This window comes from Euphorbia lathyris, chromosome 6, assembly GCF_963576675.1.
Source record: "Euphorbia lathyris chromosome 6, ddEupLath1.1, whole genome shotgun sequence".
Lineage (NCBI taxonomy): Eukaryota > Viridiplantae > Streptophyta > Magnoliopsida > Malpighiales > Euphorbiaceae > Euphorbia > Euphorbia lathyris.
The window spans coordinates 22808451-22880539 of record NC_088915.1 but is presented as its reverse complement, the minus strand read 5'-3'; the positions used below and the strand labels follow the sequence as shown (position 1 = coordinate 22880539).

The window sequence follows — 72089 nt, the reverse complement described above, 5'->3', positions numbered from 1 at the left end:
CACATATAGCGAGACGTTCGTTTTACTTGTTCAGGCCGAGTCAACTCAAATAGATAGGTTAAGTGAAATCTGTATTTCAAGTCTTAAGCTATCACCTTGCAAGGATTTAGAGTCGAGTCTTCCACAAGCGATCCTTGGATATATCTCCCATTAATCGGGAGTGATAAATGCTCAATCCAATGTATAACTACCCTGACATTACTTCCTGTGACACCCAACCTTTGCAGTTCACACCCCAGAGTCATCTCTGTTAAGGATCGTGGGACCGCAGGATCAAAGTCTCACATTCAGTAATTCAGGATGACCAATTAACATTCCTTTGAGTCTGAGGATTACTTATACCTATTAATACCAATGAGATGAACAGGTGACAAGGATGAATCTACCCATCCTGTTATCTCAAATCGGATCCCCAATCCTAATGAACTCCTTTCATCGGATCTATGTAACTGTCCATATATCTGTATATATATGAAGCTTGTGAGATCAGCTTTCTGTCGGACAGAAGACATTGTTACATACAAGTCTCAACAGTGATATGTCAATCCTAAACATATTACTTGACTTGGGGTGGTTTTAAGTTTATTAGTTTATCATAAAGTTTAGTCTCACTTCATGCTTGTATGAACACTTTATAATCACTTTAAACAAACTTACGGATTTCTTTTTATTAGACTTTATTCAGTTCGTAAAAGGGATTGCCTTTATATAGTTATAAAACATATATCTCATTAAAACAAATGATATAAAGAACAATTCATTTACATTAAGTTTGTATCCTGAACAATTGTCTATAGGACACCAAACCCCAACACATCCAAGCATTCACCATGCTAGTACTAATAGAGTACAGGATCTCCCACAGCCTTCTCCGGTAGCCAAAACAGGATCGGCATACATAAAGGTGACAAAGAAAGGTTTGTTACCAGGGCAACATACCTTACAATGGATGAATTGGCTGTCCATACTAATAATGTCAATATTAACTTGACCTGGCTTCCAAAAAAGCCAAATCCCCCCAGCCCGACCAGTAGCCTCCGATCTGACACAACTCCAGTTCTTAAACTTTCTAACCACTTCATCTGCTTTGGAACCACTGACATTGGTCTCCAGAAGAGCAAAACAAGAGGGATTAAATTGCTTAATAAGATCATTAACATGGATGTGGGTTGCCTTGCTTGCCGCACCTCTAACATTCCAAACAAAGAAGTCCATCAGAAAGGAAGACTACTGACACAAGCCCATACCCTAGATCATGTATTTATTCGGGGCTCCGGAGAGCCTAGAAGAGGTACCTAAAGGCCCCCTTTTATCCCAAGAATCCAACACATTATGGTTCTTTTTAGGTTTAGCTTTGGGTTTCTTCATATTCAACTTATTAATTCCCATAGCTTTTCAAATTGGAACATCAACAAGAGGATTCAAAATACTAACCTCCTTATTCAACACTTTCCCTGTAGATGGGAAAGTCTGGGAGCTCCCTTTGGCTGCAGCTTTAGAGACAAAAAGGGGATTAATAGAATCACCTAGAATGGAGGCAGGCTCGGCCGATTCCAGACCTGGCATACTTAGCTCCATATGCTCATTAGCAGGATCCAAATCCTGTCCCTCCTCCATAGACAAGACACCAAACCTTGACCCCGAACCAGACGCTGAGACCTCACCAGCAACACCACCCTTTTTGCTATCAGGAGCCCTGACCTTTATCTCAGGAGCAATATGGAGAGAGGTCATCTCTTTATTGATATCTGGAGAATGACTCCTAACAACATTAGCATGTGGCTTCCTTCTAACCGACCTTTTGGCAAGCATCTATGGGCCAAAATTCCTTTCATCACCTTGATTCTCGACAACTCTACCTATGGTAGGAGCTTCCCTCTCCTCCACCACCTTCCTCTTTTGAGGACATCCATCATAGGTATGGCCAAACATGCCACACTCATAGCAGATATTGTGTAGGCCTTCATATTCAATATGAAAGACTTTATTCTGAACACAGAATTTAGACAGAAGAGGCTTAGCGAGATCAATGTCAATACAAACCCTGGCAAACTTGCCCCTAACTGCCCCAACGGTAGTCTTATCAATATGGTGAACCTTCCCAACAAGGCCACCAATCTTATTCAAGAACCTTTCATTGTAGTATTCAATAGGGAGACCTGGGAATCTGACCCAGGTAAGGATCCTATTAACAGAGCAGTCATGAGGGTTAAAATTTGGGACCCATGGCCTCAACGCCAATACATGATTGGAAATAATATAAGGTCCACCATTAACAACTGCATTAAAATCTTCTGCCCTTGTAAACTTAATAACATAGTAGTCATTTTCAAGGTCCGTAATGGTAACCTTCCCTTTCTTTGCCCATTGTGCCTGGATCCTTTGTGCAAAGTAATTAAAGCTAATTCTTTTTCCAAGTACAGTGACAATTAGGGATAACTTCCATTTTGATCTAAGGACATGTTTATCTTTAGAGGAAAGACGGATCACAGGACACAGCGGGTCCTCTTGCTCACCATCCTCCATATCAGAGTCAGAATAGGCTTCCTCAGACTCATCCTCGATAATATCCTCCTCCACTATGGGCTCCTTCTCGACCACCCCTAACACCTTATCTCTCTAGGAGGTAAAAAAATTTTCCGTATTCCCAGATATCCAAGAGCCAGGAGTAACATTAGGATGAATGGGAATCTGACCCGGAGCACCCGAGGCCAATGGTACATACCTCGGGACAGCAACCGTCTCCAAAACTACCCTAGATCCCGAGGCCACAGCCGGATTCCCAATCTGGGCAGCAGCCAATGCAGCAGGCACAGCAGCGGCCTGGCTACCCAGGGCCGCACAGTCTTCCGGAACACCATCCTGCGGGGCAAGGGCGACAAACCCAGCAGATGCCACTTGCCGCACGCTGGACTCATTGCTAACATCCCTCTGCCCTCCCTCGGCCCCCTCGGCCTTCCACGCTCCCCATCCCTCCCAATCCCGATAGATCCGGCCTCAACCGAGCCATCCCACCAGACCTTTTCCTTCTCCGCCCGCCATACATCGAGGCCGACTACGCCAGACCCCGGATCCGGCCCCTCATCACCCGTCTGTGCCGGCCTCTCCCGTGAGCGATCCCGCACACGCTCCCCGCTATCCCGCCTCTCTCCCCCAGACGGTGACAACCCTCCATCGCCCCCGGCCAAACCCCCAACCAGACCTAGATCCTCACCCTGTGCCGATCCAGCCGCCCGAAGCCCCAGCCCCAGCGCCGCCTGGCCGCCCGCACCAACGATTCCCTTCGCCCTAGCCTTTCTCTCACGCTCCTTCATGATCGCCGCACAATATTAATATATATATATTTATATTAATATATAAATATTAATATATTTATATATTAATATTTATTTTTAAGTATAAATTTAATTTTTTATGATTAAAAATTATACATATATTCTCTAAAAAAAATTATACATATATATTTAGGTGAGCTTACATGAGTTGGGTTTAGTATTTGATTTTTGAGCCCGAACCCAGCCTGAGCATTTTTAAGTAAAAATCCACTGGGTCTGACCCGAGCCTGGTCCGGTCTATGAATAGGTCTAATTTATAATGGGTGTTGTTAAACTTAGCCCCATTTTCCCACCCTTAGCCACCGGTAAGGACGAAAATACCCTTTTAGGTGTTGGGGTGGGAAAAGGGGGTTATTTTTTCCTCTATCAACACGCGGACATGAGGATATTACGACTCACCACATGGTGAGGCGTATGGCTAGCACGTCTCACCTTGTGGTGAGGTGTAATATCCATACGTCTCACCATGTTGTGAGGCATAATATCTTCACGCCCCTCATATTTATTTTTTTCCCTTCCTATTAATTAAAATTAATAACATTATAATCAAAATTAACAACACATACAAATAATATAAGTTGATAAATAAATTAACTATTCTAGAAAGATTCATATAGTGTTAAATATTGTCAATTAAAACACATAAAATCATCCACATCAGTATAATCTATTCCAAGCCGCTCTCTTGTCAGCATAAATATTGTCCAAGTGTTAAACACTCGGATCACGATATCTATACCAATGGACGGGAATGGGTGAGACTGGAAAACGAGGTCTTAAATAAAGACATATATAATATCGATATCTCCCCAAATGACAAATGACAATCTCTCGCTCTGGTGGTCTTCCATCGTCTGAACGCATTGGCAGTATAGTACAACATCCTAACTATGGATCAGTAAAAAGAAATATCGCTGCATTCAAAACAGAGGCAGCAGTATATAAGTCATCTAGACTCGCAATCCAGTGGGACTCACCACACGCCGCTCCTGCCCATCTAATACGCGTCAGTACAACATCTACTCAGTTCTAGAACACTGCCTCATACAGATCACGGTGGGCCCGCATCTCATTTTCTATAAGTGTTCTTACCAGCTTCCACTCCTCCTGATTATTTGTTATGGTGTCGGATAAAACACGAAATCCACAATTACCATCTGATACAACATCTAGATATCCAGTAATAAATGGTACGATGAGTCCCTAGACAGTATGTAAATAATAATATCTGTTGATATCCGTATTAAATCCGGCTGCAAATATAAATATATGAATTTCGTCAGTGATAATATATTTACTTTAACATTAACTTATTTATTAAGAAAATAATAAATACCCGGCATCTCATTGTTATGTACAGAAGACGATGAACTTCGGCCTCGACTATGATTATTCCTCGAACTAGAAGATCGAGCACAACCACGTCCACTCTAACTATACTTCCATGCACTCGGATTGCACTTCGTAGATGAACTCCCCTTTGGTCTACCCCTAACTGTATCTTTAACCTCGGGTTCTTTATAACTGCATTGGTCTAGGTTAATTTGATCATGGATGTAGAAAGATATGCTACGCACCATTGCAGGATCTAACTTGTCGACCTTTTCCATAAGAGAGTGAAAAAATCGGTGATCCTCGGACCCATCACCAAGGAGGCGAGCAGTAGCTGGTTTGTCACTCAGGCCGTCAAAAACAAGAGTTCTCTAAAAAGGGTGGATGCGGTCCACACTAATCGGCGTATTCGAATCCATATGTTTTTTATTTCACACGCACAGGGAATACCATCAATCATGGGCAACACACACCCGCAATCGCTAAACACATCCACACTCAATTTGAGCATACGCACCCGCTCATCATATAATAGGCTCAAATAGTGATGTGAAATATGTAAGTTAAGGTAACTAAAAGGAAATACGCAGTAAGACACCGCATATCTTCGTATCGAGTCCTCAAGTGAGTATCTGGTTATATACAATAAAACATTAAAAAAAACTAATTTATTACAATTAAAAAGATTAAATTTAATAACAGAAAAAATGTCTTACTTGATCGCATCAATCTGAGCCTTAATATCTTTGTGCACCTTCGCCCATACTTTATCGAGTGCTCCTATAGATGAATTCAACCACTCCTTCAATTGTGCATGTGCACTCTCTACTCTACATGTTGTCGTGTTTCCTAAGTGTAAAGCATTGTTCGTCCACGCTCGGCAGAACTTCTCCTTATGCACTAGCCATATCGTCTCCACATACTGTATCACACGAGGCCATTTGGCATTAGTAGTCTTCACTATTCTCAAAGACTCCTCATATTCAGTAACTGTCGGCGCTTCAATTATTTTTTTCCATTTATATTCTTAAAAAATTTCCTCATATTCCTTCATTCCAGTCAGTTTTCCTACTCTATCCTCCACATCCTTATTGATATGCCACATACACAACAAATGATGGGTTTCTGGAAAAACCTCTCTAACCGGTCTCATTAATCTTAACTCCCGGTCAATAGAAATGGCTGACGGATGAACATCATCTCCGAGCAAAAACCTCAATTTTTATAAAACCCATATATAGCTACCCTCAGTCTCATCCTTCATAATTGCATAGGCAATCAAGAAGTTCTTGTTAGAAGGCGTCATCCCAATGGTCTCAAAAATGACATTTTATACTTGTTTGTTTTATATGTTGAATCCATGTCAATTAACAAGTAGTAGGATCGGAACAAGGTGATCGAAGTAGGATGTGCCATAAAAAGGTGAGTCACAACATTGCTAACCGTATCCGCTTGCATCCAATATATTTAATCCATATCTAGAGTTGGCCGATAAAACTGATTGATTACATCCCGACCCTCAAAACTCTCAGTCCTTATTTTTTTTCCTGTAATTATACACATGTCTTTGGATCGGGTTATCCTCACGGTGTTTTTCTTTAATTGCTGCAAATATAGCACACGACTTTACTTGAGCTGCACTCATTTCACGCACAATTTTTTTGGAAGCGGGACTTAGTCCGCTCATCTATAGATATCCCTGAGGGTATTCAACCAATCCATGACTGTGCTTCCCTCTCTCTCTCTAGCAACACCATTTACCACCCACGTGGAATTTGTCACCACAATATTTTGTTTTCGTATTTTTCCGTATTGTTTTCTCCATATCCTTATTCCTTAGGATAGTCTTTATACCATGGGAACATTTAACCAATATTCATTTCAATTTTGCCCCGGTCTTGTGAGAAGATATAGTTAACTCGAAGCCAAGACTAATCGCCTTCTTTTTTTCCCATTTAGCAGCTTCCTAATAAGTTTCAAACGTTTGTAGAGGATAAAATTCACTGTCGCCTCCAAACTCTTATAACGGAACCTGCAAATGTTAACTAACGAACATTAGATTCCATTAAGATCAAATTCTCCAATATTTCAGGTCTCTAGACCAAAATTCTGTTTTCTGGGTAAGGGGCGTGTGAACATTGCGCCCCACCATACGCCCCGGACCTCGACAGCCATGATTTTCAAAAAAAAAATAAAAAATTAAACGGAAATATACCTTGACTTCAGCGGATTGGTCGTTCTCATCTCTTCCCGAGGATGACGGATTGCTCGCTATTACATGTATAATCAAGCGTTTAGGAATGAATTGAGATTTGAAAGAGTTTGAGAGGATAAGAGTTTTTCAAATATATGAGAAGGGGTATTATCGTTTTTTTTCCGAGTCCAAGGGTAGGAATTAGTGGCTTGAGAATAGTAATCCACTTTATAATTAGACATGTTTTAATGTCCATGTATCATGTTTAGGAAAACTAAATGTTTGGACATTTATATATTGCCATTTAGGGTTTGATTAACATATTTTAACAAGTTAAAAAAAAAAAAGGATAAAACGAAGTAAAGAAATTTGGACCAAATCATAAGGATAAAATTGCCATTTAGCTTTATCAAATAAATAAATAAATCTTTAAAAAAAAAAAAAATTGCCATTTAGCAAGAGCTAGGGTTTTATGCTCCAATTTATTTAGCTCTTGGCTCTATTCTTCTTCTACCGCCTCTTTTCCGTCGATCGCCAAGGTGTGTATTTCCTCTCTTATGCTCGACTTCTTGTTATTGCTCTCATTTATGGAGCTAAAAAAGCTTGTTCATGATCGATTACGTACATCGGAAGTTTTTGAAAGTGACAATTGCGTTGCTGAATGCAGGTAGGTCCAGTTGAAGGTTACAAGTGAGAGTAACAATGGTAGATAAGACAAAGGGAAGAAAGGAGGAGGTGGTCACCAGAGAGTATACCATCAATCTCCACAGGCGCTTACATGGCTGGTAAGAATCTTTTCTTTGACTCTTTGCGAGCGTATAATTTCTTTTTAACCGGCGTAAACATGCATCTAGTGGCGTTTTTGTTCTAATAGTTTCTTCCTAACTTCGTTTGAGTTTATGATTGAATTGGATACTGCCTCATTCATAAATTGCGGTTTTGGATCTAATTTGTGAAAACCTGCAAGTTTCTTAAGCTGAAAGATTAGAATTTGAGCTGAAGCACATAATTGTGAAATTTGCTTATCATTTTAATCAATGAATTGATCGCTCTTTGGTGGACAAAGATAATGGGGTCGGATTGTCCAATTGATTGAGGTCCAATTGTAATGGTCAGGTTAGACAAGGACTGGTGCAGAACACCTTTAGCTTGAGTGCAAACTTGTGGTTTAGATAGGTATAGACTGTTGATTTATTAAGCTTATGATGGAACAAGAGAAACAGCGGATGAGGTATGGTCGAGAGAAAGATTAGGGAAAGGGTTTAAGCTTTAAATGATTCGGATTTGGACAATTTAGAAATGCCTAGCATATTATGCCTTGAATTTTCAATAAACATGCATCTAGTAGCGTTTTTGTTCTAATAGTTTCTTCCTAACTTCGTTTGAGTTTATGAATTGAATTGGATACTGCCTCATTCATAAATTGCGGTTTTGGATCTAATTTGTGGAAACCTGCAATTTGCTTAAGCTGAAAGATTAGAATTTGAGCTGAAGCACATAAATGTGAAATTTGCTTATTATTTTAATCAATGTATTGATTGCTGGTTGGGTTTGTTTGATGGAGGTCGAATTGTAATTTGTAATGTTCAGGTAAGACAAGGACTGGTGCAGAACACCTTTAGCTTGAGTGCATACTTGTGGTTTAGATAGGTATAGACTGTTGATTTATTAAGCTTAATGGAACAAGAGCAACAGCGGATATGGTTGAGAGAAAGATTAGGGAAAGGGTTTAAGCTTTAAATGATTTGCATTTGGACAATTTAGAAATGCCTAGAATATTATGCCTTGAATTTTCAATAAATTTGATGCACATGTAATCCGATCAAGATCCTTTTGGGATGTAAAATAGGAGCCTTGTGTATTAAGACATAGTACTCATAGTCTTGGAGAATATAACCAGCTTTAATTGTCTTGGGTTTGGCTGCTGTGAGCAGTTTGTGTATTTTTTTTTTCCATTAGAGTAGTTTGTGTTTGTTGTTTAGAGGGCGAGCCTTGGCGCAACGGTAAACGTTGTTGTCGTGTGACCAAGAGGTCACGGGTTCGAGTCTTAGGAGCGGCCTCTTGCCAAAATAAATTGGTAGGGGAAGGCTTGCCCCCAGTACACCCTTGTGGTGGGACCCCTCCCCGGACCCTCGCTCAGCGGGGACGCGTAGTGCGACCGGGCCGCCCTTTTTAGAGTAGTTTGTGTTTGTTGTTTTCTTCCGAGGAGACGAGTTCCTGTTTCTTATGGTGCATGATACGCGACTGCTATACCCCAGTTGATACTTTGTAATAATGGTCATGTTGATAATATATTTATTCTGTTTCATGAATCCAATGTGCACTATTTGAGTTCGTATGAATATGACTACTTGTTTAAGATGTCATACATACAAGTGAGTAGTATATGTATTTTGAGGTAATTGATGCTGAATTTGTGTTTTTTTTTTTTTTTTTTTTTAAAGCACATTCAAGAAGAAGGCCCCCAAGGCCATAAAAGAGATCAGGAAGTTTGCCCAGGACGCGATGGGTACAAAAGATGTGAGGGTTGATGTTAAACTGAACAAGCACATATGGAGCAGAGGGATCAGGAGCGTCCCAAGGAGGATTAGGGTTCGCATTGCCCGCAGGAGGAATGACGACGAGGATGCTAAGGAAGAGTTGTACTCTCTTGTAACCGTTTCTGAAATCCCAGCAGAAGGATTAGGAGGTATAGGCACCAAGATCATTGAAGATGATGATTAATCCTCCTACATCTATTTTTAAAGTTATCAGCTTATTATAGGCTAAAGGTTGAAAGGGAGCTTTTTCTTAATTTTAGTTTACCATTTTGATCTGGTTGTAGTAGGGTAATTATTTACGATGTTTCAACTTAACCATTTGGACATGATATTCTTACATTTTGCATCACACCCATATAGCTCTTCAATTATTTATTTTTTTTAATGAAATTGGGTTTGAACCAGTACTGTGTGCTTTCTTTGGATTCAACACTTGCTATTTAGACTTTAGATCGGATGAAGAAGTTATTGAATATTTGAATGTCATCCACAAATTTTTTGAAAATTCTGTTCCTAGGAAATTTTATTTGGACAATTAGTTTTCCAAATTGTTTGTTTATAACACTTTTAAGAGTCCTGCTATTTCTTGATACTTGTATTAGATGGTATGCACAAAAACCTGTATTTTCTAGAGCTGTTAATTTTTGGCATATGATTGTACAATTTACAGAGATAATAATCTAACACTCTGTTTTGACATTCCAATAATCTGTTTTGACTTATTAATTAAGACAATTGATATCAAGCACATATAATTTTGACATGTGGCGTCACAGTAGTCCGAACCAACTCTCAGAGATAGAGTAAAGATAGAGTACGTGGCATCCCACAATCCATCACCATCTCATATAGCTCAACATCATTATAAATAGAGTAAGTCCAGATACACACGTTCATTCATTCTATTAAGTGTATATTACAACTTTATTTACTCATTGTAATCATCATATAGTCCTTTCAAAAACTGATTTAGACATCGGAATAGGTTTGTTGTACAATGGTCCACCTTTAATCTCGTTTCTATGTAGTTGCAGTTTAACACGTGGATTCTCAGGATTCAACTATTTCAATAATGATGGAGTAATTGCAAACTCATTATAAAGGTAAAATAGAAAAAATTACCTAAAATTAAACTTGACAATAATATGAAATAAAAAATTTTGATTAAATAAGACAATTATTTTTAGATGGAGTGAGTATCTATTACTATAGATAATGCAATAAACAATTTTAACGCATGACATGATAATAATGTTTTTGCTGACGTGTCTAAATAACACAGCTTTCCGTCTTAAATCGTTGCAGATATTTTTAACCCAACTTTCAATTCAAAATCCAAAATCTATTTCCTTAGTGTCTATATTTGTAGGATCATCTAAATAACACAACTTTCACATATCCAAAATCCAAATATGGTTCTCTGATTCACCTTCCTAAATCCGAATATGATTGTATGGTTCACCTTTTTCTGCGACGATTATCTCCCTTCCGAGAGCGAGCATGACTTAACTCTATTGGTTATTGATTTTTTTGAGGATGGAGGCAATAGGACCTCTCAAATAGAAGTAAGCATCCTTAACCATCTCATCTACCTTTAAACATCAAAATAATGTTACATAGAGTCAATATAATTCTCTCCAAAATATTATCAGACATCATTACTAAAATAAATTTTTTTCTCAATTCTCCGGCCGCCTATCGGGACTCGAGCCCCCAACCTCCCTTGGTTCCGCCCATGCATTGCATATACATATATAAAAAGAAACTCCTATTCGATATCTTTTTCTTATCAACTACTTTACTCTTTTAGATCTTTTTGTGCCCATCATTTCTTACCTGCCACTTATGAATTGCTCCTATATATATATATTGACTCATTGATTTATACATCATTTTACATCTGCTTTGTTTAGAATTGATTTTCCAACCAAGTATCATTTTGGTTTTCTAACTCCATCCAAAATATAAATAAAAATTGAAAGGAGAAATGAATAAGATAAGTATTACATTAAATTTGATCTCTTTTTTGAATGTTTTTGATTCAATTCTAACGAAGTTTACAATTTCCCTATCTATTGTCGACATTGATGTGAAAAAGCGACACCAAAAATATTATTGCATTTACATGCCCACTTACCCATTTACAATATAATCTCTATTTTTCTTTCTACCATTTATATATTATACATAGGGCTGTAAATTAGAACTGATTATAAGTGGTTCAGCGTTCGATTCAATAAAAGTTCGACTATGTTCGATTCAATTTATAAATAAGTCGAGTTTGAACATAGCGAACTCAGCTCGAAAGCTCACGATCAAGTTTGATTATAAGTTCATGAACAAACTCCATTGTAATATTTATGAACACGTTTATGAGCAAGCTTAATTCGATTATTTTTTAATAATAGTACTTTTTATAACAACGTAGTTTTGTGTGGCTTTACAAAAATATGTAGTTTTATGTGTAATAAGCTGCTCACGAGCAAAAATTTATCAACGGAATTAACAAGTTGCTCGTGAGCAAAACTCGTTAACAAGCTCATGAGCAGCTCTCGAACACGATGTTGAGCTTGAGCCTGAGCTCGTCAATTTTCTAATGCACCAAAAATAAGCAGATCAAAGCTCCTGTTGATTATGGCTCTAGCTAGTTATACAACATTCATGCTTCTAAGGAAACACAATGCAACGTTGGAATCATAATAACTTGAAAACCTTTTTATGTTAAAATAGATCGTTCCGTGGATTGAACAGAGTCGCATCAAACCTTTGATTTGAAATGAAAAATCAGGAGTTTTGGTTTTGGCTTCTTAGAACCTTGAAACCTTAAATTCAACACATTGAAACCTTAAATTCAACACTTCTTGGTCATGAAAAAAAACACACTGACAGGACAACGTTTTAAATGCAGACTAAACGCAGAAAGAAAACGGAGAATTGTGATCACAAATGGCTGAATGAATAGCAGATGCTTTTCAAAAGTAGAGCTCTGAATACAACAACATTCATCATTTAAGCAAATATTAATTTCTATTACTTTTCTGAATTCAATATACAGTCTAGTTAGATCTATACAAGTAAATGAATTAGAGGTCGCCACAATTCTTAAATTTCAACGTAATAATAGGAGGAAATAAGAAATTGGGCCAAAAATAGGTTGTAAGTTATCAGAGCACAAAAAAACAGCTCTTTTCAACAACCTAATATCTCATGTTTCGTATGATCAAGTTCATTCAGTCGTATACAGCATAACATATGCTCTGGCAAATCCTCTGCCTTGTTTCCCTATTCAAATAGTTACAACACAATGTCACGCCCAAACTATTATTACTGAATTTTGTAAAGGTCGTGCATTTTGATAATTAAATATGTTTACCTGAATCGTTAGTCCAAAATCCAAGGTACACAGTTTCAACCTGTTTTGAAATGCTTCAAATCCTTTCCTAGATATGTAGCTAAATCTATGCATATCAATGTCTATCTCCAAGTAGTTTTCTCCCTATAAGAAGTAAAAAGATGTAAGTTGCATTGGATTTCAATCCCACAAAAACAAACAAAATTATAACTACAACCAACCAATTTGTCATTCAGATCGCCGAGTTTCCTCATTGAAAAGCTACAACATTGATAGAAGACTGGAAACAGGCATTTGAAAATTACCAAATAGAATTCATGTTGAGGCCGTGAGAGAACAGGTTTTTCATTGTAAGCATTTATAAGCTTTCTCTCCGTAGAGCTTAATTGGAGCTCATCAGCATTTGCTAATCGTCCCAAAATCTTCAACCTCTCTCTAAATGGTGCAATTGTATCAAGTGGAAAGCCTCTAACTCTCTCAACTTCATCATTAATTAACCTCTGTACAGAAGAGAGAAGTATGACACATTGTGACATTACTTAGTAACAATTAAGTAACATTACTAAGTAATATTAAGGCTTAAACAATTAAACATGCCAAAAGTGGATATATATTTATCTTACACCAATACTCTCTTGAAAATGAGAGGGAAGCTCTTTCGAGTAACCTTCAGACACCTTGAAATACATGACCAAGTTCATTCCTTCTCCGTCACTTTCGCTTTGAAAAATTGTGGCAGGATACAAAGGCATCTGCTTGATAATACATCATGTTTTGATTACAAAGAACACTATACTGGGAAACAAAACTAGTAAATATGCGTGAACAACGGAAAAAGTAAGAACCTGGATATTTACTAAAAGGAGAGAAGGGATTTCATCGATTGCACTAATGGATGGAAGTTCCACAAATCGAGCAATATGATTAATTTTCTTTTGAGAAAGGAAGATATCAGCACCAAATGGATGAAATGCAGCACAGTTTGAAGCTTGATCTTTCTTCTTGTCCCTATCAGACACATCACATTAATAGGAAAGCAAAATTAAGACGGCTTAACAACCTTAAGGCTACCAATACAGGTAGGAAAGAACACACATCAACTGGATTTTCCCCATCTAACAAACAAAGTTGCTTCTAATTGGATGTCATACAAAAAAATGTCAATGCAAGTGTTACAGGAATCTCAGAATCCTAAACCGGTATTGAGCTTAAAGAGAATCAGCTGTAGATATGAACAACTGTAGAAATAAATTGACCTCACCTAAAATAGGTGCCTCCTCTTACTTTGAAGGTGCTAGGCTCAACAGTGGACCATGAATCAGGCATCTTCTTATCCACAGGGCAGAAGGGAATTGAAAATCCAGCAAGTGGTTTTTGAAGAAGTGCTTTGGAGGAAACTGAACATCAAAAAGGAAAACTTAGTTAGCATAATTTTGGTACAGTTCGAAGAATAAAGGAAAATGGGCAAAAGACTGACATGGAGAGAGTGTAGAAGGCCCTTCTCGCCATTTGAATGAAAGTTTCCTTTTAGAGGAGAGTGTGCTAGGGCTTAACAGTGTTTTTTTCTTGTCAAGAGAGATGAGATTTGAAGCAAGACAAGGTAAACAATTGTTTGAAAGAGTCCGGCAAAGATTATTTTCCTCAATATTACCAATTGAAGCTCCATTTGGGTTATTTGCATCTCTTGAAATGCTTACTCTTTCTGACTCAATCATAGACAATCCATCTGGAACCAAAAAAGATGCAAAAATCATTTACTTTTTGAAAAAGAAGCAATTGTATATAAGTAAATCCACAAACCTTCACAAACACTGTAGAACTCATCCGATTCATGTGAGATAGCATCACATCGTTCTGCTGTTCCTATTCAAGTAATTAATTGAACTATTAGCCCAAAAAATAGATTTTCTTTGTTCGGGGAAAAGAAAACAAAACAAAACCTTGACTAGCCGGCTTCCTGTAAGATCGATCTGGATGGGCATTTTCAATTTTACTGGAACAGGTGGACATTCTCGATATCTTTCTCCTGCTCTGCCTCGGTCTAGAAACACAAGCTCCCATTTTGCTGAATATCTATCTCCCACTGGAAAATTGAAGCTGAGAGAGAGTAACAAGTAACAAGAATGGAAGTGGAAGAAGAAAACTATAAAATAAAATGCAGTTGTGTTGTGTGGGTCAAAGTTGGGGGACGCGTCTCCAAACGAGTTTTGTTTTGTTGCACGTGGGAGGAGTCCGTACAAGGATAAAGATCAGGAGTGCATCTACTCGTAAGGAACAGTGTTGGGTGCTGTGTCAATAGTTTGAACTCTTAAAAAGTAGGCCTGATGCTGTTCCAGCTACGGAAATTTATCTAAATGGGTGATTTTATCCCTTCAACCCTTCGAATATCTTATTTATCCACTTAACTCCATAAAAGTAGTATTTCTCATTTTCTCAATTTGTCCATTTACTCCTTCAACTCATAGAATGTCCTATTTACCCTCTTAACTCCACAAAAATGGTATTTCTCACCCCTTACAATCCGTTATCGAAGCCTAAATTGATACCATTTGTTAAACGTTAAACCTATATTGGTGTTATTTTATACGTGAAACCTAAATTGATACTTCCCCCAAAAATCATATGCCTATTTTGGTATCTTTGTTGAATGTATAGTTTAATATAGGGAAATTATGGAGATAGAGAGAGATAAATAATAACACAATTAATGGGTTGAATCACCTTAGTGATTATGGCTCAGAGGCCTTGTATTTATAGTGAGTCAATAGTAGTTTGTATAGGAATACAATACACAAGTATAATCGTATTAGAACTCTACCTAGCTAGGGTTATAGACAAATTGAAACTCTAACTAGATAAGAATCTATTTACAGAGATAATAGGAACATTATCTCTAACACCCCCCTCAAGCCGATGGCGGGCACGAACAAAGAGGCGAGAGTGTAGCATCGTGAAGCGAGCCGGAGCTAGCGGCTTGGTGAGTATGTCTGCAACCTGATCATCAGTTGGAATAAATCTGACACTGAGAAAACCTCTGTGAACTTGTTCACGAACAAAATGATAATCTAGCTCAATGTGCTTCGTACGGGCATGGAACACCCAATTTGAGGTGAGATAAATTGCTCCAACATTATCACACCATAGCTGAACCGGGGTGGTAAGGGAAATCCGAGATCCGAGAGAAGAGATCTGAACCATAGGAGTTCTGCTGTGGCATTTGCCACTGCCTTGTATTCACTTTCTGTTGAGGATCTGGCTATTGTGGGTTGCTTGCGGGTCTGCCACGATACAATGCTGGATCCAAGGTAAACACATAAGGCACCTGTGGATCATCGATCATCAGGACACCCTCCCCAATCACTATCTGAGTAACAATGGATGTGCGGTATTGGTTTGATGGACATGACTATGCCAAAGTATGATGTTCCCTGAATATAATGTAAGACCCTCTTAACTCCTTTCCAGTGCTCATCAGTCGGACAGTGCAGAAACTGACATAATTTGTTAACTGCAAATGCAATGTCAGGATGAGTGAATGTTAAGTATTGAAGTGCTCCCACAATGCTTCGATATTCATCTCCAGAGGTTAAGATGGTGCCTAGCTCCTTTGAAAGTGTTGGTGTGGTGGCCATGGGCGTTAGTGTGGGCTTGGAGTCAATCATCTTCACTCTGTCTAGGATGTCAGCCACATACTTGGCCTGACACATGTGAATGCCATCCTTCTCATATCTGATCTCAATTCCGAGAAAGTATTCTGCCTTGCCAAGATTGTGAATGGAAAACTCATGTTCGATGGCTGCAATAGTGTTGGTGATGTGTGCATGATGGTTACCTGTTATGAGTATATCATCAACATAGCACAGAATGTAAGTCTTTTTAGTGTCGGTGCATCTGATGAACAGAGAGTTGTCAGCCTGTGACATTTTGTACCCAAGGGAGAGGAGGAATGTGCGAAGGCGTGTGAACCATTCTCGCGGTGCTTGCTTTAATCCATAAAGACTCTTTTTCAGAAGACAGACATGATCTGGTCGATCACTGTCCCGAAAACCCTGCGGTTGTTCCATATATATTGTCGCTGATAAGTTTCCATGAAGAAATGCATTAGAGACATCCAGCTGATTGATGAACCAGTTGTTTGCTGCTGCAATGGCAAATACAGACCTAATGGTTGTAGCTTTGATTACTGGACTGAATGTTTCTTTGTAGTCAATCCCATCTTTTTGAGTGAATCCCCGTGCTACCAAGCGGGCTTTGTGACGATCAATGGTTCCATCAGACTTCTTCTTTGTACGAAAGAGCCACCTGGAGGTGATGACATGCTGATCATGTGGTCTCGGTACAAGTTGCCATGTGCCACTATCCAGAAGAGCTTGAATCTCTTCAGACATTGTTGTACGCCATTCGGGTTGTTTGTTGGCTTTACCGAAGCATGTGGGATCCACTGTGCCATTTGGATGTGTAGCTAAAAGCCCCTCAAACCTTCCTCTTGACTGAAGAGATGACTGTCGAAGTTGCATATAATGTTGTCGTGGACCAATCAGCGGTGCATTGCGAGGCCTGGGCCTTTCAGTTGGAATAGGAGCAGGTGGTGCAGTTTCAGGAGGAGGAGAATCTGTTTGTGGCATGATATTCTCTTCATGAGGTACTGCATTCTGTATTTCCGGTGTGGTGATGTTCACAGCATCAACTGGTGTGCTAGGATCATTCTGAGGAACAGGTGTTGATGCGGCGGAGACCACTGGTGACAAACATTGACGTGGAGCTAAAGGAGCAGTGTTTGTAGCTTCAGAGTCAGGGGGAGTAATTGGGGTACCAGGATAAGGTCCAGAATGGACAGGTGTGATGGGTTGGGAGCATGGAACTACGTTAGAAGTAGATAATATAGGATTGGGATTAGAGAAATTACCTGGATACGGGCCGAGTAAAGATGGTAGTTGACACGATGTGCTTACCCCCGAGTTGCTAGATGAAGGTGATGATGCAGTGACTGCTGATGCAGGAAATACTTCTTCATTGTGCTATACAAACTTGCAGATGTATATGCGTCCGGTGGCATATTCAAGACATATATCCCCAGAATGATTTTCTGATGGACCAAGGTAGACACATAGCTTGGAGCGAAAGTCAAATTTGTGCTGATTGTATGGACGAAGAAGAGGATAGATATCACTGCCAAAAATGCGTAAGGCCTTATAGGCAGGCTGTTTCTTGTAGAACAAGAAATAGGGTGAATTGTTGTTTAGGATTTTGGTGGGTAAGTAGTTGATTAGCCTAATATTGTGTATCATGGCATAGTTCCAGAATTTTAGAGGTAAAGATGCATTGGCTAGCAAAGTAAGGCAGGTGTCAACGACATGTCTAATTTTTCTCTCAGCTATACCGTTTTGTGCATGAGTGTGAGGGCATGCAATTTTGTGTATAATGCCATGTCGTTTGAAAAAAGGTTGTAGTTTTTGAAACTCTCCCCCAAGATCAGAGTAAATGTTCTTAACCCTTGCACTATACTAATTAGAGATCATGGCATAAAAATCACAAAAGGTTGAAAAAACATCACTCTTATTCTTTAAACAAAACACCCATCCAAATCTAGTGAATTCATCAATGATTATTAAGAAATAACGGTGGCCAAGACAAGAAACAACTGGAGCTGGCCCCCAAACATCCAGATGTAAGTTCTCAAAAATAAATGTGCTAGAGCGACTAATAGAGGGTAAATGGCTTCTAGCAAGCTTGCCTAATGGACAAAAAGAACAATTGCTAACTGGTTTTGAAGAGGATAGATTGTTTCCTTTGAGAACTGAGATGACTGTCTGATTCTGACAATGTCCAAGTCATGCATGCCACCTTTCAAACGACACCTTCTCTCCAACTAGCGCCTCCTTCAGGGTGGGTGTAAGCACATAAAGCCCATCTTTACTCAGGCCCCGTAACAGGATTTCCCCAGTTGTTTGGTCCTTCACAAGAAAATGGTTAGGCCAAAATTCAAAGAAACATGAGTTGTCACGGGTAAATTTTTGAACAGATAGTAGAGATTTGGTAAGCTTGGGAACAAGTAGGGCATCATTAATTTTCATATTATTGATATTTGAATTTCCAAAGTAAGAAATTTGCAAACCTTGACCATTGCCAAACTGAACTGTATCATATCCTGGATATGGCTGCATTTGATGAAGTTGAGTCGGATTTGCTGTCATGTGATTGGTTGCTCCTGTGTCTGGGTACCACGGCTGATTGGGACCCATGAATGGATTTGGTGGTTGTTGCCATGCCATGTGCGCTTGTGGTCCAGAATTGTAGTGTGCTCTTGAGTTGTTCTTTGGTCTTTTGCACTTGTCAGCCCAGTGGCTTGGATCACCACGATTGTAGCACTTGCCACTTCTTCTCTTCTTTGGATTCTGCTTCTTGGATTGATTTGTTTCCATGGTGGATACATTGGCCTCCCGATGTGCTGATACACCATCAGGTTGAAGCAGAGTTGTCTTTCTGGTTGATTGGATCATGCCTTCAACTATCTTCAAGCTGTGCAAAATCTCTTGATAGTTGATGTTTGTACCGCGCTGAGTTACAAGATTCTGAACAGTGGAGCGATACTCTTCTCCCAAACCTTTGTAACGAACTGACGGTAGTAGATGTCGATGGTAAGGATTCCCTGAGGCAGCCAGATCATCAAGGATGGATTTCACTTTTTGCATATACGCTGTAACAGACATTCCCCCTTGCTCAAGTTCATGCAGTTCGACTCCCATCTGAAACTGCTTACTGCCTGTAATAAGCTCGTAGGCATCCTCTAATGCTAGCCAAATATCATGTGAGTATTTGAGATATGTAATCTCAGAAAACACCTCTTCGGTGATAGAATTTAGGAGCAAAGTCCTAACCACATTTTCTACATCATCCCATTGAATAAAAGATGGATTTATGATTAAATCCGCAGCTGATGTCACAAAACCTGTTCTAGGAATAAATTTGGGTGGAGGTGGTGTTGAACTAAGAATGTGAGGAAGAAGATGATAGGTTTGAATGGTAGATTCCATGGACATTCTCCATGCTTTGTAGTTGTTCGGGGTTAATTTGATGTTAATGTTGATATTTGTGGGTGGTTGTCTTGGTTGTTCAACATGAGTGGAGATAGGTTCTGGATGGACAGGATTGTTTGTAGTATGAGGGATGGAGGAGGAAATAAAATTGTGTCTAACATTGTTTGACGGTGCATCAACAGTATTATGAAACGAATTTGAGAAGAAAGATGGTGAGGGATCATGGGATAATTGAGTATTGTAACAAAACGATGAAGTATGAGATTCAGAAATAACCTGATGTTTGTTACTGGCTTCAGCTGCCTGATACGCTGCTAGGGCAGCAAGAACTGATGGAGAAAATAGAGTTGGAGGTGTCGCGGATTATTGTAATTGAATAAATGGCTGCTGAACCGAAACTTGTTGATTTTGAGGAGGCGGAATAGCCGCCTGATATGCCGCAAGGGCGGCTAGTATTGCGGCGTCGTTGGCGGATGGTGTCGATGTCGCGGGTTGCACGAACCGCTGTTCGCGCGCTGCTGTTGCGGACGGAATGTGCACGGGTTATGCAATTGTAGCAGACGGAACAGACGCATAGGTTGCGACAGCGGAGGCGAAGGGCGCAGGAGCCGCGGTGGACGGTGCGGGAGGCGCCTGTGCTGCGGATGTGATTTGCGCCGGGGCAACCAATGCGGAGGACGCAAGACGCGCCTGGGCATTGGCCGCCCTTGCGCTGGCCGCCTGGTAGGCTTCGAGAGCCGCGCGAACCTCCGACGGGAAGGTATAGCTGACCGTGTGCTACAGGGGTGCGGCTGCCGCGGCTGTTGGTGCGGTAAGGAACTCGGAGTCGCCGGTGATGAATGGCGAGCTGAACCACCATCCAGACGATGCGAACGATCCACCATAGGCATCGTTCGTGTTTTGGGCAGCCGCGGAATTAGAGGCGTCGGTTGATGCAATCTGTACGGAGGCGACGGCGGCAGCGGCTGCGGCGGCAGCGGCTTTGAACTGTGAATAGGTGGGTGATTGAGGATGATCAGAGGATTCGGAGGATGCGGAAGTTGATACTACTGATACCATGTTGAATGTATAGTTTAATATACGGAAATTATGGAGATAGATAGAGATAAATAATAACACAATTAATGGGTTGAATCACCTTAGTGATTATGGCTCAGAGGCCTTGTATTTATAGTGAGCCAATAGTAGTTTGTATATGAATACAATACACAAGTATAATCGTATTAGAACTCTACCTAGCTAGGGTTATAGACAAATTGAAACTCTAACTAAATAAGAATCTATTTACAAGATAATAGGAACATTGTCTCTAACAATCTTATCTCTACGTATAATATTCTTGTTATTTGTATCTTTTATTCATTCATTCTCTTTTCAATTTTTTTGGCTAGTTAAATTCTAATTATCTAATTATTGTAATACAATATTATTGTGATAAACACATGAATGATCAATATAATTATCAAATTAAAACAAAATAAAAAAGTTGATATTAAAAAATATATTTTCAAACTCATTTAAATAAGTCCTATTAATTTTGCACTATGAAGGGGTAAGAAATACCACTTTTACGGAGTTAATGAGGTAAATATGATTATAAGAGGGGTGAGAAATACCATTTTTACAGAGTTAAGGAGGTAAATGCGAAGTCAAACGGAATAGAAAAAGACGAAAGAGTAAGAAATTTCTAAGTGTTATATATATGAAGGGTACTTTGGAAAAGTCTCAAATAAACAGTCCAGATAGATAATGGATCAGGTAATTGGTCTAATTATGTAAATGGACATCCCATTTGACCCAATTTTATAATTTTTCTATTTTTTCTAACATTGTTTAATATAAAAAAAAATATTTAGTTACCTAAGTCCATTTTCACAATAAAAAGGTTTGGGAACTCGAAAAATACCATTTATTAAAGTAATACTGAGTGTATGACATTTTCAAACTTATCATTTCTTTTATTATTGGGGCAGGCGGATGAACTACTCGCCCGCATTATGGGAGGCCAAATTCAATTTTTTTTGCTATATTTTTGGTCGGTCTCCTTTTGGGGAGTCCAAAATTAGAAAAAACCTATACCGAGTTACTGAAGCGTCTGATTGTTGTTTTGACGTTAAATTTGTATTTATCTATCATTAATTAACGTAAGTATTGAAATTGATAGTAAATAAGATCGTAACTCAATTAGACAAATTACTAATCGAATTGGAGTAAATAACAACGAAAATGCTTAGGGTTTAGGAACATATTTCAATTAGAGTAAATAAGAACTGACGTTTTTCGATTGGTTTATCATTTTTCCGAACAGAGGAAGACTACCAGACGTGGTATCACTACTCTACTCAAAGGAGTCGAGATGTAGAGAGACTGATGGCGGATGCACAAAGGGAGCACGAGTCACATCGTAAGCACATTAGAGTTGCTGAGGAGGAGGATGTCGCCATGGACGTGGATGGCTCATATCATCCCTCAACCGAGAGGATCCCACTTCGTCAAGTGACGAAGGGGAGAGGCGGGCGTTTTGTTATTGCTCAGTCATCATCCGATAAATTATTTACATTCTTGTTTTATTTTGTTATTAGTTTACTTTAGTTATTATTATATCATTTCAATCGTTTAAATGCTATATGTGTAATATAATTTCAAGGAGCAGCAAACGCTCCAAGGATGCTGCATATGAGGATTGGATAGTGACGGAGCAGGTCCCCGGCGGTCTTGTTGATGGTATTGTGATTCCCGACTTATTGGGACATATTGTTGTTGGGATTTGGAGAGGGTAGCTGAGGAGCCACCTCAAGTGCCATATTATAGCGTCATTTTGCAGGAGGTCAATACGCTTCTACATGTATCTCACTTATCACACCTCCCAGCGATCATGTACCCACACATTGATATGCCCCTGATATCTGCTTTTGTGGAGCGTTGGCAGCTGAACACGTCATCATTTCATATGCCTTTCAATGAGATGACCATTATGTTGCATGACGTGTGATAGATTCTACGTATCCTAGTAGAGGGACGGATGGTGACTGCTAACAAGGGGTCGTATGAGCTTCAGACCTCAGTCATGGTCATGGAGCTGTTCGGGATCACCAGGGAGGAGCTATTGACTAGACACTATAAAGGTGGCAGAGTATTTGCCAGTTTTGTCATCGATATGTGTACCGTAAACCAGATTGTCGAGACTAATGTGGTCGGGTGGATGTGGTTAATGTTCGGTTCCACATTGTTTATAGACAAGAGTGGCGACCAGATCTGACCCTTGTGCTTGCTGGAGGTGTAGGACGGGTTAGATGACGTGAGTGGATACTCATAGACCTCAGTTGCACTAGTATATCTATACCGTCAGCTAGGTATTGCTAGTAAAGGAGATTGTGGGCAGATCACGGGATGTCTAACTCTTCTTCAGGCATGGATATATGAGTACTTCACGTGCTTGAAAGGTGAGCGATAGGGAGTGCCAATGGGGCTGGAAGTATCTCGAGCTCGCATGTGGACATAAAGTGCGTATGAAAAGACAGATGATCGATTGAGATGTCACTTCAATATTCTTTTTTCCTTTTTGTTTTATTTCTGAAGATGTCACTTCATCAAAAACACCTATAAAATCATTGTTATTATTTTCTCTCTGCTCCTAAAATTATATATAGTATAGATATATTTTTATTAACCGCGAGGTACATAATATTGTATAGCTAATATGCTTTTTTTTAAAGAATTACATACAGAATAATCACATTTATGCTCGCGTCTCCTACTTTATTAATGCAACGTATATTTACTTTTGTGTCAAATCTGTAACATATTTTTTTCCATCTGACACAAATATTTAACACCAAATTAATAGAGAAATAGAGGAAATGTCACATCAAGTTCAATTTCTTTAATATTTTTCAATCTCCAATGTGTAAATTATGCAGAATGCTTCAAATCAACATTTGACACATATGGAAGATTCAGATGTATTTTCTTGGAGGAATAAAATTGCTTATCAAATGTGGAATCGATTGAGAAAATTTATCATCAATACACTATGACTCACTCACTGCATAAGAGGCAAGTTGGTAACCGGTCACCATAAAAGGTGAGAAACATAGTGAGAAGTTACGGTGAAAAGGTTGGAGGTGAATGGATGAGAGAGAAACTAGTTGGTAGTTCTTGTTTGTCAAAGAAAGTGCAGATGAGTTAGTAATGACTAAGCAGACAATTTAAAATTAAGAAGGGAGCGAAAGCATGGTAAACTCACCTGTAAGAGACATAGGCCATTTGAATCAGTTTCATTTCCAAACCAACTATTGGAAAGTCCATTCAAACTCAAGGATATAAAAATCAACTAACCATAAATTAAAGTCATCAGATTTTGCAATTTGGAATTTGGAATTTTCTAAAGCAAAGAAAAAAAGCAATCAGAATTCTAACTAAACAAAATCAGAATGAGACTACAAAAAATGAGAACTCATACCATACAGTGAAAAGAAAAATCGCCCAAACTCAGGAGAGTTGTTCGATGAAATGCTGAGACAGGAAAAACCGGAGAAACTCAGGCAGATAAGCATTACCTGATGCGTTAAACATGCTCGATCACGGAATAGGCAGATAAGCAATGCATGAAACACACCACAGTGATTGAAATCAATAAAAAATATGAATATAAAAAGTGCAGTAGTCAAATGAAAAAGAACTTGATAAAACATAATCATTTACCTTGAAAGAGATGAATTCAATGACAAACACATAATCCAAATTAGAAATCGAGAAAAGAGAAATCTAGATTTGTAAGTAATTGAAAGAGAAAATGTGAGGTAGCGGGAGAAAATGCCAAAGAATATGAATCAAATAAACCCCTAATTCACAGATAGAAATTTGCAAGGAAGGGCAATTTATCTAACCCATAACTAAAGCAAAAGTTAAAGAAATGAGGACATCACATTCGAGCAGTTAGGGTTCACTGTGATCCACAAAGTCTTCTCCACGGAAATTTGTCAAACTCAGTGGGAAGAGAAGGTAAACAAACCCAATCAAAAAACATTTACATAAAATTAAAAAATTTCAGAGTTAATTGGGTGGAAACAAACCTTGGAAATAAGATCGAGTAAACTCGAGGAGAGAGCTATCCTAGATGTTAGAGGGTGAAAAGAAGAAAAGACGAGTAAAAGAAAACAGTTTCCAGAAGTTATCGTTCCAAACACATGAGGGCATTTGAAAAAATGATGGAGCAACATTAGTTGAGAAAGTCTGAGAGTGGGCGAAGATTGAGGAAGTGAGAAGGAGCAAATTGAGTCTATTATGTAAATTTGATTTAAGTTAGAAAAAGAAATATTTTAAAAAAATTAAAATTCTATAAAAATGCCACATCAATTTGAGTGTAAGCTGCTTTAAGTAAGTATATAGATATAGATTATTTTTAATATGAAAATTTAGTTCAACTAAATTTAAAAATCAAGTATTTTTAAAGTTATTATAAAATAATTAATTAGTTTAATATCACAATTTAATTCAATTAAATTGAATTTTAATTGGTTACAAAATAATAAAGTTTTCAAACTGAAATTTAAGTGAATTAAATTGTTAAATATATGAATGGTTATTTAACTCAACTAAATTGTATTATAATCGGTTACAAAGTAATAAAGTTTTTAAACTGAAAATTTAATTAAATTTAATTACTAAACATGTAGGAATGGTTTAAAAGATTGTTTTTTTAGTAAAATAATTATAAAGTAAGAATTTTGATGGTTTGGAAGAGTTTTTTTTTTTTTTTTTTTTGCAAAATATTATAATTATGATTATATAGTTACAATTGTATGTTTTGGAGTTTATATATTGATTAAAAAGAATAGATAGATAGATATTTGCATGTTTTATGGTTTAAACATATTCTAAGACGTTAGGGGGTAAAAACTTAACATCTTTCCAGTTGTTTAAAAAAAAAAAAAATTCTTTACGGTCCATTGAACTTATCTTTATCATTTAGCCCGTATATTTAATATATCTAAGTTTGTAACATATTTAACTTATTTTTATTTATATAACTTTGACATGGTACATATGCCCATTGGTAATACCAATGTTATATGCCATGTGACTTGCAAATGTCACTTCCATGTAGGTAAAAAAATAATTAAATAAATAGTTTTTATATTAAGTATTTAATCTTTTATATTATTTTGAAGACTTCTAATTTACATTTGGATATGTACATTGTGATTTTTTAATAATTAAAATTATTATGTTTCTTATAATATACGTGAGTTCATATTACACTTTATAAGATATATAACCTGACTTCTAATAATTACACTAAATATGTTATAACTCTTGAGTTTAGAGGTTGAAAGATTGACCACAAAGTTTAAGGGGTAAGTAACAAAAGAGGAAGAGTTGAGGGGATTGGGAGGTATTAAGCCAAGATGAAACGAAGTAAAGAAATTTGGACCAAATGATAAGGATAAAATTGTCACTTAGCCTGATAAAAAAATAGATTTAAATTGCCATTTAGCAAGAGCTAGGGTTTTATCGTATGCTCCATTTCATTTAGCTCTATTCTTCTTCTATCGCCTCTCTGTTACAAGTGAGAGTAACAATGGTAGATAAGACAAAGGGAAGAAAGGAGGAGGTGGTCACCAGAGAGTATACCATCAATCTCCACAGGCGCTTACATGGCTGGTAATAATCTTTTCTTTTACTCTTTGCGAGCGTATAATTTCCTTTTAACCGCGTGAACATGCATCTAGTGGCGTTTTTGTTCTAATTGTTTCTTCTTAACTTCGTTTGAGTTTATGGATTGCATTGGATACTGCCTCATTCACAACTTGCGGTTTTGGATCTAATTTGTGAAAACCTGCAAGTTTCTTAAGTTGAAAGATTAGAATTTGAGCTGAAGCACATAATTGTGAAATTTGCTTATCATTTTAATCAATGAATTGATCGCTCTTTGGTGGACAAAGATAATGGGGTCCGATTGTCCAATTGATGGAGGTCGCATTGTAATGGTCAGGTTAGACAAGGACTGGTGCAGAACACCTTTAGCTTGAGTGCAAACTTGTGGTTTAGATAGGTATAGACTGTTGATTTATTAAGCTTATGATGGAACAAGAGAAACAGCGGATGAGGTATGGTCTAGAGAAAGATTAGGGAAAGGGTTTAAGCTTTAAATGATTCGGATTTGGACAATTTAGAAATGTGTTGCATATTATGCCTTGATTTTTCAATAAATTTGATGCGGATGTAATCCGATCAAGAGCCTGTGATGTTGTAAAATAGGAGCCTTGTGTATTAGACATAATACTCCTAGTTATGGATAATATCATCAGCTTTAATTGTCTTGGATTTGGCTGCTGTGAGCAGTTTGTGTATTTTTATTTGCATTAGAGTAGTTTGTGTTTGTTGTTTTCTTCTGACTAGAGGAGGTCATGTTTCTTATGGTGCATGATACCCGACTGCTACACCCCAGTTGATATTTTGTAATAATGGTCATGTTGATAATATATTTATTCCGTTTCATGAATCCAATGTGCACTATTTGAGTTCGTATGAATATGTGTACTTGTTTAAGATGTAATACAAGAGAGTTGTATATGTATTTCGAGGTAATTGATGCTATTGTTTTTTTTTTGTAAAAAAGCACATTCAAGAAGAAGGCCCCCAAGGCCATAAAAGAGATCAGGAAGTTCGCCCAGAATGCTATGGGCACAAAAGATGTGAGGGTTGATGTCAAGCTGAATAAGCACATTTGGAGCAGAGGGATCAGGAGCGTCCCAAGGAGGATAAGGGTTCGCATTGCCCGCAGGAGGAATGACGACGAGGATGCTAAGGAAGAGTTGTACTCCCTTGTAACCATTTCCGAAATCCCAGCAGAAGGATTAGGAGGTATAGGCACCAAAATTATCGAGGATGAGGATTAATCCTCCTACATTTATTTTTGAAGTTTTCAGCTTATTATAGGCTAAAGGTTGAGAGGGAGCTTTTATTAATTTTAATTTACCATTTTGATCTTGGTTGTAGGGTCGTTATTTTCAATGTTTCAACTTAACAATTTGGACATGATATTCTTACATTTTGCATCACATCCATATGGCTCAGACTTCTGCAATACATAGATACATACATTTTCAACTCAATGATTCATTTTCCTTCTGCAAATAGCTCATCTTTTTTTTTGTTTTGCTTTTTTTGATGAAATTGGAGGATGAGTTTTGAACCAGTACTGCGTGCTTTCTTTGGAATCCCCTAGTTGCAGAATATCAGTTTCTTGAAATGAACTCATTCTGGAAATTTATGAGTTAATCTCTGCAATTTGAGAATTTCTTGAACCAATAGCTTGGATTCAACACTTGCTATTTAGACTTTAGATTGGACGAAGAAGTTATTGAATATCTGAATGTCATCCACAAATTTTTAGAAAATTCTTTGCCTAGGAATTTTATTTGGAGATTTAGTTGTCCCAATTATTTGGTTATACCACTTTAGAATCCTGCTATTTCTTGATACTTATATTAGATCAGATGGTATGCACAAAACCTGTCCTTCCTACTGTTAATTTCTGGCATATAATCGCAATTTACATAGAAAATCTGTTCATATGATTATTATATTTGTTGCATATATGAGATGATTACGGTATGATAACCTGTTTTTATAGTCTTCCTTATATGGAAAATTAGCTTTCCTATTTATTTGCTATTAAACAATAAAATAAAGAGATTAGCTGAAAGGATCAGCTAAAGATGCGCATCAATAATTATTTGGCATTTTGATTTTGATGTATTTGATGATTCCATGATCTATAATTTCAATACAGTAAGTCTTTTTTTTTTTTTTTTTTTTTGTCACATTGAAAAATCTAACTCTTAATATAAAACTCTGTTAACATAATACTCCCTCCATTTCAAAATAATTGTCACATTTGACCAAAGCACACATATTAAGGAAATGATTGATTTGCATTAAATTTATGCAACATGGACTAGAATACCCTCTATCTCTCTTCATTAATAATTATCATTTTTTGTGTCTTTCATTAAATTGAACCTCTCTCCATACATTGAAAACTTAAAATAGCAAAAAGTGTAATTAATATTAAGCTCATTAATAGGGGTAAAATAGGAAAAAGTTGCATTGGAAACTAAACCTGACAAATAATATGAAATGGAAAAATTTGATCAAAAGTGACAATTATTTTGAAATGGAGGGAGTATTATATTATTATTTCCTGTTGAGATTTGCATTTTTAACATTTTGAAAGATTTTTTTTTTAAAATGTATAATGTTATAGATGTACTGGTCCCGTAAATTAAACTTGTAACTAGGTGATGTGTATAAATAAAATAGTCATAATAAATAATGATGATAAAAATAAAGTAAGAAAATAGATTTGCAATGAAAAAAAATCACGAGGCAACGAAAATAACTTTGCTAATAATATTAATAGGAATACAAAAATTAAGACCCTTTTAAATGTACCCAAACTTGAGGTAGATAATAATTTAGGAGACAATTGGAATACTCCAATTGCATCTTTACACGCACAGTGTAGTATTTTTCGAACCTCAATTTTCATTCACTGTTTTTTTTCCTCTCTTTTATAAGAACACTTTACAAAAGGAAGCTTATTACTTTTGTATGCTTTGGAGGATCAAATTGAGCACAATGAGATGGTATTTATAGCCTCTCAAAGGGCAAAACATCCCCAATTTCCAGCTCTCAACTATTAATTTTAATGCACCCAATGACTTTTCTTTATTCTTGAACCTTCTCAATAACTTTATAAATTTGGAGTTGTGACTGGACATTACAAATCTCTCCCTCCAGACACACAGGGAAGATATCAGAGAAGCTCCTTAATTGGAGTTCATGCCAAACAGCTTATTGCACATCTCGAACTTCTCTCGAGGAATGACTTTGGTCGGTATATTTGAAGGATCCTTTTTGCCGAAATTTTCTCTAGACGAAAAACTTCTCTTTCTAGTTGCTCCCGCCTCTAATTATACCAAGTATCAATGTGCTTCGTTCGAGAACGATACATAGGATTCTTGCTTAAATCGATGACACTTTGACTATCACAATATACTATGCAAGCTGCCTTCTTTTAACCCAATTCTTTAAAGAATCTCTTCAACCATATCATCTCTTCACTTGCTTCAGCAGCTGAAATGTACTTTGCCTCTGTCGTAGGGAGTGCAAAGCATTTTTGTAGTCTAGCAAGAAATTGTTCCCCGACGAATGTAAATAGGGATCCCTAAGTTGACCTTCTATCATCGACATCTCCTGCCATATCAGCATCAACGAAGCTTTCGAGGATTGGTTCAAATCCTCTATAACATAAACACATCTTAGGACTTCCCTTCAAGTATTTGAGAATCCATTTGACAACTTTCTAGTGTTGTTTTCTTGGAGTATCCAGGAATTTGCTTACGACTCCAACGACATGTGCAATACATGGTCTTGTACAAACCACGACATACATCAGACTCCTGATTGCAGAGGAGTATGGAATACTTCTTATGTGTTCCTTCTCTTCTTTTGTTGTAGGACAGGACTCCTTACTGAGCTTCAAATGACTAGCAAGTGGAATGCTGACTGGTTTAGCATTCAATATGTTGAATCGTGCCAATACCCGCTCAACATACTTCTCTTGCGATAGCCACAACCTTTTGGTATTTTTGCCATAAATAATTTTCATGCCTAACATCTGTTGTGTTGGTCCCAAATCCTCCATGTCAAAGGACTCTAATAATTGCTCTTTTAGTTTACGGATTAATAAAGCAGCTTTCGCCACAATCAACATATCATCAACATATAATAGCAAAATGATAAAGTTGTTATCAGAAAATCTTTTGAAGTAGACGTATGGATCTGCATAGGTCTTCTTGTAGCCATGACTGCGTATGAAAGAATCAAACTCCTTGTACCATTTTCTAGGTGCTTGTTTCAGCCTATAAAGATTCTTTTATAGCTTGCAGACCATGTGTTCATTTCCCTTTACTTCAAAGCCTTTTGGTTGCTCCATGTAGATTTCTTCATTTAAGTCACCATGAAGGAATGTTGTCACATCTAGTTATTCAAGCTCTAGATCCAGACTAGCTACCAAGCTTATAACTGCTCAAATTGAGGTCATTTTAACAACTGGAGAAAAAATCTCATCGAAATCAATACCTTTGTGCTGTTGAAAACCTTTCAACATTAGACAAGCTTTGTACTTCACCACCTTTTCATTTCTATCTCGCTTGAGCTTGAAAAGCCATTTGTTCTTCAATACTTTTTCATTCTCTAGGAAGTTCAACTGACTCATATGTCTTTGTGCAAAGACTTCATCTCCTCTTGCATTGCATGCAACCAAGATTCTTTGTCTGAATGAGTTAGGGTTTCCCGAAAATTCTCCGGCTCCCCCTCATCGGTGAGGAGAATGTACTTAGAAATAGGATACTTTCATATTGGTTGACGATCTTTGGTAGATCTTCTAACTTGTTCAGCTTCTGCTTGTTAGTTGGGTTGTTCCCCCTACTCATCAGTATCTTTTGGCTTTTGGTAATTCATCATTGAATTGAAATGGTACTTCTTCTCCATCTGTCACATCGTTTAATGGTGAAGAGATGTGAGCAGGAATAGCATCAATCGCAGATTCAGGATTCTAATGGCATCTTCTATAGTCTCATTTCTTGAAAGACTACATATCTGCTTTGAATGACTTTCTTCTTCTCAGGGTCCCATAGTCTAAACCCAAATTGTTCGTCCTGGAATCCTAAGAAGATACAATGAGTTGATTTATCATCAAGCTTTGACCACTGCTCTTTAGGCACATGAGCAAATGTGCATCCAAACACCTTTAGATGAGAGTATCGAACGTGTTTGCTAGTCAATAATCTTTCTAGAATATCAAAATCTAGAGCAGCTGATGGAGACCTGTTAATGACATAACAGGTTGTGTGTGCTGCTTCTCCCTAAAATGACTTAGGTAACTTAGCCATTTTGAGCATGCATCTGACCTTCTCCATGATGATGTGATTCATCCTCTCCGCTACGCTATTATGTTGTGGGGTGCCAGGAACAGTCTTCTCGTGTCAGATGCCATGTTTGGAGTAATAGTTCTCAACTCTTGAGATGTGTATTCACCTTCATTATCCGTTCAGAGACATTTCAACCTTTTGTTAGTCTCTTTTTCAACCATGACATGAAAATTCTAGAATCATTGATATACCTTATCTTTTGTTCTAAGAAAATACATCCATAACTTAACTTACTTGATGCATCATCAATAAAACTAACAAAATACTTGTTAGCTCCCAATGTCTCGGTTTCGAATGGACCACAAACGTCTGAGTGCACCAAGTCAAGAACATTCGAATTTTGCTTGATGAGTTGTTGAATGAGACTCTATGTTGCTTTTCGAATAGACAATAATCATATGGAGACAATGTTGCACCATTAGCAGGAATGAGTATATTCCTTGCTAGTATTTGCAATCCTTTCTCACTGATATGAGCTAATCTCCTGTGCCATAAGTTTGGTGAAGATTCTCTTTCATGAGCATGCAATCCATCTTTTCAAATGATTGCATTTGTCTTATACAGAGTACAACACATGCTTCCATTTGCAATCACCAAGGAATTCCAGGTGAGCTTCCATTTCTTACTCCTAAAGAAATTCTCGATCAAGAAACCACCATAAATTAAATTGAGCTTCAAATCAGGAACATGTCTGACTTCTTTAAACATGAGTGTGCATCCTGTATTAGTCTTGATGTGAATGTCACCCACTCCAATAATTTTGAATCATTGATAAACTATAGCACCTTTGTACATTTTTTTGTTGACTATTTGTAACTATATTAGTAACACATTAAACATTTTAGATATATTAACAAAAAATGTGAGTCATTTGTATGTGACGACTTAGTTGTTAGCAATTTAATAAGTTTTTTTTTTGTAACAGTACTAGTGACACTGTAAATATTTTAAACACAATTGATATTTAAAAGGTCTGACATGACAGCTAAACGTATTACTAAATTGTTAATATTACTAATATAGTTATAAATAATAAAAAAAAATGTATAAAGTTGTTTTAATTTATTGATTTAATAGTTTTTTTTTTGACACAAAGAAGCAATTCATTAAGTATTCAAATCATCAACGTACAATAGACAGTCAGACTGAGAGCCGATGTTCGAACAACAGAAAGAACAACCCGATTCGCTGACGAAAATAAACCAGATACAATAAAGTATCGAATCAAAGCTAACAAGAATCTAAATACCACAAACAAAATTCCCACAACAAATTTCACACTTAGATCAAGAACACGCTGTATGAAATCTGTGAGGAGACAAATCACATTTGAAACTCGATCCTTGAGCTGGTTGGAAGCTTTCTGAACCTCATAACTTTTATCAAACGACTGAAAAACAAGATCTCAGGAACAGACTTGACAATCTCGTACGAACCACCCGAAAATCTCGTACGAACCACATATGGGTGCACGGAGGTACTGAAACTGAATACTAATAGCACACATGGTGATGAAGACGAGGAAACCTTTGATTTAATAGTTAAATAACTGTAAAACCAACTTTTTCAAATTTTGTGTAACTTCGTTTATAATTGATCATGGTGAAAACATTAGGTCAAGTTTCAACCATTTGATTGATTTTTTTTTTTTTTTTGGTAATATTTCAACCATTTGATACATTATAGCCAAATATCCTAAACTTCAATACTATCATATCCTAATCCTTGAATTAATAAAATCAGATAATATATGAAATCCCCAACCAAAATCTATACCCGCTGTAAATTTTCAGTTTTAGTGAATTAGACCAGTAGCTCCATTTTCCTCCTACTACTGAATCTTCAACCTCTAACAAATGGCAATTTCAATGCTTCCATTACGGTTTAATATCGATTCCAGTCTCGCCTCTTCATCTCTTGCTTTCCCTCTTTTCAATGTCTCCACCAATTCCACCAAACGCCTTTCAACTATTATCGTCTGCTCTCAGAGTAAACTGCGCCAATTCTTATCTCCCTCCTTTTTCCACACTCCAATTAACTTTTAGTTAACTATGAGTTTTGTTTGTTGTCCATAGAATCAAGGAATGGTTTGATGAGGGAAGATAAGAAAGCTTTATTGGAACGATACGGTCTTGATCCTAACAAGTTCTTATCGGAACCTTCTCCTAAGGTTTCTTCTCTCTCTAATGATATGTTCATTGATAAGAAATTTCATTTCGGGACTGGAAAAATAATGTGTTCTGTTATTTATGTTGATTCTGATACTTTGAGAAATTATTACAAGTTGCCAACCGTGAAAGATTGCCAACTCACAATTTTTATGGGCATAAATTATAGTTGCGCTCTTTAAACTGATATTTTTTTTTAGTCAAGGAGGAAAAAGGACACGCAGAAGACATCAAGAGGGCAAGAAGGCTCTGAAGAGGAGGCTAAGCCACCAAGGACCACACATAGGTTGCTTCAGGTATTACTTCTGTATGTTTTTTGCTTCTCTATTGTTAGTTTACTTTAATTTGAACTAATTACTGCTTTCATGGAAAAGGAAATGTAGAAGTTAAAGAATTGATTAGCGCGTTTCTTTGCTTCACAGCTGGTGCTTGAAGTTGAATATGATGTTTGAGTAATGCTTTTGAGTCAGGGTAGCTTTCTTTGAATTCTCACATCATATTAGGAGGATGATCGAAGACTTACTTTGAGAGTGGTACAGGAAATCAGTTCTTTAAGAGTTGGAAAAACATATGAACTTTGATTGATGCATGTTTATCTAAGCTTATCCTAGTTACTGGGGAACTCTTTAGATAAATTATATTGGGAGTCTGATTCTACAGAACTGGTTGCACATTTACATTGTGGTTGAATTTCCAAAAATTCTGAATTGGGAACTTTTTATATAAATCAATATTATTATTATTATTTTAATGGTTTATTGCAAAATCTTGGTTTTTGTAATTTTGTAAATCACTTCCTCTCGTGTGTGCCATGATAGCCTAATTTATGGTAATGCACTCCTTGGGCATGTTATTCAGATATCGGTTTTCAGCTGCAGTCTGCTTTATGGCTTTATTGTAATAGAGTCTTTTTTTTCTATAAATTTTTTTTTTTTGATTCGTAATGTTACATAAATTGAAATGCTGGCATTTTTAGGTGCTTGGAGGAAAGGCTAAAAGAAAGAAGTTACTTTCACCAATGGGCATGGATGTGCGGCCAATGATGGAAGTCGTAAAAGGTTCTGCCTTCGATATCTTGCAGGTAATACTTATGACAAAATACTATCATTCTGTATCTATACGCAGATCTTTTGGTCATTTAGTGTTGTTCACTGATGTCTGATATTGGTTTTCAATTAGATGAGGAAACTTTCTACTTTCATGAGCCTTCTCATCTCTTTCTTTCTTTATTTTTATTGATTAACTACTGCATAGCTGATAATAATTTACTTCACATTCCATAGGCAGCAGGAGGCTGCCCTGCATCTTTAAGACCTGGTCGATGGTTAGACTTGTATAGTGGCACAGGATCTGTTGGTATTGAAGCCATCAGCCGAGGATGTTCTGAGGTACTGTTGCTAACTTTTCACATAACTCTTGCCAATATGAATATAGCTGCTTAGAGTTAGGATTTACGACTTGTCATCTCTGGCGGTGAGATTTCCAATTTTGTTTCTATTGCTTCTCTTACTTCTATTCAATGCATTGCATTGAGGTGTTTATTTTCTGCATGTATCCATTTGCAGGTGCATTTTATTGAGATGGATCCGTGGGTTGTTTCCAATGTTCTAAAACCAAATTTGGAGTCGACTGGGTTTCTTGACGTTTCAGTTATACATACAGTTCGTGTTGAAACATTTCTAGAAAGGGCAGAGCAATTTGTGGGCATGTTTTTTCTACCTCTTTGAAATGCATGCATACACACAAAGAGGCACACACTTATAGAGCATATAATTGAACAATTTATTTATCACCTTCAGGAACAGTCAATGTGCCTTCTTTCATTTTCAGATGCAGCACAAAAGTTCTCCATGGCTTGTCAATTTAAGTAATAATTTATGGTGACATCTGGTCAGCTTGCTAATTGTAATGCCACTTACAAATATGTTATCTGCTCGGACCTATAGAAAACCTCTTTCTTCAAAGAATACTAGTATCACTTCTAAAACAAAATATAAGAAATCCTTCATGATTAGAGGGTTCTTATATAAGAGGAGATGGCTTAATATTTGGTTTAAATTTGTCATGTCCTGATGCGCGTAGTAATTTTATTTGTGATGAATTCATATGAAACAAAATATTTTTGCTCTTTAAGTCTATTACAGTATATATTAGGGGCGTAAGACTTCTCTTAGAGTGAAGTCATTTGAACAAGGGTTGGACAACAGATTGTGCCACTTTTCTCTCTTTTGTCATGTCATAAAGAGCCTTGCATAGAATCTTAGCGTCCTGAATAAAATGTAGCTTCAAAGCCATCAGTGATACAAGGCATTCTTTGGTCTATCCATCATCTTAATTTGTTCTGGTTGCTTTGACATGCCTACTGATTGCATGCAGTGGTGACTGCTTGAAATCTCGATGCTCGCTTATGTGGGTTGCATACCTTCATTATTATGCTGACTGGTTTAAACAGTCTGCTTATTTGTGTTCGTATGGTGGGAAAATCTGAATAAGCATGCATTAGGCCCTTAAAACAAGAGATTGTTCAGTTTACTTAGTGGATTGAATATAATTCACCTTTATCTCATAAAAATTAAAGATTCTGGATCTACCTGTTTGTGAGAGGATGGATAGAGAACTAGGCACACTTGCTTTTTACTATCAAGTTTGATCATTGGACTTTATAAACAAAACTCTAGTAGATAACCTGTGATTAATAGGAAATCTAAGAAGCTAGCTGATATTGATCCTAATATGGTTGTGGCATAAAATGGGTCTGTGCTAGCCCTCTGTGCATTTCTTGCACGAAAAAAACCAACATGGTTATCGAAATCGAATGGCTTTGACCTTTGTGATGCTGAAAACTGAGGAGTATAAGAATTAATGACCTCAATATAGTATCTTAACGAATAAAAACTTCTGGAATGCAGGAAAGGACAAAACATTTGATTTCATTAGTGTCACCCCTCCATATATGGAGGTAGATTATTGGAAACTGATGGATCAGATTTCAAAATCAGGCCTAGCCGGAGAAGATACATTTATTGTAAGTTAGAAGTACATGAGTTCTTCTTTGCATTTTTTATCTTGAGTTCTATATCTTAATGTCAGTTTTCTAACCCTCCAAAATATGCTGCTCTAGGTTGTGGAGTATCCTCTAAGAACTGACATGCTGGATACATGCGGGTGCCTTATGAAGGTGTGTGTCACAACCATATGTCTTGGTGCATTGAACTTCATATCTATTGTTTTTTACTAGTTTTAAAAGTCCATATTGCCGGGGTTTTCCTTAATTTCTTTTCCTTATACCTCGTTCCATTACTTAAACATGCTTGGGACATACAAATCCTGGCTAGGTAGGAGTCAGGTAACTAGAGCCATGTTTGATTCTTTTATGCAATAACTGCTGTCTTCATGCATCATTTCATTGCTAACTATTTAGATAAACAGTAAGTTGTAGTTCTCCAAGAAACCGTGTTTATTCGTCAATTTGATTGGAACATGATATTTTGCATGAAAAAATTGCCTTCTGATGTATTTGCATGATATCATCTTGACATTTATGGTTTTGTGAATTATCATAATGATGAAAGAGCAGATTACTGATAGAAGATTTGGCCGGACACATTTAGCAATTTATGGACCTAAGTGGGCCCAGAAGAAGAGAGAAAGAAAAGCCACTTTGATCAGCAATAGAAGTTTGACCAAGTCTACTAGCTGAAAATGAATAATGCTCCGTCGGTGCTTAAAATGGTTTTCCTTGTTTTATCTAGCACCAATAGATGTTGCAGTATTATTAAGCCTTGTCATGCTCAGACCGTATGAACCAAGCTCTAGAGGATCTTTAGGTAATTACCTGTCATGCAGTAAAACTTTGACTTCTTTTTGTTGATATTGTTGGTCCCTCTTAAATTGCAATTTGTTCTATTTCCCAGGTTCATCTTTCGTTGGTTTCTCTTGGTATTTCCTTGGCTGCTTAACTTCGTTGATAATATTGAGAGAAAGCCCTGCTGTATCAATCTGATGTTTCATAATTGTAAGGATCTAAATTGGTTTGTATTTAATGAAAAAGGATTTGGACTTATAGTATATACTACAGATACTGAAGTGAAAATTGATATTTATTTTCTATATGCATTAGGTAATCTGCTTATTACATATAAATATCAATCATGCTCTACTCTTTATACTTCCAATTTGGTTTATGTTTGATGAGCCATGACCACAGAAAGCTAGGCAAAGGCATCCCTCTCTCCTAACTTACCTTCCCTACTGTACCCTCTGATAATGAGTTTGCTGCTTCCGAAATTTGTTTGTTTCTGTAGCATAAATCAAAGTTCGGTGCTTGGGTCTCAATATGTATCTTTTTTATCCTCAGTTTACTGACGACTTAAGTGGAAAAGCGGTTTAAATTGGAGTCTAGACATATGAAATCATGAATTCAACAAGTGAAGGGGATCTATATTTGCTCTCCTAAGATGGCTAACTCAAGTCATACCTTAAGTATCAACATATTTCTTATGGGAAGATGCAGTGTTAGACACTCATTAGATTTTTGATAGGTCTACATGCCCCAGAAACTGAACCATGCCCAACCCCGAAAGGGATACTTATCCCATATGTGTTTTGGATATATAAAACTGGCATTGCTACTCTTCATCTGATTTATTGTTTTTATTGCAATAAATGCTTTTTTGGCATATTAGTGAAGTAAAAGAATATCAATAATTTTAAGCAGAGAGAGCAAATGGAAAGAATAGACAAAGTGAAGGAATTATACCGTAGAAAACAAAAAAGAAACTGCATTGGAGTAAGGAAAAGATTGTCAAGAACTGAAACTTTGTTTTTTTTTCCTTTGCTTTATTTATCATTTTCTTATTGGAAGATGTATTTTCTAGTATAAATTTCTGTTTAACTTTTATTTCATTAACAATCGTGGTCGTTCTGAATTCTAATTAAATAAAATATTCTTTTTTCATAAGTGCACAGGAAAGAAGTGTGGGGCGTTCCTGTATTGTTGTGTCTTGAGTTGATGTTGATGTTTGATATTGAGTTTATAGAAGGCCTTTCACTTTTCTATTCTTCTAGAAGACAAAAATGACAGCTAATGAATAGGAAATTAACCATGTAAATGACATAAAAATATTTGGTTATAGCTCAGCAATTTAAATGGTAAAGTATAATTTGGAGTAGTTCAATGGAGATTTACTCTGTGTTCTTTGAAAATATACATTTTGTGATGGTATATCTCTTAAAATTGATGAGGTTAATGGTGCTGCTACCTTGTACATTGTGCAGATCAAAGGTAGAGGAATAGTTTATCATTTGACAGGTGGAACTTACTCTAAGATTGTACTGGCAAATCTTCAGCAGTCTTTTATGAAGTTTTCTGGTTCTTTCTCTTTCTCCAGGCACTTTTGTCTTTTGCAGTTTCTTGATGTCGGAGATCTTTGGCTTTAATTTTACCCTTATTTTCTCTTCATTTTTCTTCCTTTCCCTAAATCATTTTTAGCACTTCCATTATATATTCTGCATTTGAAAACCAAGGTTCAATCCTTCTCAAATAGTTTGATGGATGTTCTTTTTGCTTCCTCAAACTTTGGCCAATTTTTGGTGTTTTTGGCAGTATTAGAGTTTAATTTTTTAAGACTGATTTATGGTAAATATTGGTGCTTTCTTTTCTCTCTCCAAAGGTTGGATTTGGCAAGGAAATGCATGGCTAAATATCCACAAAATGCTTGTGTGAATTCCTTTGATTATGTTATTATTTATTAGTTGCCGGCATTGCCTTCTTATTACATTTTGGGGCCTTTTTTAATTATCAATCCTGATGCCAATTTTCTCTCTTTCTCTTTTGTCCTAATCTTAAAAATGTTTAGGTTTGAATCACATGATTGAACTTATTGAATGAAAAAGGACAAAGAAGCTTGTTATTAGCATGTATATGACTAGAGTACATGAAAGCATCTGGTGATCAAGAAAGAAGTGGACCTTACATTCTCCACAATCTACATGATTGAGAGAGTTGCCCCACGGGAATTATTCAGCTAATGCAATCCTGATTGGAAGATCATATTTTTGCAGACACACACACACACATATTATACAAAATTAGTTTGAAAACGATAGTGTTTGATGCTGTCCCTTCAGATACCATGACAATGAAACTTTTGTGGAAATCAGATCCTCAAAGTTGACAAGACATGCTTAACGGAAAGGGAAAAAAAAAATGTTGATTTCACTACTTGGGATTTTATTCTCCAAGTTCGAATTCTCAATAATTTGTACATTGATGATGTCTTGGCCAATATTTTTAATTTTTGAGGACAGTTAAATAATAGTTTATGGGGTAGACACAAAAACTGACTTCAAATTGTGCTGTCCTTGGAAAGTAGGTACTCCATTATTTAATATATCAAGTTTGTAAGTTGCCAATTACCTTAATATTTTGTGCATTTGCATTCTGCCTTAGGGATCTAATGGCTTGGGTCCACCACTAGGATCTTGCAGGAATTATGTAAGAACATTTTGTTGCAATAATTAGGGATCTGTTACCAATCATGGAATGGAAGAGATTAGTCAGTTCTGTAGTTGTTATTATGGAAAAATCTGTGTTTTCTCTCCATTATGGTAGTGTCCTGAAATGTGAGAGTTGTCAATTATTGAACAGCTGCTTGTTAGCTCCTTCTGACAGTTCCTCTTCCTTTCGTGCCCTGCTGTGTGTCCATAGTTTGTTTGTTTGTTAAGTTTAGAACATATGAATATTCTTAATCCATGAAAGGCTTTTGAGTTTTTCTAGATTCATTGTGTAAGAAGGAAACTTGCTCTGTGATAAGATCTTCTTTTTCTAACGAGTATATGTAGCTTTTTGTGGTGAATGGTCTATTCTATTTTTATTTTGGTCGATTGATGACTAGAGAATTGAAAATTTTACAGTCCAGTTTTGAATTCCTAAGACGGTACAAGTAAGATGAGTTTAAAGTTGCTTTACCTGCTCTTTTTATTAATTAGTATCTATTTCCTTTTTCTTTTCTACATGAATATATTGATTAGAATTTAGAATTAAGCATTATATTCACTAAATGAAAAAACTTTACGATAAGAATATGGTGGAATTGGCAAAAGCAATGATATTAATATTCGGATTTACTTTGAATCTGTTCCTTTTTTAGGGGTGGGAGGAAGGACTCTTACATGTTACTTTTTTTAAAAACATCTCTCTCTTTACACACACACAATAGGATATGCATGTGTATGAATCTTTTGACAAGATGCTTTTTTTTCTGTATGTTTACTAGTTTTATGGTTCACTTTATTTGGTGTTACAGTGATATTTCACCGTGAGAGAAATAGCTAGAGAGGTAACCATTTGGCAAGTAATTAAGATCTTCTCAGGCTCAAGTCTCAGGGATTGGAACTATAAGAGGTACTTCTTCTAGAGGGGTACAATACACCATGTCTTTTATGAGCTAAGAAACATAAGAGTTAGGAAGGAAAGAGTGAGCCCCCCGATCGCTTTGCTGCACTAGAATATGCACAAACCAAAGGGGTAAATTGCATTAATGGTCACTGAAATTTGAAAATTGTTTTAAAAAGGTCTTTCAACTCCATTTTCTTTCAATAATGTTATTGAACTTTCATTTTAATTTCGGTAGTCATTCCAGCCATTTTCAGACAGAAACAATCACCAAAATATTGACATAACAACCACTTTGCAAATGACTAACTTTTAAATACGACATCTGGATGACAGCAAAAAAAAAGTTTACATTTTTTATTTACATAACCAAATTGCTTGAAACTATCACGTAACAACTATGTCATATGTAAAAGTAAATCATTTTTAACGTGGTTGTATGTCACTATTCCGATGATTTTTTCTGAATTGCTAGAATAATTTTGTTGAAACAAAAAAGAAAGTTCCACGATTTTATTAAAAGAAAATAAAGTTAAGTGGCATTTTTTGTTTCTTTTTAATAAATCCAAACTTCATTTACCATTGGTACAATAAACCCCAAATTAAAGCAAAGAGGGGGAGCTTCCCTGGGGCCATTCCATATATAAAGAAACAGTATTACTAATATATTTTATTGGTCTCTCTCACTCACTCATTCTCACTCACATACAAACAGAGTTTTTCTTCCACTCTTCTACTTTTAAATAGGGCTGCTATATTCTTACCCGCCAAGTTAAGCCTTAAGACCCACTATAATACTTGCCTTGTGTTGCTTTGTTTCTTCCTCTTCCCTTCTTATTTTTGGCCTACCTTTGGAGTTCTCTTTCAAAACCAACATGGTTTTTGTCTTTTCTTTATTGCTCTGCATTCTGAATGGCCAGAAGTTGTCCTCTGTTGAAAAGTAACGGAGCAAAGAGGGGGCAAAAACATGGGGAGAGGGGGCAGCAGGGTTTTGAGGGCTCTATTTGGAGCATTCTTATTTGTTGGGGCTATTTGGTTCTTATCTGTTGAAATTTCAGCTCACCATGCAACAACAATGACAGCAAGAACTAGAGTTGTGTCAAAAGGAAAATATGAGCATTGGGAAGTAATTGGAAGAGGAAGAAGGCATCATAATCATCACCACTCGGATCTCAATTTTGTGATCAAGAGAAGAGTGCCCAATGGACCTGATCCCATTCACAACAGGTATACATATTTGTAAAAAAAAAAAAAGTATTATGTTGCTGAAAATTGACTGTATTTCATGCTAGTTTCTTGTGAATTGCTTAAAAAACATTTTCAATTTGTTTTATCTTTTGATGAGTGGTTCACAGGACTGTTACATGCATTAGAAGGAATAGATATATTTTGTGCAGTGAAGATGTAATTGTTAAAAAAGAATGATAAACTTGAAAGGTGATGATATTGCTTGTCTTTAGAAAAAGCTTCTTTAAATATCAATCTTTCTCTTATTTTGATGAGGAACATGTACAAAAGACATTGGGGAAAGAAAGAACACCACTTTATATGTTTAGGTCCTTTCTTCATTATATAAACTTCAATAATCTTGCCACCTTTTGCCTCTAATACCACAAAATTATTATTTTTTATTAGAAACTCTTAACATTTTACAATATGATAAATTGCCACAAAATTTGTAACATCACGGCATCAAAACTCAAACATACATTCCCATTGTTGAAGTAAGATAAGATGTGAATTTATGTTTATATTTCCAATTTATTCAGGAGAGCATCCCAGGCAAGGCGACCACCAGGCAGGACCTGAATTCGTCAAGTTAATCAGAAATGTGTTGAATTTTGATGCTCTACATTAGCCAGGTATTAATTCTTAGCAGAAACCATCTTCTGCTAAAATGGAAATGGTTATTATTAGATTTGTATTAAGTTTTTGAGTGATTATTCTGTATAAATTTTTGGATTTCATCCCCGTCTATGTATCTATCCATCTGATATCTATCATTAGTCTGGTTTTGGAAGGATCAAACTCTGAAAAAAAAAAAAGAAAGAAGTTTGTGAAAGATTGAAGAGTAAATGAGTTGGTCTAAAAGACAAGAGTAGAGAGAGGAAGATGATGATTGATGGATATTGGATGGATAGGAGAGTAAAAGAAGATAAGAAAATGGGAACAGAGTCCAAGAAAGTTTCTAGTCTTCGTACGTGATTTTTGATTTGATTTGATTTGATTAATAGAGCTTGTAAATCTGAAATTATGCTGTTAAAACCATCGATTCTTGTTGGATTTTGCTTTTATGTTCCCCACTTACCAAGTATAATTCACCATTGGCAAAATATACCTTAATGAATGTTATAATATTAATCTTAATGAAAAGAAGATAATTATTGGTAATAATCGAAATTAGTGTGGAGAAAAGATAGTAATTGAAAAGATGTTAATGGTAGTCCAAAGTGAAAACAAAGCAAGGAGGTAATCCCTGTTTACTGCTTTTCCTTTCACTTTGTTTTCCATCTTTTCTGGTGTGATTTTGAATGTTTCGAAAAAGGAAAGTGAAAATTATATCTTTTTTTTCTTTAGATTCCTGTCTTGACTCGTGCAGTTCTTTTGATTCAATTCAATGTTTTAAGTGGAAAAAAATATTAATCTTTTCCAACTTGAAAAGAAAAGCACAATTAAATTTTTGAATCCTTTAACCCCCTCAATCACTTCCTTTTGATGCACTTATACTATTTTTTTATTTGATTATCCGGTTCAAAATTAGTCTCACACTTTTTAGATGATTTTTTTCTCAATTAATTTTTCTTAGGCACAATAGAATTTGAAAGATTTTCAAAGTTGAAAGATTTTTCTGAGATTAATTCCGAGTTCTTCGCGCCATCACGCGAGGTAGAGCAGTTTGGTAGCTCGCAAGGCTCATAACCTAGTTCTTTTCTCTCAAACCTTCCATACAACGGTGAAAATAAAAAGTGAAGAAGAAAGCAAAATCAAAACTTACTGTTTCAAATTCCGAAGAAATTTGCAAAGGTAGACAATGAGTGCAGAAAAGTTTTTTGAAGCTTATTCTCCTTCTTTTATAGACTTTTGAGGGAAGATGATGAGATGACGCAATTAATAATAGATTTTTAATCATTACACTATTTCGGAGAAGTTTAGAAGTCGGAAACGATGATAATTAATGGCATTAATTGACGAGAAACAACTCGTTTAAATGACATGTCAGAAATCAGAGTGTTAGCTGTCAAAATAGTAAAAATGACATTACGACACGATTTCATGTGGCCTATCAGTAATTAATATCATTATCTCACGCTTTCCCTTACTTCTCTCATTACACAAAAAGCCATGCGAGAAAATGTCACCAAAAAAATCCTTTAAAAATAGATAGAGATTTTCAAATAGTTCTACTTAAGGCTAAGTTAGGCTTAACAAAAGATGAAGTTCATTTAAAATCGAAGATAACTTCGGTCAGCACCAAAAGTTCACTCATCCGTCACAACGGAGCCCTAAAGCAATTCAGAATGGAGAGCTTGAATGAGGGACATTTGATATCACATAATTTATCATAATATGTGTGGACCAATGAGACGTCTCCTCCTTAATAGTAACCCCTATGGGTGGCAACAAGGAGAGGATTATCTAAAAACCACAGGTATTCGAATCGACGGGGACAGTGAATAAGAGAAAATAAATGGGGATGGGGATGGGGCACAATTTTTCTCGAAACCTAAATGGAAATGAGGATGAGGATTTCTATATCGTATCAAGCTCTGTTGATATCCCCGAATAAATTTCTTAATTTTAAAATAAAAAAGTTGGATATATACATTTTACAATAAAAAAAACTTAGATTATTAATAAAAAAAAGTATAGAATATTATAGACCACGACTTTATTCTTTCGAATATTATAGAATAATACCTCGATATTGATTTAGTAGACAGATGTTCAACAAAAAAAGTTAATAAATCATGAGTAATATTGAAATTGATGTAATTCGTAGAATAAAAACATCTGTCAGCAATTACTTTCATAAAATTATTCCACAAACATTTCCTTCATTTTTGTCTAAAAACGATGGCACACTAGAAGTTGAACTTTGTACATTTCCCTTTGAGTAAACTTAAGGCACTACAGCGCTCTCAATATATATAAATTAAATGTATTTTTAATTAATATTATTATTTTATTGGGTATGTGGATTTCACGTCACTTATGGGGATCCACATGGGAATAAGATGTGGATTAAAAAAAATCTTCGAATCATTTAATGAGACTTCTCTGAAACCGTCCCCGTAAACAGTTGGGACGGAGTGGGAAATGCATCCTCACCCCCGTCTCGCACCGTTGCCACCCCTAGTAACCACCGAAGCCACATAGACCAGTTAAATGAGACCTTAAGATCATGTACATTCCTATCTGTATCCAACGTCGTGATTCGCAGAATCACATGTACTGCCGTTACAACCGTTTCTAATTGACATGAGACTCTCATTATTGACTCACTGCTATATGGACTTCTGCTCTTATTTAAGACACACAACTTGATCAACGGTTCCGAATCTCTCTTAAATATTTTTTCTATCTTATTTCAGATAGTAAATGCTCACACCAAGCTCTCAAATTGTATCGTATCACTAATTATGCAAACTTGATAAAAGTTTAATCAAAATTTTAAAAATAGGACTTACTAGTTTAATAAAAGAAATGCAATGATTAATAAATTATTAGATTTTTATAGTTGTTTCACACTTATTTTAATTTAGGCAAATTTCGTAATTAATTACTTAATTCAGCCTAAATTATATAATTTGATGGGTTTCGAACTGATTGGATAATTTTACTAAGTATTCTGATTTGAATTTGTAATTATTTATTTTCATCAAAATTTATGTAACATTTGAAGTTTTTGGTCGATATGATAATTTACCAAAACTTTTGGTTGAAATGTGAAATTGTCCAATCAAATACACATATATACAACAACAAATTTGGCATGGAAGTTGGATAAAAGTAGTGAAGCTCAACATGGTTAGTGGGTGAAAATAGTTGGGAGCAACCTTACTTTAGAATTAGGGAACATCATTGGTAGTTACAAAACTTTCTTGCTGAAACATAGAACTTCCTTAATAGGCACTTACTTGCATATTATTTACAGTATAAATACAGATTTTTGCAGCGTAAGAAGCGCTCTCAACAACAATCAATAGAAAATAAGACTCAACAGATCAAAGTCTCTACCAATTTCAATTTCTAATTTTCAATCTTTAGTCCTACACTTTCCTTTTCAATTCCTATATTTGTAATCCTTCAATTTCAATTTCAAGTATTCAATCATTTTATTCTCAATTCATTATCTTTCATACTAATTAAGTCTTCTTCTTCTTTTCGGTTTTAATTTCGAACCTTTAAGCTTTTTGTCCTTTAGCTTTATACAATTATTTGATTAGAAGTCAGATTTCACACTTTTTCTAATTTTCTATAAAATTACTAGCATGCTTGCACAATTCAAAAAGACAAAAACAATTTGGCATGTTATGTGGGACTAGAAACGACACCATTAGAAAAAAAAAACACAAATTCAATTATGAATCTGAATTTTCTGTGTCTCAAGATGCAGAAAAAGTGTCATTAATACATGGTAAATTTCTCCAGTCAAGGCAATGGTGCAAAATGCCATGAATTTGACACAAAGAAAATAAGAGGAGGAGCATTTTATAAGCAAGATATCATATTACTTTAAACATGATTTGGATGATGTTGATGGCATTAGCATATGCTTAAAACAATTCAGACTTGTGTTAGAAGAAAATCAACATCTACTCGCTTAATCAACCTCAACAAAGAAAATGTGTTGGTGAAATCATAGCATTTCCTCATTGGAACTCTATCCCGCTCCCGCTCCTTTGTCAAAGAATGAGCCGAACAATGCAAACACAAGCTGCGAGGGAGAAAGTAGTCTTGAGATATCGGTTCAAGTACAAAAACATGAACAAAAATGGCGCATAAAAAATCTCCCCAAGAACAAGCAGAAGGATCCACTAAGAAGAAGCCTAAATATTCATTTGACTCGGGCATCTTAAATGTGAATTACCATTCAAACAGAATTAATCAATCCAAGCTTAAATTTTTGTTAAATCAATTAGGGTAATTACTTTATTAGTCCCTATATTTTAACAAAACACACTGTTTAGTCCCTATATTTTCAAAAACACATGATAAAGTCCCTAACTTTTTTCTCGATGAACTGTTTAGTCCCTAACGTTTTTCTCGGTGAACTGTTTAGTCCCTGCCGTTAGACTCTCGTGAAGATTTTGTTAGTTAATTTGGATTTGCGTTCTTCTTTTCCTTTATTTTCCTTTCCTTTAAACTCTAATGCATCTGAAATCAAATTTGAGTGTTCTTCTTCTTGATTTTCTTCTTAATCGTTCAAATTCGTAAGCATTAGGTATGTTCTTTTTCTTGTTCTCCACACAAATAGCTTCTTCTTCTAAATTGGATTTCCTCTTCTAAAGTTTGAAGGTAAATAGTAAAGGGTAATTTAGTCATTTTCGAAGCCATAAACGGTAAAAAATCTAACAAACAGACGGAAGGACTAAACAGTTCACTGAGAAAAAGGTTAGGGACCTTACCATGTGTTTTTGAAAATACAGGGACTAAACAGTGTGTTTTGTCAAAATATAGAGACTAATAAATTAATTACCCAATCAATTAAGAAGATGATATGTTCAAACATCTTATGTTTCTTTGTCTAATTACATTGTGAGAAGGGAAAATTACACAGAAATTCATCTTTTAAAAACTATTTACAACTATATCAATGCATAATTTTAGATTGGCATTACACTCATTTGGTCTCTAAACTAAAGCTTCAAAATCAATTAGGACCTAAACTATCAAAATCATCAATTAGGTCCCTGAACTAAGCAAATATCATCAATTGAGTCCTTATCATGTCCTAAAATCGGAAAATGTGACTATTTGATATAAACTGTATTAATATCTGCGTTGATTCAAAATGGGTTTGGAAAAGAAGGTATGCAATTGTTCAACCGAATGACTTTCGATGAGGCCTCAATTGAAGATTTTTGTTTAAGATAGGGACTCAATTGATGACTTTTAGCTAATTCAGGGACCTGATTGATGATTTTGATAGTTTAGGGTCCTAATTGACTTTGAAGCCTAAGTTTAGGGACCCAAATGAGTGTTATGCCTTTTAGATTATGTCAAACTAGTAAAATCGGCACTTTTAATATATTTTAAGGATTAGAATTTAGGGTAATTAATTTATTAGTCTCTATATTTTGATAAAACACACTGTTTAGTCCCTGTATTTTAAAAAACACACGGTAAAGTCCCTAAAGTTTTTCTCGTTGAACTGTTTAGTCCCTAGCGTTTTTCTCGGTGAACTATTTTTGGTAATTTACCAAAAGTTCTGGCTAAAATGTATAATTGTCCTATCAAATACACATATATACAACGGCAAATTTGGGTGGAAGTTGGATAAAAGTAGTCTAATGGGTGAAAACAGTTGGGAGCAACCTTGTTTTAGAGTTAGGAAGCATCCTTGGCAGTAGACCTGTTCATAGGTTGGATCGGGCCGGATCTAACTGAGTTTTACCTATAAGTTATAACTACTTTGTCCTCCCAATCCGTACTATATTCGCATTGGGTTCGGACTGGGCTAGACCAGACTAGAAAAACTAATTCTCAAGACCGGCCTGACCCAACCCAACCCATCTATCAAACGTATTTATATTAAAAAACATAAAATTAAATTCTCATTATAAATAATAAAAAGGTAAAATTATGAACTGTAACTAAATAATGGTTTGGAAGAACAAGAAAAAATAGTTTATACATATTTTGTAACCATTTTTCAACAAATTAATACATAGATACTTATAAATGGAAATAATACTCCACGGATAGAGGTACGAATGAAATGGAAATAATTTAAATGCACGGATAGAGGTACGAATGAAATGGAAATAAAAAATTTAAAATTAACATTTTAAATACAAAATAAAATGCAAAATGTAATTAAATTACATATAATTACTTTATAGTTCGTGACGGGCTGGACTAGATTGGGATTTTGAGATAAATTCAAAGCCCAACCCATTTTATGTTCGGGCTTTTGCGAGTTATCATATTTCATGTGTATGGCTAATAAGTCATTAGGGTGGTAGTAGTAGGATAAACAGCGGAGGGTGATAAATCACTATGACCATAATTCATTAAGAATCTCTTGGCAAACTCTACAACAGCTTGTGTCAAAGATCAGGGATTTTGGAATCCGCGATTGAAGCAAAAGCAAGCAATCAATAGCCCTGCCCTTAGATGGAGAAAGAAATGCTAGTCTAACTCTCTCTTACGTAAATAGAGAAGTTCCCACTAGAAGTTTACCGACCTGATATAATAGACATATTCCCAAGGCGCTACTGGACGCAGTCTTCGCTTCCTTTCATTATAGGTTTGGCTATCAAGAACAGAGATAACGTACGATGGAATAACACATGTTGCGTGATTCCATTTTTATTTCTACATGTTTGCACGGGGAAGACCAATCAAATATCAATAGACGAGCCTAACTACTACTCACTTAGCTGAGTCAAGCCTACATTATATTAGAAGGGCCTCACCACTTGGTAGTTAAGTCCTTTTGTGCTTTCGCTACTTATTAACTATGGGTCGGGCCAAATACTAAATATGCATGTCGAGGTCTAACTTATTAAAGACGGACTGGATGGACCGATGGGCTCATGAACAGGTCTATTTGGCAGTTACAGAACTTTTTTTGCTGTAACGTGGAACTTCCTTACTAGGTAGTTACTTGCATATTATTTACAACATAAATACAAATTTTTTGCAGTAGAAGAAGCGCTTACAAATCAAAATCTATGCCAATTTCAATTTCTAATTTTCAATCCTTAGTTCCATACTTTCCTTTTCAATTCCAAATTCTCCAAATCCAATTCCTATATTTGTAATCCTTCAATTTCAAGTATTCAAGCATTTTATTCTCAATTTGATATCTTTCATACTAATTAAGCCATTCTTCTTCTTTACGGTTTTAATTTCGAACCTTTAAGTTTTTCTTCCTTTAGCTTTACACAATTATTTGATTAGAAGTTGGATTTCAGATTTCACACTTTTGTAATTTTCTACAAAATTATTGGCACGCTCATAAAATTCGAAAAGACAAAAACAATAGCACAAGAATAGTTTCTCATATTAAAGCACTATTTAGCTTTTAGTCGATTTAAAATATTGTTTTTTAACCTTTTGATCTATTATTTAATAACATTTGATCCATGACCATCTAAAATACTAATCTTTACATCATAACCTATTATTTATTACAATTTTTCTGTGACCAATCCAAAATAAATTGGTTGAGATTTTATCAATTTAGATAGATCATACAAACCTAATTAAATAATAGGTAAAGGGTGGAAAATTTAGATAAGTCACTAAGCAAATGTTACCTAGATAGGAGTGAAAACCAAACAATATATTCGAATTTATGGATGGATGGATTAAAAATTTGATAAAAAATAAATTCAGCGGTTATATATATAATATTAATATATAAAAATTCAGAAATTAACATTTTATTTAGTGTATTATTATTTTTGTCTAAATTATTATTCCATATTATTATGTTGACAGAAAAATAAAATAATATATGTTTACTATATTATCCATATTTAATATTTAAGTTACATATTGATTTTTGTTCAAAAAAAAAGTTATATATTAAGTCGAGGGATAAGATGAGCTTTTTTATTATATTAAATTTGTAGGAGCTCGCATCTCTTTATACCATTCCTTTTTTGGTTCAAGATTCGAGAGATAAAAACTTTTATCTCTCATTTATCTCTATATCATATCTCTAAAACACACATAAGATAAATGAGCTTTGCATTATTTATCTATATCTCACCTCATTGATCCCTCGTACCAAAAGTCTCGTAAGAACATCTCTAATGGGTTTTTTAGGGTCCATTTTGAAACTTTTATTTTTGAAAAAACACTCTCCAGCGACTAGAAGGGTTGGTTTAGACATTGTCCAAATAAGAAGACTCTCCATAAATGGAGTGTTTTGCTTTGCAAAAGCAATACATAATTTAAGGACAGAATTGGAAGGGGGGAGGGAGGCGCAAACATGGCAAAAAAAATGATTGGAGAGTGAAGATAAAAACAGATGACAAGAATATTGAATATAAGTGAGATTTTTTGTATCGAAAATGTTTTTAATTAAAAAATAATTTTTTTTATTTGGTGATGTGATGGTTGGAGGGTTAAAACCCTCTAACCATTAAAGTTGCTTTAACAAATACCAGTGGTGTTCACTTTTAATCCGTCATTATTTATGTTTATTAAATTTATGTTTTTTAAACGTGAAATTCGAATAATCAAATTCTTTTTTTTTTCTTTTTATAGTTATCTATATGGGTGCGTGGTTTTATTCCTTATATATATATATATATAAGGACATGAAACATCTTTGTCCACTTGGCTATATTGAAGGGTATGAAAAACAGAAAACTACTCTTATTGTTTAGGCCATAATTAAATAAAGTTTTTTTTAGTAATTATTATTGTAATGTTTTCTACAAATTTTACCAAATTCATTTCAGAAGTTGTATCATAAAGTTAATTCCCATTTCAGAACATTCATAGCATATATCATATTTATATTTACGAAAACTCCATATATGGATATACAAACTTATTAAGTAAATAACTACTTCTGAGCCTTAAACTACATTAATTCTTGATTTAATTATATTCCAAGCTTCATTCATGTTTCTAAACTAAGTACAGACATAGCATATCAGTGGATATTGTTCACATTTTAAGATTAAAGAGCATGAGAGAAACATATATGTTTATTTTATAAATACATCCCTATCTAAATATATAGAATATATGAGAAAAGTAAACTGAAATGGAGATCATACAGACACTTTTTACATCAAAGTAACGTGTCCTAACTTACCGTAAACAACGTAAATTCAACATGACAAAAGAGTAAGCTGCTTCCTTGTTTTGCTCCAAAAGCTAGAAATTTTTATTCATTGTCTTGCTTTATGAAAATCAACGGAAATTCCGAGCAAGGCGAGGAAATTCATGGCTAAAGTTGGAGATCTTAGTACTTGGGCAAATTTTTAGCATGTATTACATTTTTGTATATTCCGCCGCTTCTCTAGCCATTAAAGGCCAATAGAATCCATGTAGTTATGCTTTCCTCGCTAGAGCTTCGCCCCTTTCATGTGCACCGCAATCTCCCTCATGGATCTCCCTAGGGACGTATTGTGCCTCTTTGAAGCAGATACATTTCTGCCAAGGATGTGAATATGACATGTGATGTAGGTTTTCGCCTATGGCCAAATACCTTCATGCGTTTCAATCCTTTCATTCTTGTCTGTTGGAAACTCTCCTATTGTGGCATATTTCCATATTGAGTAGAGCCACTCTGTCGTTTGTCCATGAACATAATTTTCTCTACATTTGTGTAAGGTTTTGCTTTTTGCTCTATCAAACATGTACAATTTGAGGGCCGTCTGGGAAAGATTGTTGAAAAATGAGAGACTTAATTGAAAAGAAACTTATTTTATTATTAGTTAACTTTAATACAACTAATTATACAACTTGACACATGCATACAAAAATTGTTATTATAGCACTCACTTTTTATTTAATTTGCTGCTCTCTCTCTCCTTTTCTTTACTCACCACACTAATACAAAGAACCTATCTCACTTATTTATACTTCAAATATATCAATTACAATATTAGCCACAACATATGTTGGTGAAAACCAGCCACACAATATGGCATTAGAAAATTCTTTCAAATTCTAGACAACACTAATTTTTTAATAGCTTGTACTTGCTAGCCATTCGAATTTGTTTTTCTAAAAACTTCTTTTATGACCTTTCTCTACTCATTGCTTGAAGATGCTTATTCATACGTCGCAGACTCCTTAAGTGATTCTTTAATCGATGTCGTATTAGCGTAAATAGGATTTGGTTTACATTGGCTTGTTGACCTTCGCACTTGTGATTGATGCTCCTCGTTGATGCTTATGGCAAGATTAGGTTTTTCGTCCCGTTGGGATCGCAACACTGCTCTTTGTTGGTCTCCCTTGACCTACGTTGCCTTGATGTATGATTACAATATCTCTTTGTTTTTCGTTGTTGGTTCCTTAACCAATATTGGCAAACCGTTCCTAGTTTAACCAATTCTCTCAAGCTATTGACTAGAGCTTCCAACAGCATCATCTCTTTGATGCTTACCCTTGCGACAAATTTTGATTGCTTATAAACACCTTGCTTACCTTTTCTCGACGTAACATTTCCATCTTTAGCCATGTCCTTCTTGTTCTTTTCTTTCCTCTGTGGTTCATGCACATTGGGCATCTCCATTAGCCTATGATTCACCATCTCCTTGGGCGACAACCATTTTGGTGAACCTGTTGGCTAAGTCGTCATCATCTTCCCTTTTCATAACATCGTCTCGTACAATAATGATTGGTTATGCCCGACTTTCCTCCTTAGTGGCAACATCTTAGTCATTGCTTGTTGTTTATGCTACACCTCTTTCTTAAGTAGTGGCACCTCGCATGAATCTGGTGACTCCTTTCGGGCATCTCTCCTTTTCCTTTCTTCATTGGAACACCCCTCGAGTGGTTCCTCATGACAACCTAGATCTTTAATGATCCGTATAGAATTGATGGGCTGAATGGAATCTAGTTGCCTCACTGGTTCCTCTTCCTCTTGTTGCCCAGTAGAAAACGCTTGCTCTTTCTTTCCATCTGTTATGGACGATCTGACATATCATCGGTTCTACCATGGCACTTGAAGCTTGGAAATCCCATTATTCTTTGCTTTCTTCTTGAGTCTGTGTGGATGTAACGATGTTGCCTTCTACTTTCTTGTACCAGCAATCTCATGCATAATGACCTCTTTTACCACAAACATAACACTGATTGTTCTTATGTCATTGTCTTCTTCATTATGGTTGTGATTGTGGTGAACTCCCCCTTGTTCCAACTCCTTCTTTGTGAACTTTTATGCCATGTCTTCTTTAGATCATCCTTCGAATCTCAATCTCGCAGTTTTTGGATCATTTATCTCTTTATTACTAAAAAAGAACTTTATCTTCATCATTTATTGAGGCTTTGGACATTTGTTTATCTAGAGTCTCTTGATTAGCTAGAATGTTTTCTAGTTCATTTAAATTTGGCTCTTTAGCCAATCCACGGGTTGTCGTGACAAGTGCATTAAACTCAAGATGCAATCCATGAACTATGATTCTTCTCATTCTTGTTTCAGTGATTTTATTTTTAGGATCCAATTTTGAAATTTCTTTACATAAAGTTTTAACTTTAGTAAAATATTCACTCACTGTCATATCTTGTTGCGAGACCAACAGTAACTCGTTCTTGAGTTATTGGAGCTCGACATCATTTTTCTTTGCAAATAATTCCGCTAGAGTGTCTCATGCTTCCTTTGGGGTTTAGCATCCTTGATGCGTTGTAGCAAATCGACCTCTACCGAGATTGATAAATCATACACAGCTTTACCACACTTAACCTTCCACCTTTTAAGGTCATTTTGTTCCGTTGGAGGCGTTGTTTTATTTCACCCAACAGTCTCCTATAAATTTTGGCCGAGCAGATAAAATTTCATATAAGTACTCCAAGTACTATAATTATTGTTATTGAGTTCTTCCAGAGTGCTTATCGAGATAGACATATCAGCCATGATGACTTGGTTATCTCCTTCAATCAACCAAGTATGTTTGGTCCTAGATTAATAATTTTCACAGTCCCGGACTGTGCGCTAATAATATCTCGAACCACCACGATCCCGAATCGTAAACTTTCAAAGCACTTGACTCTCGGTCCCTGACCACCCGATCAAATACCACTTGTTGAAAAATGAGAGACTTAATTGAACAAAAATTTATTTTATTATTAGTTAACTTTAATACAACTAATTATACAACTAGACACATGAATACAAAAATTGTTATTATGACACTCACTTTTTTATTTAATTTGCTACTCTTTTTTTTTTACTCACCACACTAATGCAAGGAACCTAATTCACCTATTTATACTATAAATATGTCGGTTACCAATTATAATATTAGCCATAAAATATGTTGGTGAAAATCAGCCACACAATGTATAGATATTATTATGGCATTAGACAATTCTATTAAAATCCGTGTTGCATATTTCTCAATAAATATGTCATTTTTGCTAATGAATTAACTTTCTCGTTCTATTCCCGAGGGATCCTCTATAATTCTACTTTGTGGCTTCGGCTAAATAGGTCTCTCACCATCTGAAAGTAGGATTTCATGGATGGCTTTGGAAATAATGCCTTAGCTTTTGAGTCGTGATGACTACGACGAAAGCTAACTTCTCTAACTTGAGGTAGCGTGTTTCTGCGTCTCGGAGTACTCTACTTACATAGTAGACCATGAACTATTCTCACCCTTCTTCCCATACCAGAACGGTCCTTACGACTTCATCTGCCACATTGATATAGAGATAAAGTGTCTCTCTTGCTTCATGTCTACTTATTAGGGGTGGTGTGATTAGTTTTTCAGATCTTCGAATGACTTCTGGCACTCGTCTGTCCATTGGAAGTCTTTTATTTCTTTCGGGCTTTTATAAAACAACAAACATCTTTTGGCGGATCAGGAAATAAACCTTCATAGAGCATTTATCTTCTCATTCAACTTACACGTTGTTCAACTTTGAGGTGGCTCCATTTTGATTATTGCTTGGATTTTGTCAAGATTAGCTTCGTTTCCCCTTTGGAAGATCATGAACCCTAAGAATTTCCTGGAGTCCACCCCGAAGGTGCACTTCTCTGGATTGAGCTTCAGATTATAAGACTTTAAGTTGGAGAATACCAACTAAAGGTCTTTAGAATGTTGTTCTATCATGCAACTCTTTATGATCATATCATTAATGTATACGTCTACCTTATCCCCAATTAGATATTTGAATATTTCGTTCACTAGCTGCTAATATGTTACTCCTACATTTTTTAGGCCGGAGAGCATTACATTGTAGCAGTACGTACCTTCGTGGGTGATGAAGCTAGTTGCTTTTTTATCTTTTGGGTTTATGGGTATTTGGTGATAGCCTTGGGCTACATCATACATGGAATAGACTACATATCTAGTTGTGGAATCAATGAACATATCAATGCACGTTAAAGGATGTGAATCCTTCGGGCATGCTTTGTTTATGTTCAAGGATCCCATGTATGTCTAGTGAGCTACCAACTAATTTCTTTGCGCCATGGCCATGCCTTTCTCAGTTGGAATTTTCCAAGCTAGGTGTTGAATGGCAAGGCCCTTGCCGAGCTAGACATGAGTGGTCTTCTTGCAATGGAATTATAAGGAAGGTGGTGTCTACCATAAGGAATTCAACTGTGCGTCTCCATTTGGGCATGGAGTCTCCAATCTCGACTTCCAAGTGAACACTACCTAGGAAAGGTACGGTTGTAGATTTCAAGCCTTGCCAGAAAGACCCGAGAGGATGAAATGAATGACAATGGTGATGTTATTGAATCGAATTCGATGTGGGAATCAAACAACTCGGCAGGATCGGAGTTCGGAGTTAAGTAGAGTCGCCACCCAGTTTAAACGAAAAAAAGTAACCGGATGCTTTCGGGAGACCGGTTAGGTTAGGTAAATTGGGTATGTTATGGGAAGGCTAGTACCTTTCCGGAGAAAAGTGGCTAGACACCACATTACCGCCCGGTGAACCACCGGGCCTCCTACTTAGCATTGCTATATACTTCTGACATAATCACACATTCCTTTAAGTTTCAATTTCATTGAAAACCTTTTCTTTCTCGTTTTGAAAAAATTGTTTTAGCATCTTAGTTAAAGTCATTTAAGTTCAATCAATCACCCATTATTTACATTAATTCGACATGTGCGAAAAGATAAATGCGGTAAAGTAAATTACAACAATTGCAATATATATTTACATCAAAGTAAAACAATCCTAGATATATACTAAGGTAATCGAATATACAACATGAATATAATATACATATATACTATATAATAAATATATACTAATTATATATATATATATATATATATATATATATATATGGTATATACTTAAAATAGGTACAAATAACTCCAAAATCATTTTTATACTTATGCGTATATGCTAATTATCATAGAAAAATCCATCAAACTATGTATATTACATATTTATATACAAATTAAATCATTTAACTATTTTACAATATCAATATAATTATATGTATAAAATGTCCATTTAAAAGCTATTTTGGTTAAGAACAGTTCGAAAATAATTAATAACTATTTGAAAATCACCATTTATTATTTGAAAAATAATTATTTTCAAAAAAAATTAATTATAACTATTATACTTATATTATATTTGAAACCAAAAATACATTTTAAATATATGTACACATATATTAAAACAAAAAAAAAAATACTAATTGTCCATATTTCTCATTAAAATCCAAAATTAATGTTTTATATACATATACTTTATACTTTTAAAAACAAAACTAACATTTTAGATAAATACATTATGCATATAAAATTAATTAAAACTTATATTTCATAATTAGGTATGCGAACACAGTGATCCTGGTCTTCGGAGAGGTGCTCTGGATTACCGATGGCTCGTCCCTGCGCCGGGAAGGGTCCCTGCGGACACTCCTGTTGAAACACCTTTCCACATAATTTTGATTTGACAAAATTGTTTAAGTATAAATTATAACACATATTCTAAACACACTAAGTTTAAATGCTTTGATTTGTTCTACTAATGTGTTTGTTCAATGTTGAGTATAAATGTTATAAGTCATAAGGATTGGAAGGCCCAAGCCCAATACGAAAGCCAAGGCCCAAGTCAAACAACTCAGTACACTCGGCCCGCGTATGTCAAGACGCTGCCGTTTTTGTTCAAAACGCAGCTCAGCAATCGGAAGGATCTAGAAGACCTTCGGGAACAACTTCAAGATGAAGCTGCTGAGTAGTCTCGACAAAGCGTACAAGACAGCAGCTGGCAAAGGAAAACTTCCAGACAAAGTGTTTCCTCTTTTGGCAAAGTTCAGACGACACAGTATGCTGTCCAGTTGACTTTACCATAAAAGGAGAGACCATCTGCTGTGCTGACCGAGGACAGAAGATACACGATTGTGATTGGCCGAGAGCTCTGTGCACGTCAGGATGACAACGACACATAGCCGTTTCCCTCCAACGGTTATTTCGAAATTCGAAATGACCGAATGACCAGACGTCTCTATAAATAGTGCCATCACAAGCTTCACAAAATACAGAACTTGATCAAGCCATTACGCTGACCAAATCTCTACAAGTTCTGCAAGCAAGAAGCAAAGCAAAATTCTTACACTACATTTTCATATCTGTGTAAAAGTCTAGAGTGATTGTAAATCGTCTAAAGTGTCTTAGCACATCTTTGTATTAGGACAAAAACACTTATCATTTCTAGAGATAGAAATGAGAGACTGAGTACTCGGTTTTAAGTACTCAGCGGAGAGATTAGGATTGAGTAGAAGTATAGAGGAAGGTACTCTTGTCATACTCAATTGCTGATATTGTAAAAGGTTTGAGGCTCTACCTTTAAAGAACTCAGTAGAGGATTCGAAATCTCGGAAGTGTTCCGGGGACAGGACGTAGGCTTAGAAGAAGCCGAACCTGGATAAATCTGCTGAGTGAAGTATTTCTAAACCTTAACTCCTAATTTATATTGCTTGCTTTAAATAATCAAAACTGACCAAGTAAAGAGGTCAAGTTGAGTTGTGCGCGTTGAACGTCTGAGTTCAGGAATAGACTCCAAGTGCTATCTCCTGACTCAAGCTGAGGAACTGACCTAGTCACCTGTTGACTAAGCCAGTATCTTGCTGTTTACTCAGCGCCGCTGTTCAAACCTTTTTCTTTAGAAAAAGAAGTCTGCCTAAATTGCGAAAAAAGTTTAAATAGTTCCTAACCCCCCCCCCCCTTTTGGAACTATACTTGCAACTAAACAAGGGACCAACAAGTGGTATCAGAGCTTAAAAGCTCACTATAAAAGGTCTAACAACCTTGAGCTGATCCCTACCATGGGCGAAAACAGCACTCGGTTTCTCCCTGGAAACCAAACAACTCAAATACTGCCTGAGGGGCTGTCCATTACTAGGCCTCCCCTATTCTTCGGGTCAAACTATACCTTATGGAAGAATAGGATGAAAAACTTCATCCAGGCTACAAACATGAGTGCCTGGCTATCTATAGTCCAAGGGCCGTTTGTACCTGTTGAGGTTGTGGCTGGCCAAACAGTTATAAAAGCTGAGGCCAAATGGACAGAGGATGATCTTAAGAAGCTTCAAAACCATGCTTCGGCTATCAATATGCTTCACTGTGCGCTCGATGCTGCAGAATATAACAAAATCTCAGGTTGTGAGTCGGCACAAGAGATCTGGAAGAAGCTGGAAGTCACCTACGAGGGAACAAACAAAGTAAAAGAATCCAAGGTGAATCAGCAGATGAGACTGTACGAGCTGTTCGAGATGAACAATGATGAGGGCATTTCAGACATGAACGCAAGGTTCACCAACATCATTAATGAGCTCAAGAGACTTGGGAAAATCTTCACTGAGGAAGAACAAGTCAAAAAGATACTCAGGAGTCTTCCAAAAGACTGGCAAGCAAAGAAGACAGCAGTTGAGGAAACTCAGGATTTAACCACCTACAAATATGACGAACTCATCGGTTCATTGCTGACCCATGAGATATCCATGAAAAACTTTGAGGTGAAGGAAAAATCTGATGACAAGAAGCAGAAGTCACTTGTCATGAAAGCTAACTCCACTGACGGGAGTTCAACTGATGATGAGGAGATGGCCATGTTCACAAGAAAGATGAAGAGGCTGTTCAGGAAGAACGACAAATATTCTAAAAAGCCTTACAAAAAGTTTGATAAGTATAAGGCTGACTCAAGCGACAGCAAATATAGAAAGGACAGCTCAAAGCCCATTACATGCTTTGAGTGCCATCAAGCTGGCCATATTAAGTCAAACTGCCCCACGCTGAGGAAAGAAAAGAAGAGTGGGAAGAAGGCAATGGTGGCTACTTGGAGTGACAGTGATGAATCTTCATCAACAGAAACTGAGGCCACCGAGTCAGCGAAGATATGCTTTATGGCTGACGAACTTGCTGAGTCATGCGTCTCTGAGCATGCTGACCCATCCATCGCATCAGATGATGAAGAATAATCAAATGAGGTAATTTCTCTTTCCCAGCTCAGAAACGATATGGTTAATGCCCTGAGTGATCTCTATACACTTGTTAAGAAGTGTAATAAAAAGGTTAGAGCACTCAGCAGGCGCTGTGACGAAGTGGAAGAGGTCAAATTGAGTGACCTCAGATACCTTCTTCAGGACAATTCGACTCTGCATGATAACATGAAGATCATGCATGAGTATGTGTCTGAAGTCCAGTCAGTTTCAAAGAAGCTGAGGAAGGACGTCACAACCATCCAGAACCAACTAAAGGTTCCTAAGAAAAATAACATTCCTCTGAGAACTCAGTACCAAGGTACTCAGTAGAGATGGAATCCCCAGCGAAAAGTCCAGTGTGACTTTTGTGGGAAGATAGGACACACTACTAAAGTGTGCTGGCACGCTTAGCACTGGGGTGCTGACAAGTCAGTAAAAAATCCTAAACAGAAGGTCAGTTGTGACTTCTGTGGAAAGAATGGCCATACTGTCCATGTATGTCGTCATAAAATAAAATATGATGCTATACCTGTTGCACCTAACAAGTCAGGACCCAAAAAGAATTGGGTACCTAAAAGTAACTAGTTACAATGCAGGTAAGCCTGAGATGTGCCGAGAAGTCAAAGATGTGGTATATTGACAGCGCATGCTCAAGGCATATGACGGGTGATGAAACTCAGTTCATCACGTTTGAACGTAAACGAGGAGGGAGTGTAAGTTTTGGAGACAACAAGAAGGGTAAGATAGTAGGCTCAGGAACCATCGGAGGTAATCCTACTATTGAATCTATCTCCCTAGTCAGCGGACTCAAATATAACTTACTCAGCGTAGCTCAGCTATGTGACAATGGGAGAAAAGTTATATTTGATGCTACTGGATGTAAAATATACGAGGGTAAAACTAATGAGTTAATTTTAACTGCCCCTCGGATAGATAATGTCTTTATGCTAGACTTAGAGAAAAAGTTTTCAAAAACTGTGTGCTTAGTAACAAAGGAAGAAAATTCCTGGCTATGGCACAGGAGACTTGGTCATGTAAGCATGGACCTCCTGGCCAAACTAGCAAGAAAGCAATTGGTTGAGGGACTGCCTGAACTTAAATTTCAAAAAGATCAATTATGCCACGCTTGCCAAACTGGAAAACAAACCAAACAATCTTTTCACAGTAAAAACATTGTCTCAACTAAACGTCCGTTAGAATTACTACACTTGGATCTCTTTGGTCCAGTCCAGCCGCTGAGTCTGGGTGGAAGAAGATTTTCCTTGGTCATTGTAGATGACTTCTCTCGGTATACGTGGGTTATCTTGCTGACCAGCAAGGATGAGACCTTTGAGACATTTTCAAATTTGGTTAGAAAAATTGAAAATGAAAAAGACCTAAAATTAGCTCATATCCGTAGTGATGACGGTGGAGAATTCAAAAACCAAAAGTTTGTTGAATTCTGTGAAGCCAGCGGCATTGACCACAATTTTTCTTCTCCTAGAACACCTCAGCAAAATGGGGTTGTAGAAAGGAAGAACAGAACTCTGGTTGAAATAGCCAGGACAATGCTAGATGAGCATAGGCTTCCAAAGTATTTTTGGGGAGAGGTTGTTAACAGAGCATGTTACATTCTTAATAGGGCTCTAGTTAGACCTATACTCAAGAAAACCCCCTATGAACTTTGGAAAGGACGAAAGCCCAATATTGGATACTTTCGTGCCTTTGGCTGTAGATGTTTTATTTTAAATACCAAAGATAGCTTAGCAAAGTTTGATTGAAAAGCTGATGAAGCTATCTTTCTGGGCTACTCAACAAACAGCAAAGCATACAGAGTTTTTAATAAGCGAACTCAAGTTTTAGAAGAGTCAATACATGTAGAGTTCGATGAAACTGACCCTGCAGGTAGATACCAGCCGCTGACCGAAGATGAACCAAACTCAGTAACCATCGCTGACTCAGAACCAGCTACTGAGTCATTCACGAAAAGGCTGACCAAGAGTAAGAGTGAACCTAAGATTACTTTTACTGACCCATCTACTTCTGCAGAGATTGTTGAAACAGGAACAGCACAAGACATGAATCTACCCAAAGAAATAAGGATTCCAAGAGGGCACTCCGAAAGTGCAATCCTTGATTCTGCTGGGAATACCCTGATGACGAGGAACCAACTCAGGAAGTACCTCAGCAATGTTGCTTTCGTCTAAGTACAAGAACCAAAGAATTTCGCTGAAGCTGAGTACGATGAATTCTGGATGAACGCAATGTAAGAGGAGCTCGATCAATTTCGAAGAAATGATGTATGGGAGTTAGTGCCTCATCCAAAGAGTCAAAAGACCATCGGAACAAGATGGGTCTTCAGGAACAAGATGGACGAACAAGGAAACGTAGTTAGGAACAAAGCAAGGCTTGTAGCTCATGGCTACAGTCAGCAAGAAGGTATAGACTACGGTGAGACCTTTTCCCCAGTGGCAAGGCTAGAGGCAATTAGAATACTGTGTGCATATGCATCTTACATGAATTTTAAATTATTCCAAATGGATGTCAAAAGTGCATTTCTTAATGGAGTTATAAACGATGAGGTTTATGTAAATCAACCTCCAGGTTTTGAGGACCCTAAGTTCCCAAACCATGTTTATAAACTCAAAAAGGCTCTGTACGGCCTCAAGCAAGCACCACGTGCTTGGTACGAGAGGCTGACCAGTTTCCTGCTGACTAGAAATTACGTCAGGGGCAAAGCTGATACAACCTTATTCATTAAGAAAAAGGGTAAAGATACCCTGCTGGCCCAAATTTATGTTGATGATATAATATTTGGTGCAACTAACGAATCAATGTGCAAGGAGTTTAGCAAACAAATGCAGACTGAGTTTGAAATGTCTATGATGGGAGAACTCAACTTCTTCCTCGGTCTTCAAATTAAACAAGGAAAGAATGGCATCTTCATCAGTCAAGCCAAATATGCCAAGGAGATCTTAAAGAAATATGACTTGGAAAATTGCAAGCCAATATCCACTCCTATGGGCACTGACACTGTCCTCTGCGCTGATGAGAATGGTAAGTCAGTAGACAGCAAGTTATATCGAGGTATGATAGGCTCTCTACTTTACTTAACAACCAGTAGACCGGACATTCAGTTTTCAGTATGCTACTGTGCTAGATATCAATCTAACCCTAAGGAATCTCATTACATTGCTATAAAAAGAATCCTTAGATATTTGCAAAGCTCAGTGAACGCAGGGTTGTGGTATCCAAATACTCATGATTTTACACTCATCGGATACACTGACACTGACTATGGACGAGATAAGCTGGAACGTAAAAGCACCTCTGGAGGATGCCACTTCTTAGGAAGCTGCCTTGTATCCTGGTTCAGCAAAAAGCAGGCGTCAGTAGCCTTGTCCACCACTGAAGCTGAGTACATTGCTGCTGGTCAGTGTGTCGCTCAGGTCCTATGGATCAAGCAACAACTTGAAGATTATGGTGTTCAAACGAAGACAATTGAAGTCAAATGTGACAACAAAAGTGCAATTGATCTGTCCAAGAACCCAATTCAACACAGCAGAATGAAGCATGTCAGCATCAGACATCACTTCATTAGAGATCATGTACTCAAGGGTGAGATCAAGCTGACTTTTGTCCCAACAGACGAACAGCTTGCGGATATCTTTACGAAGCCACTGGCTCGTGAGCAGTTCAGCATACTGAGAGAAGCAATTGGTATGTTTAATCCTCTTCCGTAAATTCCTATGCTAAATGAATATTGAATGCTGAGTGAATTACATGCTGAATGATTTATTGTTTGCCGAGTATCTCATTGAAACTGACTGAATATACAATACTGAGTAAACTTGCACACTGAGTAAATTAGTTTAGAACTTGAACTTAAAATCATCCTTAAAATAATGCACTGACCACTCAGAATATCAAACGCTTGACATTCTAAATACTGAGTGATTAATCCGTTAGCATACATACAAAGCACGCGTATAAGCTAGGATGACATATTCGCCGTAATGTGTCATAAATGCCAGGATCCTTGTCGATACATGATCCCAAGGCAAAACTGACACATGGATTTGGTTAAGATCCACACCGTTCAACTCGTCTATAAATTATGGGCATTTCCCCATCTTTTACTCTTTACGCTTAACAAATTCTTAAGGCTAAGAAATTACTCAAATTTCTCTCTCTCAAATACCTCTATCCTCTCCATCTTAGAAGAATGACTAAGCTATCTTTCAACGTCTCCGGTGCCGGCCAAAATAAGTCCAGCTCCGATGAACCTTCATGAAACCCTTCCACCTCTAGCAAGGGTAAAACTGACCAAAACTCTGGAAAAGAGAAAGCTGTTAAGATACGGACCTACTCCAAAGTCTTTGAAAGTGTCCTAGAATGGAAAGTTGAGCCCTCCAGATGGGTTTCTGAGCACTTCGTCCAACATGAACAACCGTTTGCCGAATGGATTACAAAGAACGAATGGACTGGGTTGTTCTCTGTCCGAGATGAGACGTATCATGACCTGGTAAGGGAGTTTTACCACAATCTCATGGTTGCCAGTGACTCCCCTGACTATCTAAGCACTAAAGTAAGAGGAAAGACGATCTTCATCAACCCTCTGTACATTGGAAACCTCCTCCAGCTCAAAACTGAGGGAGTCAGGCTGAGGAAATCTGGAGATCAGGACAAGACTGACTATGTCCATACCTTCTGCAAACCTGAGGGTCACTCAGGCGAGATCTCAGCATCTTCAATGGGGCAGCACCAAAAGATGGTTCACTACCTGCTGAGCTACTTCATTTACCCTAAGATAAACTGCACGACCTCAGCAACGAACTTTGAACAGTGCTTCATATGGCACATGCTCACATACACCCCCATCAACATGCCAGTATTCTTGGTTGCTGGGTTTCTACGCAGCACGGGTACGCTAAGGCTTGGGTCAATCATCACGCGCATTCTTATTGACCACAAGATTGACCTCGAAGGTGAGGAATCTTTCAGAGGAACCGAAATCACAGCTGCCTCGCTGAGGGCACTAAAATATGGGCAGCCTTTGAAGAAAGGAAAAGCTGCTGCTGCTGCCGCTGGCCAAGCTGATCAGACTGAGGAGACTATTGCTGAGCCTAAGAAAGGGCGAAGAACTAAGGCCCCAGCTTCACGCAAGAGAAAGTCCGTTGAGACTCCCTCATCGAATGTTGAGTCTCCTGCTAAAAGACAGAGGTCAGCTGGAAAGTCAGCTGAAAAGAGAACCAGGCAAGATGAGCCTGAAACTGAGGAAGCTGCTGAGCTACCTCAGAAGAAGCAAAAGCCTTCAACACTGGCACCTCTGGACGTCATACCAACCGACTTTATTGTACCGGGTGATTCTCATTTCACTCAATGCCAAGGTACTGATGCTGAGGAACCTGAGATCCAGTTGGATGACCACTTCATCTCCCAAGTTGAGGAAGAACTTGATGGAGATAATACTGAGGAGGAAGAAGAAGACGATGAAACCAGCGGTCAGGATGACGCTGAGGAATCTGAACAGTATGACAGCGAAATCGAGGTTGAAAATGCCAACACTGGGTTAGCAGGTGGAGCTGTGCAGACCGACACTGAGTTGGCTGCGGGAGTTGAACAAGTTGAAGAGCAAGCTGACCAGATTCATACTGAGCAACAGGAACCCTCTCCTACTCATTCCAAAGAAGAAGCTGCTCCTACTTTCACTCCACCACGTAGACAGCGAAAGTTGGTTAAAGCCAGTGAGAAGCTCGTCAGTGAACCTCCTGTGCAACTACCGACTCTTCCTGACCTTGTTCTTTCAAAAACAACTAAGGACCCCTCTACTGTTCAACTCAAATTTTTCAAACGGCCATCAACTTCCTCTACTACAACGCCGTTGGAAAAACAAGCCTCTGTTTCTTCTCAACAGGAACATGCCGAGCATCATACTTCCACTACTTCAACCAGTCAGGTTGAACCAACCACTGCTCATGCTGTCTCCTCAAGCATGCTGACTCCCCATCCTTCCACCGTCAGCACAGACAGTGTTCGAGTTAACACCTCTACAACCAATCTCTCTACCGATCACACAACAATTCCTCCATCTCAAGTGCAGATTGAGCAAACTCATCCTGTCACTGACCAGGGTACTCCTTTCACACCCTTCTCTTCTGGTCATACGGATGTACATAGGGATTCCACTGAGTCCGGCAAGAAGCTCATCGACTCAGTGCAAGCTCTCATCCAAGATCTTCAACAGTCTGCTTCACCTGCTGCTGGATCCTCATTCCCAGAGACAACTCAACTCTCCCAAGTCACTCTACTTCTCAACGAAGTCAAGGGACTCAAGGACCTGCTGAATGTCGTCTTATCATTTCAAGCCCAGCAAGCAAAGCAAGACTCACTTGCCAAGTTGGCAGAGATTCAACTGTCCACAATTCAACATCTGAACTCGCTACATCAGCAAGTCCAGAAGTTATCTGCTGTGAACACTGACTACGCCACTTCCTCAGAACTGAAAATGCTCTTTGCTCAGCTGCATACTGAGCAACTCAAGACAAATGAGCAAATGGTGTCCTATAGTCAGTGCTCAGTTGAGCAAATCAGTGAGGCTGTCAGGCTACTTAACCTGAACAAGCAAGAAATGGATACTGACGTGTTGAAGCAGAATGAATTGCTGTCCCTCGCACAACAATCCTTCAACCATATCCGTCATAATAATATTCAACGACATCACTATGACTCAGCACTTCTGAAGACATTCCACCAAGTCTTCGCTGGCCTCTCTGAAGCTCTCATCTGGCAAGCCAAAGCTCAAGCCTTCAGTATAAATATGCTCAGTGCTGCTGATCTTCATATACCAGTAGAAGTCTCAGCTGATGGAGTTGCCATTTTTGATGGCGTGAACGAAAGTGCTGACAAACTAAAAGAGCTTTCACAAGAACTTTCTCGTGCTGTCTTAACCGATGCGTTTAAGCTCCCTGAAGTTGACAAAACGGTGGAGAAAGCGCAAGCTGCTAGAGCTCAGCATGAGCGACGTCAGTACGAGCGAAGTCAATCACAGGGCAAGAAAAAGAAATAGATAGACTAGCATGCTTAAGCCACATCTGTGTAACCCATTTTGTCTAGTTTACTTCTTTTGTCTATGTACTTGCTGACTTCTCTCAATATATATATCATACTTTATTTCCTGATTTCAATACTGAGTTATGATATATGCTTTTATAGTACTGAGTTACTTTGTATCTTCATCAGCCATACTTAACACTTATAATATTTATTGACTAAATGAAATGCTGATAACATGTTTGACATCATACTATTCTAAATTGTTTAAGTATAAATTGTTTAAGTATAAATTATAACACATATTCTAAACACAGTAAGTTTAAATGCTTTGATTTGTTCTACTAATGTGTTTGTTCAATGTTGAGTATAAATGTTATAAGTCATAAGGATTGGAAGGCCCAAGCCCAATACGAAAGCCAAGGCCCAAGTCAAACAACTCAGTACACTCGGCCCGCGTATGTCAAGACGCTGTCATTTTTGTTCAAAACGCAGCTCAGCAATCGGAAGGATCTAGAAGACCTTCGGGAACAACTTCAAGATGAAGCTGCTGAGTAGTCTCGATAAAGCGTACAAGACAGCAGCTGGCAAAGGAAAACTTCCAGACAAAGTGTTTCCTCTTTTGGCAAAGTTCAGACGACACAGTATGCTGTCCAGTTGACTTTACCATAAAAGGAGAGACCATCTGCTGTGCTGACCAAGGACAGAAGATACACGATTGTGATTGGCCGAGAGCTCTGTGCACGTCAGGATGACAACGACACATAGCCGTTTCCCTCCAACGGTTATTTCGAAATTCGAAATGACCGAATGACCATACGTCTCTATAAATAGTGCCATCACAAGCTTCACAAAATACAGAACTTGATCAAGCCATTACGCTGACCAAATCTCTACAAGTTCTGCAAGCAAGAAGCAAAGAAAAATTCTTACACTACATTTTCATATCTGTGTAAAAGTCTAGAGTGATTGTAAATCGTCTAAAGTGTCTTAGCACATCTTTGTATTAGGACAAAAACACTTATCATTTCTAGAGATAGAAAGGAGAGGCTGAGTACTCGGTTTTAAGTACTCAGCGGAGAGATTAGGATTGAGTAGAAGTATAGAGGAAGGTACTCTTGTCATACTCAATTGCTGATATTGTAAAAGGTTTGAGGCTCTACCTTTAAAGAGCTCAGTAGAGGATTCGAAATCTCGGAAGTGTTCTGGGGACAGGACGTAGGCTTAGAAGAAGCCGAACCTGGATAAATCTGCTGAGTGAAGTATTTCTAAACCTTAACTCCTAATTTATATTGCTTGCTTTAAATAATCAAAACTGACCAAGTAAAGAGGTCAAGTTGAGTTGTGTGCGTTGAACGTCTGAGTTCAGGAATAGACTCCAAGTGCTATCTCCTGACTCAAGCTGAGGAACTGACCTAGTCACCTGTTGACTAAGCCAGTATTTTGCTGTTTACTCAGCGCCGCTGTTCAAACCTTTTTCTTTAGAAAAAGAAGTCTGCCTAAATTGCGAAAAAAGTTTAAATAGTTCCTAACCCCCCCTTGGAACTATACTTGCAACTAAACAAGGGACCAACAACTCCGACAAGCAAGACAGTTAGTGGTTCAAGAGAATATATTCAATGAAAGGTGCAAGTGAGTCAAGAGATTACCCGCCCCTGGCCTCCAATGTGAGTTATGTATTTATAGGGGGTGCTTGGGCCCTGGACCCATCTGCTTCATTGGGCCTTCTTGGGCCTCTTGGGCCCTTTATTCGTATCCCGAATCAAGTAGTCCCCCCCCCCCCCCACTGAGGAGCTAAATCGAGTATTTGATGTGAGAAGATAGGGTTGTGCATCCGATTTCTGTAGGGACACATAATGCTCAGTCGTAGAGAGGGCTGCCCGGATAAATGTGGAAGAAAACCTTTGGGTTTACTGCAGGCGTGCCTTATTTATAGTGCCACATTGATTGCACAAGTGCTTTTAATCACCCGTGCGCTGTAAGAATTTATTGCCAAATTACAACTGTGCCGGCGCCTTGTTCCCTCCCCCAACTATAAATATTAGGAGGGACAAGACGAGATCTTTTTACTTCATTTCTCAAACTCGTTTGAGAGAGAGAGAAAATTGCTTGCTTTCGTTTTCTGTGTCCCCTCCTCCGATTGTGCCATCCTATACCTACTTGTTCGCGTGGTAATCATCCGGCGGTTTATCCGACACCTGTTGTTTCGTCGGGAGTTTTCTTGCGACATAATTTGTCGTATCTTTTGCTAAGGTTAGTCGCACAATCCCTTAGCTTTGATTTTTGCGTTTTTCTTTGCTTTATTTCGACTTCTGGGGAGGGGTATTATGTCAGAGGGTTCTTCACGGGGAGCCCTAAGCAGACTGCCGCCGGTTGCCCCTGGTGACTTCACGCTTCGAGAGTCTTCGCGGACGCGAACGGTATCGCGAAAAAAGCGAGCTGAAAAGGGTAGTGGAAATAGCACAGCGGGTGGTGCGGCGAAGAAAAAGAAAAAACCCGTTGATCGCCCGCTGCCTACCGTCGATCGTCCAGCCAAAGGTGTTGCCGCCGGCGTCCTAGAGGTTGTGGTGGTCGTGCCGGAGGGTTTGATTACTGTAGAACGACCCCTAGCCGCGATTTACGAGGAAATGGGCAAGAGGGTGTGGACGCGAGCTCCAGGTACTTCCGGTATTGAGGGTAAACGTTTTGAAAGAGCCGAGCGTCCTAAAAGGCCAGAGTCCCTTGTGGTCGAAGATGCCTATAGTATTATTATCGCGGCAGACCTGCCGGCGATATCTGCGGTGTACCGACTCGGAGAGCCCTATGAATTAGTAGCTTTGAGTGAAGAGACCAGAGCCCATCATGCAGGTCGCGCGAATGAGCTTATCATTTACGAGGAGCAATTAGAGTCAGGGATGCGGCTGCCACTCTTGCCCTTTTTCGTGGAGGTATTAAAGGAATACGATTTGTGTCCTGGGCAAATACATCTGAATGGTTGGAGAATGATGGTCGCCTTCTATTCGCTGTGTCGTTCCGCCGGGTACCGGGCAACAGGTCTAGTCTTTCGTGAGTTTTTTAAACCGAGCAAAGGGCAGAGATCTCAACATGTCACCTTCTCTCACCAGAAGTTTAGAGTGATGGGTGGGTTGAAGGATAAGCTGTCCGAATATCATCACCGCTTCTTTCTGGTAAGGAAGCTCGATGGGGATTTTCCGTTTCGGGTCATGTGGAACGACGACCCTATGGACTCCAGTCGGTGGTTGAAGACCCGCCCGAAGCTTCCGTTCGTGGAGAAATTGATGACGCATTTGGAAGGTCTTCCGACGGATCAAGACCATAAGCAGGACGTAGATGAGCTAGTTCGTCATTTTCTTACCCCTGGTTACTATATTTGGAATAATGGCGGATGGCCGATATCAGAGGGTGGTCGGCTGCGGATTTTGAGAAATGGAAACAGGGCTATAATTTTAAAGCTGGGGAGCTGGCGGAATTGGAGGCGATCTCCGTGAACGTTGCCGTTGTAGGTGAGGGGTTGGGATCGTATTCTGCTTTTTGTGAATTATGTTGTATAAAATGTGTTGTTCGTCATTCAGAAATCTGATGCTTTTATCTTTTTGCGCATGCAGGTCCAGGAGATCCTCATGTCAGTATGGATTTTGATCCTAATGAATTCAGTGTTGGTCTGGAGACCGCTGACGAGGCATTCGGAGGAGCTTCGAGTTCCTTGGTTTCATATTCCTCGCTCGAGGATGCGAATCAAGTGGTGCAAAGCATGGGAGGGGTTCTTGATGCTCGGGAAGATGCCGACGAGGTAGTCGATGTCCCGCAAGGGAAACCTGTGACGGATCCAGCTGCTCAAGAACCTGAGGGAAGTGTGGAGATGATCGCTCTTGACGAAGAGACCGTTGGTAGTCCGGCTCGTGGGGTGCTCGCCCGGAAAAGAAAAAGGGGTGCGGGGAAAGCCGTCGCCGAGGATGTAGCTGGGGAGAAGTCCTCTGAGGAAGGTGTTGCTGGGGCCAGCGAAGGTGTCAAGAAACCCTATTCTGATGGCGGGAACAAGCTGTCCGCTGACGTGCCGGATCGGGTAGGGGATCATCCGGAAATGGTCAAGAGGATGGAAATGAAAATTTCCAAGTTTAGCTGCTCAATGAACTTGGGCCTGGAGACCTTATCGGCCCTTGGTGTGGTGAGTTCCCCTATTCGCATCTTCAGCCTTGTGTTTGCAAACTTTTTATTTTTTTTAACTTTTGTTCTCGTATGCAGTCTATCCAGAACGCAACCCGAGTTTTCGACATGTGCGTCAATGATGAAAAAGCTTTTCGTGATATGGAAGAGGGTTTGCGAAGATCTATTGGTGATCTTGAGGAAGCGAATAAGAATTTGGCAGCTGCACGGGAGCTTCTGGATCAT

At 37.4% G+C, this 72089-nt stretch overlaps 5 protein-coding genes across 7 annotated transcripts; 4 read left to right on the top strand and 1 right to left on the bottom strand.

Moving 5' to 3' along the window:
* The first annotated feature begins 7279 nt into the window (after positions 1-7279).
* LOC136232463 (large ribosomal subunit protein eL31-like) lies at positions 7280-9805 on the top strand. Its single transcript, XM_066021643.1, has 3 exons — positions 7280-7400; positions 7529-7646; positions 9306-9805. The coding sequence occupies exons 2-3, from the start codon at positions 7564-7566 to the stop codon at positions 9583-9585; spliced, it is 363 nt and encodes a 120-aa protein (XP_065877715.1). The 5' UTR covers positions 7280-7400; positions 7529-7563; the 3' UTR covers positions 9586-9805.
* A 2604-nt stretch (positions 9806-12409) lies between these two features.
* On the bottom strand, positions 12410-14882 carry LOC136232462 (uncharacterized). 2 transcript variants are annotated; one of them, XM_066021642.1, is made up of 9 exons: positions 14694-14882; positions 14554-14610; positions 14231-14479; positions 14015-14150; positions 13599-13761; positions 13377-13505; positions 13059-13253; positions 12775-12897; positions 12410-12683 (listed from the first exon to the last, which is right to left on the bottom strand). In XM_066021642.1, exons 1-9 carry the CDS (start codon positions 14812-14814, stop codon positions 12591-12593), a joined length of 1266 nt encoding a protein of 421 aa, XP_065877714.1. In that variant the 5' UTR covers positions 14815-14882; the 3' UTR covers positions 12410-12590. The 2 variants fall into 2 exon arrangements, with proteins under 2 accessions (XP_065877714.1, XP_065877713.1); XM_066021641.1 differs by having other exon boundaries at positions 14554-14616; positions 14694-14881.
* Positions 14883-26297: 11415 nt separating this feature from the next.
* On the top strand, positions 26298-27856 carry LOC136232461 (large ribosomal subunit protein eL31-like). Its single transcript, XM_066021640.1, has 2 exons — positions 26298-26456; positions 27415-27856. The coding sequence occupies exons 1-2, from the start codon at positions 26374-26376 to the stop codon at positions 27692-27694; spliced, it is 363 nt and encodes a 120-aa protein (XP_065877712.1). The 5' UTR covers positions 26298-26373; the 3' UTR covers positions 27695-27856.
* Positions 27857-33540: 5684 nt separating this feature from the next.
* On the top strand, positions 33541-40678 carry LOC136233414 (uncharacterized). Of its 2 annotated transcripts, XM_066023061.1 has the most exons (11): positions 33541-33784; positions 33871-33965; positions 34164-34259; positions 34940-35044; positions 35247-35351; positions 35529-35667; positions 36873-36988; positions 37085-37141; positions 37541-37790; positions 37878-37978; positions 39241-40678. In XM_066023061.1, the coding sequence occupies exons 1-9, from the start codon at positions 33652-33654 to the stop codon at positions 37661-37663; spliced, it is 969 nt and encodes a 322-aa protein (XP_065879133.1). In that variant the 5' UTR covers positions 33541-33651; the 3' UTR covers positions 37664-37790; positions 37878-37978; positions 39241-40678. The 2 variants fall into 2 exon arrangements, with proteins under 2 accessions (XP_065879133.1, XP_065879132.1); XM_066023060.1 differs by lacking the exon at positions 39241-40678 and having other exon boundaries at positions 37878-38106.
* Positions 40679-41762: 1084 nt separating this feature from the next.
* On the top strand, positions 41763-43624 carry LOC136233399 (CLAVATA3/ESR (CLE)-related protein 25). Its single transcript, XM_066023036.1, has 2 exons — positions 41763-42586; positions 43129-43624. The coding sequence occupies exons 1-2, from the start codon at positions 42327-42329 to the stop codon at positions 43166-43168; spliced, it is 300 nt and encodes a 99-aa protein (XP_065879108.1). The 5' UTR covers positions 41763-42326; the 3' UTR covers positions 43169-43624.
* Positions 43625-72089: the final 28465 nt, after the last annotated feature.

Excerpts from the sequence above, each read along its gene's own strand:
- LOC136232462 (XM_066021641.1), bottom strand. The coding sequence starts at position 14,814 with ATGGGAGCTTGTGTTTCTAGACCGAGGCAGAGCAGGAGAAAGATATCG. Across the intron at positions 12,898-13,058 it reads CTCAACATGAATTCTATTTG|GGAGAAAACTACTTGGAGAT; the intron begins GTAATTTTCAAA and ends TACTTCTTATAG. Across the intron at positions 12,684-12,774 it reads ATTTTGGACTAACGATTCAG|GGAAACAAGGCAGAGGATTT; the intron begins GTAAACATATTT and ends CTATTTGAATAG.
- LOC136233399 (XM_066023036.1), top strand. The coding sequence starts at position 42,327 with ATGGGGAGAGGGGGCAGCAGGGTTTTGAGGGCTCTATTTGGAGCATTC. Across the intron at positions 42,587-43,128 it reads CCTGATCCCATTCACAACAG|GAGAGCATCCCAGGCAAGGC; the intron begins GTATACATATTT and ends CAATTTATTCAG.
- LOC136233414 (XM_066023061.1), top strand. The coding sequence starts at position 33,652 with ATGGCAATTTCAATGCTTCCATTACGGTTTAATATCGATTCCAGTCTC. Across the intron at positions 33,966-34,163 it reads TATCGGAACCTTCTCCTAAG|TCAAGGAGGAAAAAGGACAC; the intron begins GTTTCTTCTCTC and ends ATTTTTTTTTAG. Across the intron at positions 35,668-36,872 it reads AAGGGCAGAGCAATTTGTGG|GAAAGGACAAAACATTTGAT; the intron begins GCATGTTTTTTC and ends TCTGGAATGCAG.
- LOC136232463 (XM_066021643.1), top strand. The coding sequence starts at position 7,564 with ATGGTAGATAAGACAAAGGGAAGAAAGGAGGAGGTGGTCACCAGAGAG. Across the intron at positions 7,647-9,305 it reads CACAGGCGCTTACATGGCTG|CACATTCAAGAAGAAGGCCC; the intron begins GTAAGAATCTTT and ends TTTTTTTTAAAG.
- LOC136232461 (XM_066021640.1), top strand. The coding sequence starts at position 26,374 with ATGGTAGATAAGACAAAGGGAAGAAAGGAGGAGGTGGTCACCAGAGAG. Across the intron at positions 26,457-27,414 it reads CACAGGCGCTTACATGGCTG|CACATTCAAGAAGAAGGCCC; the intron begins GTAATAATCTTT and ends TTTGTAAAAAAG.